The sequence below is a fragment of the Sciurus vulgaris genome (assembly GCF_902686455.1).
Source record: "Sciurus vulgaris genome assembly, chromosome: 7".
In the NCBI taxonomy this organism is placed as follows: Eukaryota; Metazoa; Chordata; class Mammalia; order Rodentia; family Sciuridae; genus Sciurus; species Sciurus vulgaris.
Genome location: NC_136467.1, coordinates 15,470,585 through 15,542,319, shown reverse-complemented (window position 1 = coordinate 15,542,319; position 71,735 = coordinate 15,470,585). Strand labels below are relative to the sequence as shown.

Sequence of the window (71,735 nt, the reverse complement as noted above, 5' to 3'; positions counted from 1 at the left end):
GATGTTGCAGTGGTGTGAAAGTGATATACATGCGGTAGAAAGCACACTTTGAGTTTTTGGATCTTTTTCCCTGGGCGAGTGATGTGCAGGAGATACTCTCTTGTGATGCTGGACAGCAGTAGGAGCTACTGCTCCCAATCAGCCCCCAAACTTAAGGGAACCGCTGGCTCTCTACAATACTCCGTGTCCCTAAGCTATGTTAGCTTAGGGTGTTCAGCAGGTTAGAGATAGTAAATGCAATTCTAACTCACCTTCCATTTATTGGGATCCTACCATAAGTCAAGGAGCATCTATAGATACATTAATCAATCTTAGAAATACTGAAGCTGGGCACCATGGCGTGTGCCTGTAATCCCAGTGGTTTGAGAAGCTGAGGCAGAAGGACTGCAAGTTCAACACCAGCCTCAGAAACTTAGTGAGGGCCTAAGCAGCTTAGCAAGACCCTGTCTCAAAATAAAAAATAAAAATGTTTGGAGATGTGGCACAGTGGTTAAGTGCCCCTGGGCTCAATCCCTGGTACAAAAGAAAAGATTATGCCATGACCAGTCCTGACAGGGGGCTCCAGATACAATGGCTACCTCTATAAGGGAAATCTAACTGGCGGCCTACTCCTTCCAATACTGAGCCTGTGAAGGGAGAAGGGACAGAAGGAAGCACTAGGGCCGTCTGGTGGCACACTCCATTCTGTGTGTGCCTCCTCACAGGGACCGTGCACCTTAAATGTCAATTCCTCCATGTTCAATGCAGAGCTACGTTTTAGCAGCCTCACCCAACCCTCCCCAATTATAAACAGTAGAGCTATTATTGGACCAATAACAATAGCTAATGTTTATCTAGCAAACTTAAATCTCATGATTTTTTTTTTTTGGAGGGGGGGTACTGGAGATTGAGCTCAGGGGCACTTTGCCACTGAACCACATCCCCAGCCCTTTTTGTTTTGAGGTAGGATCCTGCTGAGTTTCTTAGGACCTAGCTAAATTGCTGAGGCTGGTCTTAAATTTGCCATCCTTCTGCCTCAGTCTCCCAAATTGCTGGGTTTACAGGCATGCATCGCTGAAATCTTTTTAACAATCTGGTGCAAATTGGCTTTTATATTCCCACTTCACACATGTGAGAACAGAAAATAAAGACTTGGAGACTTTAGCAATTCCCCCAAGTTCACAGTGGTAGAGCCGGGTCAGCTTGAGAGGAAGGCTGCATTCCCCATCACGATGGGATGCCCCTCATCTGTCACAGGGGAACCCACTGATCATACACATCACCCCGGAGACTCAGGGCATCTCTGTGACATTGCAGTTCCTCTCTTTCCCCTTCAACCTATGAGACATTCACCTGACATTCACCTGAGATCCAAGAAAATCTCACCAGTTCCCATGTTGCCTTACAAAAACACAACCCAGTTATTAGAGTTGACTTTTTTGTCTCTGTCAAAAAGTCTTGATGAGAACAACTTTAGAGGGAGAAATGTTTATTTTGGCTCACAGTTTCAAAGGTCTGAGTCTATAGATGTACAACTCCATACCTTTGGGCCCAAGGTGAGGCAGAACATCGTGGCAGAAGGGTGTGGAGGAGGAAAGCAGCTCCGGACATGATAACCAGAAAGCAGAGAGAGCTCTACTCACCAGGGACAAAATATGAACCCCAAAGGCACACCCCCAGGTACCCACCTCCTCCAGTCACACCTTACCTATCTAAAGTTACCACCCTGTTAATCTATATCAGTGAATTAATCTACTGATTAGATTATACCTCTTACTATCTAATCATTTCACCTCTCAAAATTCTTGCATTGTCTCACACATGAGCTTTTGGGGGACACCTCCTATCTAAACCATAATACCAGCCAATGTTACTGATGAAGACAAGAATCCCTTCAAATTAGAGCGCCAAGATTGCTAAAGTCGCAGTTAATTTATTGCTGACTTCAGAACAGTTTGATTTCAAAATTCCACTGACTAAAAGGGAGCATGCGTAGTCACTGAAATCACGATGTGAGTCCCAGTTATTGCACACATTTGAAAGAAATGAATCTTCACCCAATTTGGATTTAAGAGGCTTTTAATAAAAATGCATACCCAAGGTAATCATCAAAAAAAAAAAAAAAAGGAATTAGGATTTTCTAAAGCAACGAAAGCCAGTCTCACCCTCTGCTTGTCCTCCCCTGAATCATGATAATGCTGTGCCAACTCACCACCAGCTTTTGTGTGACTTAATTGGAGACATTTTATTATGTCCAGGATGGGCCCTAACAGAGACTGCAGAATAAAGGATAATTATCAAGAAATAAAGGGGGAAAGGATGATTTTTTTTCTAGGTAGAAGAAGAGCCTTTTAACTTTTATTCCAGATCATTCTGGGAAACTGGTACTAAAAACAGCTGCAGGGCAGGGATCGGTCCCAAGGCCTGCGGGCACTGGCAGGTGAGGGTGGCCTTCTGTCGTGAGCTGCTTTCAGGTAGCTGATGCTTCACTGGAATGGAGACAGAGTCTGTATTTTGCTCCTTCCCTGCATCCTGCCCTTGATCTCAGTGAGCTCATCCTGTCCTGGTGCCCCGCCACTCTCCTCTTCCCAAGATGCTGTGCTGGTCTTGACATGGGGTTCCCTAGAGACCCTGGCTTCTTCCCGGACCTCTGTGTCTGCAACAAATTACTTTGCAGGCCCAAGTTAGTGTTTCTGGAGGATCCCATGAGAGGACTCTGGCAGCTCCGGAGGGAGATGGTCAGGAGTAAAATACGCCTCTTGTCTTGATAGCAAACGGTGGCTGGTTCCACCCTGGAAAGCCCTGGAGCAAAGGTATTGACTTTAAGATCCTCCTTAGGATCTTTCTTGCTGCTACTAAATTAAAAATCCAAAGCATCCCTTACTTGCATGTCCAGTTTTACCTAAATTCTTAAGCAGGTCCTTGGGTTGGAGCATAAGAAAATGAAAAATCTAGAACAAAATACTTTTCAATAACTTGTCCAAGGAGATGCCACGTTTGTAACAGGGATCCAATTTATGCTTTGAATATAACCCTGGCTGCTCCGCCATTGCAACTTATTTTTAAAGTGGACGTGTTTCTCCTCCTCTCTCCCTGTTCCTCCCTAATCTCTCTCCCTCCCTAATCTCAGGGGAAATAGGATTACCTTTCTTCCCCATCCTAGGTAGAGTTATCTGCCCCTGAGTCCACACCCACCACAGGAACGAAGTAATCCAGACTCTGGGGATGGTACCAGAAGATCTCAGAAATGACTGTCTCCCAAATTAACAAGTGAATTACAATTTGGACAGAGATCAGGTAGAAGGTAGCCTTTGAATCACCTCTTTAAAAACCTTCTGCTCCCCTTGATGGGTAGAATCACAGCTTCCAGGACAGGAGTCCCCTATGTTTCTCCTTTGCTAGCAAAGCAAAAACTTCTTTTTCATTTTTCTCAAAATCATGTCCTTGTTTTGGAAGGGCACTGGGGATGAGGACTGAGCTTCTGTATCCCACTGACATCTGTACATTCACATGCCTCTACAAGTAGACAAGCCTGTGGTTCCCCTGATTATAAGTGTGTGTGTTGTTTTTAGGTTTGGGGGTGTTTTTCGGTTGTAGTTTTCATTTTTTGTGGTGATGAGCATTGAACCCAGGGCCTTGTACATGCTAAGCAAGAGCTCCACCCCGAGCCACATCTCCAGCCTGAGTGTGTTTTTATTTTGATTTCTGCAAAGCTCCAACCAGGGTCTCACACAGCTAGCAAGTGCTCTACCACTGAGCTACATTAGTCCTACTCCGCTTGTTATTTAATTTATTTATTTAGGTACTGAGGATTGAATCCAGGGGCACTTTGCCACTGAGTTAAGTCCCCAGCCCTTTTTATTTTTTATTTTGAGACAGGGTCTCACTAAGTTGCTGAAGGCCCTCAGTTGCTGAGGTTGGCCTTGAACTTATGATGTTTCTGTTTTAGCCTCCCAATTTGCTGGGATTACAGGCGTGTACCACCATGCCTGGCTCCTTTTATTATTTTAGATGCTTTTCTTTGGCTTACTTTTTGAGGTCAGATATGCTCCTCTTTTAAAAAAAAAAATGTTCAAGGCCAGTCTTAGTAATTTATCAAGGCCCTAAGCAATTTATTGAAACCCTGTCTCAAAATAAAAAATCAGAAGGGCTGGGGATATGACTTAGTGCTTAGGATATGACTTAGGGCTGGGTTCAATCCCTGGTGGACCCCCCCTGAAAAAAAAGTAAAATTCACACATAGATGCTGTTCTTCTAGTGGAGAACTTGAACTTGGCATCCCTAGATAAACCAGCTGTATTTCCTTAGCAAAAAAAAAAAAAAAAAAAGTGTAAGAGGAGGTAAAAATAAATAGGGCTGGGCTGGGGACCCGGCTAAGTGGTGGAGTGCTCCTGGGTTGAAACCCAGTACCACAAGAAAAGACAATAAATAAATAAATAAAATGTGTGAGGGTGGGAAGAAGGAAAACACACACACACACACACAGGCACACGGCAAGGGTGGGAAGGGAAGAGCAAACAGGTGCAGATCGTGGAAGGCTTGGGCATGGTGTGTGCAGAAGTGACGGGGAGGAGAGGTGCCCCGTCCGCTGAAGAATTCCTATGAAAAACTGGGACGATCCTCCTGGAGCAGCGGTTGCACCCCTGATTCCAGTTCCCCTAATCCCAGCTCCTGCTGCAGCCCAGGGTTTCCAGGCCTGCCTGGGCAACAGTCGGAAGACACAACACGACAGCGCTTGAAAAGGAAGAAAGAGACTGGCACGTAGGAACTTAGGGAGGCTCAGAAGCCCCCAGGATTAGAGGTCCCCTCTCTGACCAGCTCTGGCAGGCGCAGCCAGAATCCGAAAACAGGCGCACAGAGGCAGTCACATGGGCTGTGGAGCAAGCCTCGGGCAGAACCGGCTCACAAGACAGACAATCCATGCATGACACATGGGACAGCGAGCCCAGGGCAGGATGCCACCCACCTGGCCCAAAACCAGTGGACTCCCTAACAGGCCTCACAGAGGGCCAGCCTGTGCACGTGGACCCCAGGATTCTGCACTGGGGAGCAGCTCTGAGGTGTCGGGGGGCTGGGTTCACCTGATTCTGGCATCCAGCAGGGCAGGGGGGACATGCCTACGTGACTACTTCTCCTAGTCAATTACCTCATTACCAACTGAAAATTACCTGGGTTTTGTTTGTTTTTGTGATACTAGAGATCAAACCCCAGACTCCATGGGTGCTAGGCCGGCCTTCTGCCACTGAGCTACAGCCCCAGCCCTTTTTAATTTATTTTGAGCTTAATTGCCCAGGCTGGCCTGGCCTGGAACTTGTAATCATTCTGCTTCAGCCTCCTGAGTAGCTGGGGTTTCAGACATGTGCCACCATGCTTGGCTGCAAACGATCCTTATCGTCCCTTATGCAGGTGCTGAGATACCGCTCAGTGGTAAAGTGATGGCCTGGAATGTTTGAAGCTGTGGACTCAATTCCCAGCTCTGCAAGAAAAAGAGAACAAAATACAGTATAATAGTATGCTTTTAGAAAAAGGAAGTGAATATGTTTTGATGTTCTTGTTGAGGAATAATGAAATGTGACCGCAATCGCGAAGGAAGTGTGAGACCCGACATTTACAAACTAAATCAAAGCTTAATATGAGAACTGGGCATGCAGCTCAGTGGCACAGCACTCGCCTAGCAAGTGCTAGCCTTGGGTTCCATGCCTGACACCCCTGGCCCCCCAAAAAAGTTTAATATTAGCTATTTATTTAATTTTACCCTGAGGAAAAAGGGGAACTAGCTCTTATTGATGAACACAGTGCCCAAAAGTGTTGTACCCCAGAATCGTAAGAGCTGAATATGATTGAAACTTCACATGTAAAAGCTGGAGGTGTTTCAAAGCATTTATTTCAATGAAAAAGTAGAACCTCTGAGGTCCTAAAAGATTGTCTCCTGAAATTACCAGTATGTGGAAAATTCCCATGTAGGTCTGAGAGACCTGCTCTTACCATCTTCAAGCCAACCTCTTGTGTCTCTTACAAATATTGATTTTAGTTCCTGCATTTATAGTGCTTTGCAGTCCATCTGTATGGAATCAAATATAAACTCTGCCTGTTCTCGCTGGCTAAGTCACTCTTCCCACAATGGCCTGTTTATCTTTCTCTGTTGCTGTTAGAAATGCCTTCCAATCCTCCAGGGAAACAGCTCTCAGAGACTCTAAGACTCTTCCATATTAACCTCCATATTTAAATTGACAGAGAATTTGGCATTCCAAAGAAGATTTAAGATTTTCTTTGAGAACATTAGGTTTCTGGGGCTGGAGGTGCAGCTCCATGGTACAAGGCCCTAGGTTCCATCCCAGGACAGCGACAACAACAGAAACACAACAAGACAAAACAAAACAAACTTAGGTTGTGTCATCTTCTAAGGCCGGAGAGCGGCTCAAACGGCCCCGGGTATAAGGAAGAGGCGCAGCACCTGCAGCTTCGTCTCGGGGCCTGACTGACGCCCCTCCTCCTCCTCCGCACGAAGCATTCCTGCGGCTGATGCCCACACCCCGCTTTTCTTTTCAGCAACATCTTGGTGGCAAAATTGTTCTGGGACTGCCTGCCACTTAATGGACTTGTTTCCTCCTCGCACATCTGCCTCTGGGAGCTCCGTTCTGATCTGGACCAGAAATCAAGCAGCACAGCTGCCTCACGAAGTACAGCGTCAGCCAAACTGTGACACGGAGACACCGAGGTCTTGACTCCGCTCCAGAAACCACTGGGTGTGCGTATCTGCTAAAAGTAATCGGACGTCTTCCCGTGCTCCTCCCCCTCCCCTTCCTCCCCCTCCCCCTCCTCTTCCCCTCCTCCCCTCCCCTCCTCCTCCTCCACCTCCTCTTTCTCCCCTCCCCCTCCCCCCTCTCCCCCCTCCCCCTCCTCCCCTCCCCCTTCTCCTCTCCCTCCCCCTCCCCCCCTCCCCCTCCTCTTCCCCTCCTCCCCTCCCCTCCCCTCCTCCTCCTCCTCTTTCTCCCCTCCCCCTCCCCCTTCTCCTCCCCTCCCCCTCCTCCCCTCCCCCTTCTCCTCTCCCTCCCCTCCCCCTCCCCTCCCCCTCCCCCTCCTTTCTCCTTTTGCCATGCTGAGGACGGAATCCAGGGCCTCACATAGCTAGGCAGGCACTCTGCCACTGAGTTATACCCCCTGTCCAAGTCACATCTAATTTATTTGGCCTTGAACCACAAACATAACCTTAAAACAACTTACTATTTCGCAATTTCTGAGGATCAGGAACCCCGAAATGGTTTAACTAGGTGGTCCTGGTTCAAGGTCTCCCCTGGATTGCATTCAAGCCGTGGGCCAGGGATGCGGTCATCTCATGGCTCATTTGGAACTGAAGAATCCCCTTCCGAGCTCACTGTCCTGCTCGTTGGTAGGTATCCGTTCTTAGCTGGCTGTGGCAGAAGGCTTCAGTCCCTTACCACATGGCTCCCTCCCTAGGGCTGCTCACAAGATGGTGGCCTGCTTACCTCAGAGGGGAGAGAGGGAGAGGCAGTGCATTGGTGAACCCTAGTGAATCCAAAAAGGTCAACGTCATTACTCTCAGAAGTGATACCATATTCTATGGAGCACGCAGTTCAACCCTGGTGAAATAACAGGTGGCATCCCACTTCATAGTACTAATGATCAAAGTTGTGGATTAATAGATATGTTGTAAATAAATATGAAGACATATATTGGAGTCAAATGATTTTTTTTAATCGATGGAATATACAGTCAAAAAGGCTGGAGACCACTGACTGGGGAAAAAGAAACCCAGCTTTTTAAATATTTCCTTCATGCCAGGCACTCTTCTTAGTCCCTTACCATTATCCTCACCAGTTTCACTCTTCATGAGAAAGACATATATATATATATATATATATATATATATACATGGAGAGAGAGATACACATGTGTGTGTCTATATATAATTATATATATGATTTATATATATATATAATTTATATATATTTACATATATATCATATATATATATATAAATTTCAGTGCTGGTGTTTGAACTCAGGAATTTTAGCACATGTTAGGCAAATGCTCTACAGCTGAGCAGCGTCCTCAGCCCCCAGGAAGGTGTTAATGTTATTTGCACTTACTTGAGCGAAACAAAACACAGATTAAATAACTTGCCCAAAGTCACACAGCTACCAAGTGGCTAACCACAATTCAAATCCAGGCCAACTAACTCAAGGACAGCCCCTCTCCAGTCCTCTCAACCTTCTCTAACGAATGGTCACCTCTTCATTAACAGCTTTGTCCCATATAAAACATAGTTCCAAGTGGGGCACAAGGGTGCACACCTGTAATCCCAGCTACCCAGAGTCTGAGGCAGGAGGATCACCAAGTTCAAGGCCCGCTTGAACAACTTAGAGAGAGTCTGTCTCAATAAATAGACAATAGGGGTGGGAATATAACTCAGTGGTAAAGCGTCCCTAGGTTCATCCCCAGTACCAAAAAAAAAATTGGGAATCGCCCCGGTCAGGAAGCCGAAGCCGATGGGCGGTCCCCCTTCTCCCTGGGTGAGGTAGTTAAGGAGGTATTTACACAGGAGGGCAGAGTCAGGAAATCTATTGTTTCTGTATTTTATCAAGTCTGATCGTTTCAGAGTTAACAAGCGTACAAGCAAAACAAAACACCAACTTGTTAATACTGTGATGACATTGAATTTTGTTTTTAGGGCTGGGTATGAAAGCTAGGACCTGGTACAAACGAGGCAAGCACTCTACCCTAAATCATACCCCCAGCCCTTATTTTGAAAGCTCAAGGGCATTTCAGAGAGTTGAGGAATATTTAATTTGAATAAAAACAACCCTGTTGGTAGGCATGGTAGCATATGCCTACAATTCCAATGATTTGGGAGACTGAGACAGGTCACAAATTGAAGGCCAGGCTGGTCAAGTTAGTAAGACCCTGTCTCAAAATTTTAAAAAATTCAAAAGGGCTGGGGATGTAGCTCAGTGATAGTGTACCTCTAGGTTTAATTCCCAGTATTGAAACAACAACAAATGGTAACTTGGAACTTTATTTTAGCCCATTGAAATATTTTAATTCAATCCCAGTACCAAAAACAGAAAAAAAAAAAAAAAAAAAAATGGGGGAGGGAATGCTGGGAATTGAGAACATTTTTGAAGACTTTTTTTTTTTTAATTCAATAATTTCTTTTCTTTTCTTTTTTTTAACTTTTAATTTTTATGCAGGAATGAGATGGAACCTAGGGCTCATACATGCAGCCTGTCAACTGAGGTACATCCTCACCCCTCCCCCACCTTTTTAATATAAGAGAGAGTCTGGCTAAATTGCCAAGGCTAGGCACAGACTGTTGAACCTCTGGCCTCAGGTCTGCCCGTGGCTGGGATTAAGATGTGTACCACTGCAGTGGGTGATACGGTGTGTTTTCTGCAGTGCTGGGGATGGAATCCAGGGCCTCATGCAGCTAGGCAATCTGTCTACCCTGAGCTATGCCCTCAACCCTATGTAACTTAAAAAAAAAATTAAACCTTTACATTTTGAGTTATTGTAGATTGCAATTGTGAAAAATAATAAAGATGTCCAATACCTTTCACCTAGTTTTCCTCCAGTGGTAACATTTTGCAGAAACAGTACAATATCACAAGCAGAATATTTACTTTGATACAGTCTAGAACATTCCCACCCCACAAGGGTCCATTTTGCCCTCTCAGAGCCAGAGCCACAAGTACCTCCCTCCACTCACTAACCTTCCGTTTGTGTGTGTGTGTGTGTGTGTGTGTGTGTGTGTGTGTTTGGCACCAGGGATTGAACCCAGGGGTGCTTAACCACTGAGTCACATCCCAGCCCTTTTTGTTTTTTATTTAGGGACAGGGTCTTGCTGAGTTGCTTAGGGCCTCACTAAGTTGCTGAGGCTGGCTTTGAACTGGAGATCCTCCTGCCTCAGCCTCTGGAGTTCCTGGATCACAGGTGTGCGCCATCCTACGATTCCTTTACCCTTCCTTAACCCATGGCTGCCACTGATCTCTTATCCACGTCCGTAATTTTGTAGTTCCAAGACTGTGCTGTTGTGGCTCAGTGGTAGAGCGCTTGCCTAGCATGTGTGAGGTGCTGGGTTTGATTCTCAGCACCACATAAATGATTAAAATAATAAAGGTCCATCAATACAACTAAAAAAAAATGTTTTTTAAAAAAGACTCTTATGTAAATGGAATCATATAGTATGTAACCTTCAGGAATGAGTGGTGTTCTAGCCGAATTCTCTGGGGTTTCATCCAGGTTTTTGCATGTATAAATAATTTGTTTCTTTTGACTACAGAGTGCTATTTCAATTATTTAACATGTTAAAGGACATCTGGGTTGTTTTCACTTTGCAATAATCACAAACAAAGCTGCTCAAAACACTTGGGTAGAGGTGTTAATATGAAACCGTAATTCAGGTCATGTGGTATTTTATTTTATTGAGTTGTATTTTATTTTTAGGAGATAGGGTCTGGCGATGTTGCCTATGCTGGCCCTGAACTCCTGGGCTGAAGCCACCCTCCTACCTCAGTCTCCTGGGTATCTGGTACCTCAGGAGACGCCAGCGGGCCTGGCCATGTGTTTAGTTATTTAAGAAGATGCCAAACTGTATTCCAGTATGACTACACCATATTACTCTCTCAGTGATCATGTGGAAGTGATCCAGGTTCTCTTCTTTTATTTTTTATTTTATCTGTCCTGCCTCAGCCTCCAGAGTGTCTGGAATTACAGGCGTGTGCCACCACTACTGACTCACATATTTTCTATAATTGATAAATTCCATAGTTAGGAGCAAATATTCAGTATTTCACAGCCATATTCTTGCCTTGGAATATGATAATAGTAGATAATTGCATATACATAATTCTATATTTATCTGTAACTACATACAGTACTGGAATAATTATCTTCTTTGGCATAATTTTGTAAAATTCAGACTCACTCTAAGATGTTCTCACAGTTAAATGAAGTCATCATGTCATGAGGCCCTGTTTTGGACCCCTTCCAGGTGGATTGATTTGCTTGAAAGGATCAGATTGAATATTCATAATTACGATGATTCCAGAACATAGATTCCTTCCTCTAATATCATTAAAAAACTGGGCCAAGAGGAAATTGCTTTCCCTCTTATTCTTGTGGCGTTCTTTGTTTGTTAATTCCCATCGGGTGGAGGAACAGGAGGAGCCAGGTGACATAACAAAGCCAGCTCCATCTCCAAACCCTAGAACAGTGGTTCGCAGCCTGGCTACACACAACATCCTCTGAGGTGCTTTTTCGTGACCCCAGGACCTGGCTGCCCCTAGACCAGGGAAGTCTGAATGTTGGTGAAAACTCCAACCTCCTATTGAGCCAGGGCTGAGAACCTACTGCTGAAAGGCTGGGGTCTCTTTGGAAATGAGTGTTGCTATAATTTATCATTCAATCGGGAGGAGACCCAGTTGTCATAACACTACATGAACACATCTTTCGAGTTTTAGCCTTTGTTGTATAATTGGAAAATTTCTAACATTCATCTTATTCTGTTGGCAAGAGTAACACATGTTCAGTGTAGAATATTTTGAGGAAAAAAAACCAGGCATGCATAATGAAGGGAAAACAAGTCATTTGAAATTCTGTCGCTGGAGGTGGGTGCAGTGGCTGCCGCATATACTCTCAACTACTTGGGAGTCTGAGGGGGCTCAGGGAGCCCAGTAACCCCTCAGAAGAGGTCGGGGGAGTCACCCGTGATGTCTCAGTTGAGGATCACTTACCTAGTGTGCAGGAGGCCCTGGGTTCAACCCCCAACACCACCAAAAGAAAATAATAAAAAGCCAGTGCTGTGGTGCTCACCTTTAATCCCAGCTATTCTGGAAGCTGAGGCAGGAAGATTGCAAGTTCAAAGCCAGCTGGAGCAATTTAGTGAGACCTTGTTTTAAAATTAAAAATAAAAGGGCTCAGTATGTATTTCAGTGATGATGGTGGGAAGAAATTCTGTCACCCAACAAGAATTATTGTAATATTTCAATCTTCTTCTAGGCATAAACACACACACACACACACACACACACACACACCATTTAATTTTGAGGCATATGTATTTCAGGCTAGGATTAGCTCAGAGTAGCGTTTTGGCCTCACATGTGTGGGCCTCACAGCAAAACACTAAATAAATAAGTAAATAAAAATTTCATATATATTTCAGTTTTTATTCTTTCAAAATTGAGATGATATTCTATATAACTTTCTAAGTTATTTTGGTTATCTGATAATTAAGTTCAATAATTAGTATCACTACCCAGGTGCAGGTGAGCATGCCTATAATCCCAGTGACTCGGGAAAGCTGAGGATCTCAAGTTGAGGTCAGCCTCAGCAATTTAGTGAGACCCTAAACAAATTAGCAAGAACCTGTCTCAAAATAAAAAATAAAAAGAGTTGAGCATGTGGCTCAGTTGCAAAGTACCCTGGGTTCAATTCCCGGTACCAAAAAAATTATTGACTTGTAGTTATAAAAAAATATTTGGGGGGGATTCTAGGGACTCAACCCAAGGTCGCTTAGCCACTGAGCCACAGACCCAGTCCTTTTTATTTTTTATTTAGAGACAGGGTCTTACTAAGTTGCTAAGGGCTTCACTAAGTTGTTGAGGCTCACTTTGAACCTGCAATCCTCCTGCCTCAGCCTCCCAAGCTGCTAGTAGTTGTCATTTCATCATGATTTTTACAATTTCACTTACTCTGATCTTGGTCAACATCATAGATAAAAACAATTAAGATACTTTTTAGAAATGTTCAGCTACTCTGGAGGCTGAGGCAAGAGAATTGCAGTTTCAAAGCTAACCTGGACAATTTAGTGAGATCCTCTTTCAAAATAAAAACTAGAAAGGACTAGGAATGTAGCTCAGTGGTAGAGTATCTCTGGGTTCAATCTCTGATCACACACACACACACACAGGGTGTCTAGGATTGTAGCTCGGGGGTAGAGTACTTGCCTAGCATGCACAAGTCCAAAGTCCCCAGGTTAGTTCCATAGGAAGAAGAGGAAGAAGAAAGAGAAGAAGGAAAAGGAGGAGGAGGAGGAAGAGAAAGAGGAGGAGGGGGAGGGGCGAGGGAAAGGAAGGGGGAGGGGAAGAGGAAGAAGAAAATTAACTGCTCTAAAACAATAGTTAAGACTGTTTTCCCCCCTAAACTGACAACTTACCACTGATGACTCCTCTATCACATATAAATTTGAGAATATGCAAAAAATGCATAATTCTGAGCCAAAATAATGTGTAATATGTAAAAATAAAAGATCATGTCCTCCTTTACCTTCTATGATTAGACAGGGATATGAGCCAGCAAGGGATACATACACTCAAGGTGAACTGAATGCAGACTTATTAAGTACCCAACGGAACCGCCCTCTCTAACTGAGCCTCCAGGCCAGCTGGCTTCTTTCTTTTTCTGAAGCTGGGGCCTGACCCCAGTGCTTCACACATGCTAAGAACATGCTTTACCACGGAGTTGCCCCCCCAGCCCCCTCCTACATACTTTAATATTCTTAATATTTTTTTAAAAAAATTTAGTCATAGATGGACACGATACCTTCATTTAATTTATTCATTTTTATGTGGGGTTGAGGATCAAACCCAGTGCCTCACACATGCTAGGCAAGTGCTCCACCACTGAGCTACAACTCCAGCCCTTTAAATTTTTTGGTACTGAGAATTTAACCCAGGGGCACTTTACCACTAAGCTGCATACTGGCCTATTTTATTTATCTTTTTATTTTGAGACAGGGTCTCACTAAGTTCCTGAGTTCCTCGTTAGGTTGAGTCTGGCTTTGAACTTGTGATCCTCCTGTCTCAGTTTCCTGAGTCACTGGGATTGCAGGCCTGAGCCACTGTACATGGTCTTGCTAAATTACTGACTCTCTTGCCAAATTGCCAAGGCTGACCTCAGACTTTTAATCCTCTTGCCTGCGCCTCCCCTGTCGCTGGGATTACAGGAGCACGCCACTGTGCAGGCCTCCCCCGCATACTTCACATCATCTCTAGATTTATTTATCGTACCTAATACAGTGTAAATGCTAGATAAGTAACGTACAGTTGTACTGCATTGTTTAGGGAATAATGCCAAAAAAATGTCTCTACATGTTCAGTACAGATGCAATTTTTTTTTGAATATTTTTTAATCTGCCATTGTTAAATCCATAGATGCAGAACTCACAAGTTTGGTGGGTCAATTTTTTACAAAATGATTCCATTTCTATAAAACTGTAGAAAATGTAGACTAATCCATACAGTTAGACAGTAGATTGGCACTTGGCTGGAAGGCAAATTGAGATGAGAAGGGGCAGGATAAAGGATTACTGGTGTTCAGGGAGATTTGGGGGTTAATGTCTCTGGTCACTACCTCGGTTGTGGTGCTGATTTCAAGCATATATATATTTGTCCTCAAATTGCCTGACCACAGTGATGCACATCTATTATCTGAGCTGCTCCAGAGACCGAGACAGGAAGATTGCAAGTTCTAGGCTATTTTATGGAATAAGCGAGACTCTCTCTCAAAATACAATCAGGAAAAAAAAAGTTGGATGCTTATGGGTGACCCTTTGTAGAATGCATGAAGGGATTTGGAAATTTGAGGATTCTGGTGACTCGATCTACCAGCTTTCACTACCTTCAGGAACTTTCCAGAAATGCATCTGGACAAGTTCTCTCTGCATATTGGGCAAATCATTTACTTCATCTTGGTTCCAATTGTAAGTGGGTAGAAAGCAGCCCAATCTTAGAAAAATGAGGATCCAAAGGCTGTAGGGGTTATTGACATTTCAATTGCTTGATTCATTTTTATTTTTAATTTGGACACATCTTGAACAAAGCGGCTATGTCAAATTAGTTCTCTGTAAATAATTGCTTCTATAAAGGATTCCATAGTGGATGGAAAAATATAAGTGAAAAAACAATATATACACAAGATTTTAAAATTTACATGATATTTACATATTTATTAGATTCCATGAGATTTTTTGATTCTTATGTACATTCCTAGGGACCAACTCAGTGTCATTAGCATATTAATCATGGTAAACTTTTATCATTTCTTTATGGTGAATACATTCAAATTTCTCTTTTATTTTATTATTATTATTATTATTTGGTATTGAACTCAGGGATGCTTAAAGCACTGAGCTTAAGCACTGAGCCACATCCCCAGTCCTTTTTATTTTTTTTTATTTTGAGACATGGTCTTGCTAAGATGCTTAGGACCTTGCTAAGTTGCTGAGGCCGGCTTTGAACTTAAGATCCTCCTGCCTCAGCCTCCAGAGCTGCTGGGATTACAGGTGTGCACCACTGTGCCCACCTCTCTCTTCTTTTTTGAGGTAATGTATTGTTGTTAGTCTAGTGCACCAAAGAACACCAGAACTTTCTCCTATTGAACAATAGCATGGTAACCATTAAATTCCTTTCATATTGTGTTTGAAGATGTTTGGGGTCTGGCTCAATGATACATCTGTCATCCCAGCAACATGAAAGGCTGAGGCAGGATAATCAAAAGTTTGAGGCCATCCTGGGCAATAGAGAGACCCTGTCTTTAAAAAAAATAAATAAATAAATAAACGGCTGCTGGAGATGTGACTTAATGGTAAAGCAAGCACCTGTGGGTTTAATCCCGAGTATCAAATTTAAAAGAATAAAAGTGTTTGGGTGCAAGCATGGTATTCTCAACTGTGCCCCAGTGTTCTTGCTAAGTCTCCTGTGACCCGTCTTTCTGGAGAAGTAAGCTTGAGAAGCCCAGGTTCAGCATGCAGCACTGTCGACGTGTGCTTGTTTTTGAGAACTCTCCACCTGTTTTTATGAGAGAATTAGTCCTCTCAGGGAAACAACTGGACCGCTGCCTGCCCCCTGGGAGAGGATGTGGGAAGACACCTGCGTCCTGCAGCGTGGAGAGTATCAGGGCTGCTGGTGTGAAATCAGGGTACCAACAAGCCAGACTGAGTGGAAAACAAGAAACCAACTGCCTTCCCCACCCCTCTACCGCCCAGGCCAGGCAGAGCAATCCTGAACGCACCTCCAAATCCAGAAAAGACAACTGGAATTAGCGACTGGAATTAGAGACTTGAGTGGGAAGTATAGTAGTAACTCCATGCTTGGTACCTAATAGGCGCTCTAAACGGATGTCGGAAGGATGAATCCATGAATGGGTGACTGTGTAACTTTTTATTTTCTGGGAAAAGTACTGGAAATCAAACCCAGGGGCACTCTACCACTGAGCTACATCCCCAGTCCTTTTTATTTCTATATTTTGAGACAGGGTCTTGCCAAATGGCTGAGACTGGCCTTAAACTTGAGATCCTCTTGTCTCAGCCTCCTGAGTAACTGGGATTACAGACCTGCCACAGAGTCCAGCCGATTCTGTAACATTCTGAAGGTCCAAGCAGCATATCCAAAAGGTTGGGATATCTCATTTCTAAGAATAATGAACAACATAATCTCAAGAAAGAGTAACTCCTGGGGTTGAGTGTAGCTCTGTGGGAGAGGGTTGGCCTAACGATGCTTGAGGCCCTGGATTTGATCGCCTGGCACTGCAAAACTAAGAAAGAAAAGAAGAAAAAAGTGGGGAGAGGAGAGTAACTCTCTTGTTTGTAAGTAAGAGGGAAAGGATTCCTTGGTTAGTCCAGAAAACGTAGTTATGTTTATGCTGTGTGAATATACAAGGAGCCCGTTGGTCTTAATATTCTCTTATCCCTGAGTCGCTCAGGCAGAATACAGAATACCAAACATGCACATCTCTTAAAGACCTTTTTTTTTTTTTTTCTTTTCAATGTGCTTGGGCTTGAGCTCGTGGTATCAAGCAAGATAGGCAAGTACTCTGCCATTGAGTTCCATTTCCATCCCCTTAAAAATACACTTTTCTTTTAAAAATGATAATATGAACATTTTTCATTGTCTGGAAAACAGATAAAGCAAGCAGCTGCCAATCTAAGCAGATGCGGAAGATGTCTTCCTCAGCATGCAGATTGTATACTGGAAATCTTTTGGCCTAGCCAGGCGCCATGATGTCACCTGTAATCTCGGCAGTTTGGGAGGCTGAGGCAGGAGGATCACAAGTTTGAGGCCAGCCTGGGCAATTTAGTGAGGCCGTAAGCAACTTAGTGAGGTTCTGTCTCAAAATAAAACATAAAAAGGGCTGGGAACATAGTTCAGTTGGTAAAGTGACCTGGGGTTCACTCCCCAGTACCAGAAAAACAAAACAAAACAAAAAAAACCTGTGACCTTGTAATCCTTTCTGAATATTTAAAGGCTAATGAATATGAAAAGCTTTGTCAAGAATTTTCCAAGAATCAAATAAATATAATCTCACAGAATGGGAAAGTTTTGATAATATTTGTACTATCTACTGATACATTTTCAAATATGCTGACTTTAGTTGTTCTCAGACAGGCTTTTCTTTTTCTTTGGTGCGAGGGATGGAACCTGGTATCTCCCACATACGCATGTGCTCTGCTGCTCAGCTACACCCCCAGCGCTCAGACAGGCTTTAACAGTATGTTAAAGCTCTTATCATCCTAAGCAAGGTCCAAATGTCACTTGCCAGCCACGTTCCCGAGAAGAGGCTTCAAATGCAAGGGGGGTGAGTGTTGTGCTGTGATCAAGTGTGGACTTTGAAGTCGCATGCCAGTTGAACTCATTGCTCTTCTATCTACAGCTCTGATCCCTCGGGCACGTCATTTAATTTCTCTGTCTACTCCCTTCCCCTGCCCCATTGGCAAAAGGAGAACGAAAGCATCCACATCATGGAGTTACTGTAAGGATTATATGTGATTACATAGGCAAAGTGCTTTGTGCCTGGTACAGAATGAGAACTCTAGTGTTTCCTACGTGGTCAAAATTTCAGTTCAGGTGGGTGCTTTTAAGTTCCCAAGACCGGGCATCTTGCATCTGTTTCTAAAGAGATAAATTCCAGAAAAATTGGCCTTTGTGCACATCTTCAAATAAACAGGCTAACTCCTGGTGTCAATCTACTACTCCCAATTAATTAGGCACAAAGTATCCTACTCACGAACTACTGTTTACATCAAGTCAGTACCAACTTATACTAAATCAGGGGGTGGGAAATTTATTTATCGGCATCCAGTGCTAATGTTCTTAAAAGTTTTTTCTTTTTTTCTTTTTTTTTTTTTGTGGTACTGGGGATTGAACCCAGGGGTGCCCTATCACAGAGTTATATCCAAGCCTTTCATAATTTTTATCTTAGAACAAGGTCTTGCTAAATTGCTGCGGCCTTGAACCTGCATCCTTCTGCCTCAGCCTCCAGAGCCTCAGTTATGTACCACTGTGCCAGGCAAGATTCTTCTCTTTTCATTTCTCTTCTTTTTTGGTGCTGAGGATCTAACCCTAGGCTTCCTACATGAGAGGCTGATGTACACTTTACCACTAAGCCCAAGCTTCTTCATTTGATGGAGGGCACAACTATTTGTGAGAATTGAGGAACTTAGTGACAACTGGGGTCATTTTGGCTTTCAGCCCCAGCACCTTCATGCTTATGTGCCAAATAATCCAGCTAAAAATGTACTGCAGTTCAAGTATTTATTGACTGCCTGCTGTGTTCACATAATAAATATTGTATTTAAGGGGAGAAAGGAAAAAATGCATACTGCTCAGGCTGGTAGGGTTTCTCTTCTTTTTTTAGTTGGTACTGGGAGCTGAACCTGGCCTTGTCCTACCACTTAACCATGAGCTACATCTCCAGGCCTTTTCGATTTCTTTATTTTGAGACAGGGTCTTGCCTGATTGCTCAGGCTGGTCTCCAACTTGTGATCTCCCGTCTCAGCCTCCTCAGTTGCTGGGATGACAGGCTCCATTCTTCATATTTCGAGAACATTGATGGCCAAGGAAGCGACTTAGGCCATCATGTTTCAGCATCACAGGAGACAAGTGGCCTCTAGCATCAGGCCGTCAAAAGAGGACAGGCACGTTTCCAGTAACAGGCTCATTTCCCCCCATGTTCCCTGAGGAAGGAGGGCAGCGGGTGCTGCTGACGGCATCAGTTGACATCACCGGCTGGGGATGATGGGGCAGCGAGGGGCCTCTTGGCCAACCTCATCCATGGCCTGACTGCGTTAACCTCTCAGTTCTCAGCTCCTGCCACGTGAGCTGCCCTAATATGGTTAGGCTCCGGAGGGGAGCAGGAGCGTTTGCCTTTATCCTGCTAATGGGGAGGAGGCAGGAACAAATGTTTAGAATCAAACACGAGCTGAAGGAAAGCAAAGGAGGATCTGGCGCCGTGGGCGAGTGGCAAGGCACGACTGCAGAGGCTCCTGCTCTGGGTTATCAATCACTGAATAAAACCCAGTTACCTCCATGCCCCCGGGAAGCTTTCGGCTCCCCCTTTCTTGCTGTCGCCTCACCTTCTGCAGCCTGGGTCGTCCCCGCAGCTCTCTGCCCCTGTTAGGAAGGGGAGGCTCCCTGGGGGCCGTGCTGGCCGCGAGCCTGGCCCTGGGTGGCGTCTGGCCGCGCCTCTGGTCCTAGCAGCCCGCGGGGAGATGCTGCAAGGCGTGTCTGGGGCTGCGCTCATGTGATGAAGCGAGGGAAAAACAAGGCGGGGGGAGGAGGCGAAGAGGTGGCTTTTTTTTTTTTCTTTTAAGGAGTTTGCCGGGAGCGCGGCTCCTTCATTCTCAGTCGGGGCGCGTCCGCAGCAGGACCGCGGAGGGGAAGGCGCTCTCGGGACCCGGCGGGCGCACGTCTTCTCGGGCTGCCCGCCGCCCTGCGCTTTCGGGAAGGCGTTACCCGGCGGCCGGGCGCGGGAGAGCCGCGGAGCCATGGGTGCCGGCAGCTCCACGGAGCAGCGGAGCCCCGAGCAGCCGCAGGAGGGGAGCGACACGCCGGCCGAGCCCGAGCCCAGCAGCGGCGGCCCCGCGGCGGAGGCGGCTCCGGAGCCCTCGGAGGACCGCACCATCGTCGCCACGGAGCCCGCCACCAAGGTACGGGCGCGCGGGGCCACCTGCCCCGGGGAGGCGCGGACGCAGGGGTCCCTCGTTCCCGCCGGGGAGAACTTCGGTCGGTGCAGCCCCTCTGCTACTCAGCAGCGCGAAGCCCTCTTGCTGGGCTTCCCGGGGTCTCCGCGCCGGGGCGGGGCCAGGGCAGCAGCAGCGCGGCGGGACTGGCATCTTTGTCGTGGGTCCCTCGGGGAGGCGACTGCGCCATCCGCAGTAATAAAATCCGCCCCCCGCCCGCCGCTCCCGAGCCTTTCTCCGCTCTTCCGATGGGAGCCGTTCCGCCGAGCTTGATGGGCTGCGGGGCAGCGGTGGAGACCCGGCCGCCGCCGGGCACCGGGAGCTCCCGGCGGAGGTCAGCGGTGGGGCCGGGTCGGCGCGGGAGCCCAGCGCGCCGCCATCCTCGGGTTTCCGCCGGCGCAGCCCTTGACACCGGCTGCGCCGGAGCCCCAGGGTTTGGTACCCAGCGCTCCTGCGGCAGCGGCGGGAGCAGATGTCGCTTCCTGATGCAGAGCCTAGGGTGCAGCTGCCTCGGAGCCGAGCCGGAGAAAACCTGGGCAGATGCAGCCTTTCTGAAAGGGATGACAGGTTTCGCAAGCCAGCCGGCGCCCTGTCCTCGCTTTCGCTCGGTTCACTGCCTGGGGGACCCAGCTGGGCAGAACTGAAGGAGTAGTTTGAAGTTCGCCAAGGATGCGGTCTAAGGCAAAGGAGCAGACCCTGACTCTTTGCTCTGAAGGCAGTGCTAGATACTCCTGGAAATACTGCATTTTGTGGCCTTCAGGATTCGCGGCTGGAATATTTCATCTGGGCCAGCACAGCCGCCCAGATTGTGCCTCGTTCTGGTCGTTGCATTTGAGCCCTGTTTTCTAGACTATATGTGTTCTTTAGCAAACCCAACCCGTTTTGTGATATCCTTGTGGAAAGATGCGGATAACCATACTTCATGCTATTAAAAACAACCCATGTGTTGGGTTTGAGGACAGAGTAATGAGGACCTTTAAGAGTGATGGCTGGGGTACTGGGTGTAGCTCAGTTGTAGGAAGCTAGCCCAGCATGCACAAGACCGGGTGCGTGGGATTCTCAATTACCATCTCCCCGCAAAAAATAAGATGAGAAAAAACCCTGATATCTAGGTAGATTTCACAGAACTATGACCTCATTACCTGACCTAGTCTGGGCTGAGAGACTGACCTTTTTAATCCTGAGACTGGGGGTTGCTAGATTGCCCAACTGGTCTCGAACTTGTGATTCCCTGTGCTTCAGCCTCCCCATCCTGCTGATTACAGGCCTCACCACACCTAGAAAGAAAGACTGCTCTTAGTAATAGAAAAACAACAGCCTTTAAAATTTTTTTTTTTGGTACTGGATTCAATCCAGGGTGCTTTACCACTGAGCTATATCCCCAGACATTTTTATTTTTTGAGACAAGGGCTTTCTAAATTGCTAAGGCTGGCCCGGAACTTGGATCCTCCTGCCTTAGGCTCCGGAGTTGCTGGGATTATAAGGTGTGCACCACCACACCCAGCTTTATTTACATCCAGTCTTCATCTCATACCTACTTATAAAATCTGTGGTCCTAGAAACCTCTGATTCATAGATTTTCTAATAGGTGCTTATGCTCTGGCCCAAGGAATTATCCTTTTGAGGTCTAAGTCACATTTTAATACCTGTCCCTCATGTTTTGATGCCAATTACTGCCAAAATGACTTCAGTTTAGAGTCTGCCATGCAGGTGATTTTGAAGTATAATAGCCAAAAACTTGGAATCAGGGAACATTTTTTCCTTTGATGTTTGTATTCCTCAGGTCTTATTAACTGTTTGCATCGAAACATGGAAACTTTTCCCTATAAGCTTGTGTTTATTTTTATTTATTTATTTTCGAGGCATTGGAAATTGAACGCAGGGGTGCTCTGTCACTGAGCTACATCTTCAGTTCATTTTTATTTTGAAACAGGGCCTCAGTAAATTGCTAAGACTGGCCTCAAATTTGCAGTCCTCCTGCCTCAGCCTCCTGGGTTGCTGGAATTACAGGCCTGTGCTGCAATACCCAGCTCATATTTGCTTACTTTAAAATATTCTTTCCATTCTCCTTTTCTTCATTTTTCCATAACCTTATTGTTCTCTGCTGTAGTCAACCACCATCTTGAAACATCCAAGCAATCTCCTTTAAAAGATTACTTAAATGACATCCACGGTAACATTGAATTTGTTGGCATGCTTCCCAGTTATCAATTTGGAGGCAAATCGATACACTTACATGTATCCTTAGAGTATATATATGCAGTTTTTCATTTCAACTAGCAGAATTTATTACTCAGGTTTTAAAGACCTAAGTCTTTTCAAAAGGACTCCAGAATTAAGAATGACTCAGCACACATACTCTTGTCCCCACCCCACCTGCAGCCTCCTATTCTTGACCTCTGAGTGGTCTCTGCCACTCTGGGCTCCCAAGGCACCTTGGACCCTCCTTCCCAACAGTTCCACAGTTGTGGGTTTAGTGACTGTAACTCAAAGGAGTCCTGGCTGTTCTGAGCGGCAGGAACACAGTGGGGTTTGCTCACATGGCTACGTTTGTGGCTCGCTGCCTGGCAGGTAGGAAGCCTTCAGCATGTGTGGAATGGAGGGGTGACGTTGGCCCTCCGGTTTTGCAGGAGACCATCTGGTGGGGAAGACCTTGGCCTAGCCACTTTTTCTATAATTTACCCTTTGACCATCTCATTGTCATTATGGGTCTTATCTTGGTGACTATGTCAGGCATATCTGTTCAAGTGAATAATTTTGGCAAAAAGCTCAGCTTTGGATACTCTGCTTTCTGTTTTCTGGCTCGTTAGTGTGCAGTTTGGAAGGACTTTAATCTCATATTGGCAAATTTATATTAAAAATGGCTCAGGTCAGACCATAGCCCCTGAGTTACAGATCGCACCTTGAACTTGCTTGATGGGTCTATGGACATTTGGGGGAGGTTTAGTCTATAGCACATTGTTTTTCTTTCTTGGATAGACTGCTGATCATTAATTAAAGGTTTTTAGCAGATTTTTATTCTATCTAATACGTTGTTATATGTTCTCTGTTTGACAAATATAATTTACTTTCCTTTTTCTCTGCTAATTTTACTTATTATTTATTTATTTATTTATTTATTTATTTATCTGGGTGCTGGACATGTAACCCAGGTTCTCTGCCATGATGCTGAGCACACTCTCTACCACTGAGTCACACTTCCAGACCCTTTTCTGCTAATTTTAGTTGCCAGTTACTAAGTGCATGCCCTTATTTCAAAAGATATTATGTTAGCTGAATTCTCCTGATATTGGTCAAATGGAGAGGTAGGCTTTTCATCCTTCAAACTTAACATTTAAATGCACCGCAGAAGTCTTTATCTGCGGTGCATTTTAATAAAATGAAAGGAGTCTTCTAATCTTTTACCAACTTCGTATGTAAATTCTGGGGGAAAATGACTGGACCAGTTTTTTGCCAGGTTTAATTTTGATGGACTCAACCGTTTTAACGACTGTTGGGGACCAGAAAAAACAGTCCCACTGCATGCTTCTTTTGTCTGTTTTTATTTATTTGTTTGTGTGTTTCTGTGATACTGGGGATTGATCCCAGGACAGCTCAGCCACTGGGCTGCTTTCCCTGCCCTTCTTATTTAATTTTCAGAGAGGGTCTCTCTAAATTGCTGAGGCTGGACTCAAGCTTGCAATCCTCCTTCCTTAGCCTCTTCAGTCCCTGGACTTACAGGTGTGCCACTGGGTCCATCTAGACAAACAGAAAAATCCATTGTCTGATTTAGATCAAAGGATGTGTCTGCATTAAAACAGACAATCAGGCCACCACAGTCCTTCAGTGTGCCCCCCCCCCCCCCCCCCCCCCCCCCCGTGTGCCTCAACCTCTGCTAGTGTGGCCCTGTGTTTACAAAGAGGGAGTGGAGGGAGTGGAGGGTGAGACTCGCCTTAATGTGACCAAGTCACCAGTTTTACATGACCATCACTAGAATGTAAGGAATTTTTGTGTACGAGGTGACCTGTCCATCATCGGGTTTTCCCCGGAGTAAAAGCATACTGCCTTCTGATTAGAACAGAGACCACAGTTGGAGATGTGGGTGTGAAGATGGTCGTTTAGTAGTGTCAAGACAGAATCACAAGCAGAGTGTGGTGGTGCACAATGGTGCACTCTCGTCATCCCAGAGACTCTGGAGGCTGAGGCAGGAAGATTGCAAGTTTGAGACCAGTCTGGGCAATTTAGCAAGACTTTTGTCTCAGAAAGAAGAAAAAGGCGGGAGAGGGTGTCAGCTGAGGCTGTAGTTCAGTGGCAGAGCGCCTCTGGGTTCAGTTCCCAGAACCTCAAAAAACAATTACAAATTTAATTGAAGTTTTTTGTTTTTTTCCCGGTGTTGCGGCAGCTGGTTTGCAGGGGGTTAAACCCAGGGATGGTTTAATCACTGAGCCACATCTCCAACCCTTTTTGTTTTTTATTTTGAGACAGAGTCTCACTAAGTTGCTTAGGGCCTCACGAAATTCCTGAGGCTGGCTTTAGCTTGTGATCCTCCTTCCTTAGCCTCCTGGAGCTGCTGGGATTACAGGTGGGTACCTTAAAGATCTTTCTGTTTGTGGTACTGGGGATCGAACCCAGGGTCTACTACCTAGCCCAGGGCCTAGCTCAACTACTGGCTATATCCAGTCTAGTTTAAGATCGTAATTGGCTTTTTCTTTCTCTGATGGCTCTCACTGTGTTTCTCAAGCTCGTCTTGGCTCAAGCCATCCTCCTGCCTCACGGCCCCAGTGGCTGGAACTCCAGGTGCACCTCCCTGCACCCAGCTTTAGCGGCATTCATCTGTGACTCCAGAACATCTTCTCTAAGACAGAATGAGTGTTCTAGTAGCTCAGCTGAGGAGGTTGGCTTCACATACAGAAAAGGGCTCAGGGAACCAGAGATGACAGAAAGGACTGGTTGATTTCAGTTACTCTTTTGTGAAGGTGAATGCAGAGGGACTGATTTATGTCCACCCAGACTTCCCTGTTTGTGGATTTAGCTGTTGTCATATTTCTGGGAAGGTCAGAGAAACAGCTTAGTTTCATCTTGGCTGCCCGGAACTTAGCAAGAATGTCTCCATTTTGGTTTGGTCCCTTGGGCTCAGGGTAAGGAGCTCAACAACCTCCTCCTATACCTAGTAACAGGTAGGGATCCTGAGGGGGTTACAGGACCCGCTCTCCAGTCCACTGCAGCTTTTCAGCTGGTAGATGTGTGAGAAGGTCACAGTTTCCACTTGAAATAATTCCCTCCAGTGTGCACCCATTTGGCATCAGGATTTTTTTTTTCTCCTTTTCTTTCTTTCTTTCTTAATTTATTTTATCTTTTTTTTTTTTTTTTTTTTTGCTGTATTGGGGTTTGAACTCTGGGCCTCACTACATGCTAGGCAAACACGCTACCCACTGTCCTACACCCCAAGCCCTGGTATGGACTAATCTCTATGCTTTCATTACTTACTTACTGATATTATAAGATTGTCCTAGTTTGATATTTCGTGGGACCCTTAACAAAATGGAAATAAGATGTCTTGTTTCAGGGGCTGAGGATATAGCTCAGTAGTACAGCCTGTGCTCAGAATGTTGGAGGCCCTGGGTTCAATCCCTAGCAACGCGCACACGCGCGCGCTCGCGCACACACACACACACTTTGTTTCAAAAGATACTATGGAATTGCTTTTCTTTTTATTTTTCTTCATCAGCTTTGAAACATGCAGTGGTTCGAGAACACCAATACAAGAAAAAAATCTAGCTAAATGGTGCTTATCCTTGACCTTTATAATGGTGTAAGCAGTAGTCATTCATGAAGTGAGAAATTAGAATGTATAGCATTCAGCGTGCTGAGAAAAATACGGTCTGTACTTTTATCTCTTGAAACAATCAAAGCTAAATTTCCTTGAACCTCTTAGTTCTCTTCTAACCTAACACAAATTACAATTTAGAATATGCTTCAGGTTTTAAAATAATAAAATAGAAAAATATGCAAAGAAGCTGGGGGAGGGAAGAAGCACCAAATCCTATTACTACATATTCTTATTTTCAAATTCTTTCAAAATCCATGATTGTAATTATTTGACTTGTCTCTTTGGATCTCAGGCTATTTTCCTGTAAATTTGAACCACATTAGAGAATGTAAGGGTAAGATTTTTTACCTATAAAATCCTTTAATTTCTTATTCATTAATATATCTTATAGAAGGATCATTAATAATTTAACAAATTTCACCTAATCACTGATTGATATGTCAATTAAAAAATAAAAAGTAAAGTCATTGTATAAGAAGATTCATTTAATGCTCACTTTCTATTTTATTTTCTGGTTTTGGGTATCCAGCTCAGAGGCACTTTACCGCTGAGCTACAGCCCAGCCCTTTTTAAAAATTTCATTTTGAGGCTGGGCTTGATAGTGCACTAGTGTAATCTCAGCAGCTTTGGAGACTGAGGCAGGAGGATTGCGAATTCAAAGTCAGCCTTAGAAACTTAGTGATACTCTAAGCAATTCAGTGAGACCCTGTCTCTAAATAAAATATAAAAAAGGGCTAGGGATGTGGCTCAGTGGTTAAGTGCCCCTGGGTTCAATCCTTTGTACAAAATTATATATATATATATAAAAATATATAAGTTTATATATATATAATTTTTTTTTTTTTTTTTCACTGAAGTTGAGTATAGTGGCCCACACCTATAACCCTAGCTCCCTGGGAGACAGGAGGATCACAAATTTGGTTTTGGGCAACTGAAAAAGAATTATTTTGAGACAGGGTCTCCCCCAATTGCCCAGGCTGACCTTGCATTTAAAATCCTCCTGCCTCAGCCTCCCTAGTAGCTGGGATTATAGGCATGTGCTGTGGTGCCAGGCCTAGCTTCCTTTTATATTCTCATAAGAAACAGCCTGTCTCTGTTAACTAGAATAAATGTGTTTTCCCAGAAAAACGTAGGTGTTCACAGCCCTGGAAATCAGTCTTTCCCAGGCACTGGTAAGCTTCTCTTAGTACAAGTATTCATTCAAGTTGAAAGATTTTTGTCGTCTTTAGGGTTTCTCTGAGAGATGTTTTTAAAACATTTTGTTCTGCCTACCCTTAATCCTGGTTTGAAATGTCAGTTTTGTTTTTGATTTGTAAAGGAAATGAGCCGAGATGGAAGAAGCAGAGACCACTATAGCTCACTGGCCCCTCTTCTGTTTGTTATGTGTCCCCTCTGCAAACTGTGGAGTGGGGAGAAATTAAATGTTTCCTCCTTCCCAAATCTGGTTGTACAGGTGGATCACTTGGGGAGCTTTTGAAAGATAGCACTGGACCCCCTCCTCGATTAATTGAGTCTGAATCCCAAACAATCCCAGAGTCTTCTGTTCTGTTGTCTTGGATGGGCCCCTTGTGCGAGGGGCAGAGATGGGTGCTCAAGCCGACAGCTCTCCCAGAAAGAGATGTCCAGGCCTGGGTGACAGGTCAGTCACTGAGGCTGGAGCTTGGGTGGGAAGGAGGGAGGGTTTCAGATGAAGGTGGAATGGAAGAGTAGGTATTCCCCTTCCACAGCCCTGGATGGGAAAATGAAGAGATTCCTTCTGCGTGGTTTTAGTTGTGTGCTGCTGCTGGTGGCTTCTCTAAACTGCTCTTAGGCTAAGTAAGGTGCTAATCGGGCGCTGCCCTGGAGCAGGGGAGGTAGCTCTGGTCTGGCATTTCAATGCATAAAGAAACCTTGAACAGCTCATGTGGTGCCGTTGCCTGTGATTCCAGCCGGTCTGCAGGCTCAGGCAGGACCACTGGTTCGAGGCCAGCCTTGGCAACTTAGCAAGCCCATTTCTCAAAATAAAAATGTGCTGGGGGTGTAGCTCAGTGTTATAGAGCCCTGGGCTCAATCCCCAGTACTGAAAAATAAAAAATAAAAAAAGGTCAAGTAGACAGTTCCTACCCACTGAACCATGTAGGAAGGGCACTGACTGGTTTAGAGGTTCTGGGAGGCTGAGAAGTGAGGACACGCAGCTCTGCCTCTGAGCGCCTCTTAATCCAGGTGGGGTTGACAAACGTCTCTTGAAGCCATCGTTAATAGCAAGTATTCAAGCGAGTTTGATGGATAAGGGAACTGCCATTAGGTTGTGCATATCTATTTGGTGAAGTGTTCAGACAATTATTGTAAAAAGAATATTTCGGAAAGTGTTCTAGGCAGATCAGAAGCCATTACTCAGGAGGCCAGAAAGCACAAGGCATAAAGACCTGAATGTTTTTAGGAGAATCACGGCAAGAGGATGATAAATGAAGGTGTGGCCAGCTAGAACCGGGCTGCACAGACAACAGCCACTGCAGGCCCCCGGTGATATGTGAAGTGAGGATGCAGAAGGTCCACCTGAGTGGGTCTGTGGGGCAAGGCCACGTCCATGGTCCAGTGAGCGGTGGGCAGCGGGCTGGCGAGGGTACGCTGTTCACAAACACTTTCACGGTGCCTGTTGGCTCAGATGTCAGCAGGGTCCCTGGGAGTGGTGCAGGATACAAGCTTGTTGTGGGGACAGTTGGGAATGACTGCGGCTGGCACAGTGCTAATCCCAGGCCAGCCTCAGCCACCTAGCGAGACTCTGTCTCCAAATACAAAAATGAAAAGGTCCAGTGATGTAGCTCCGTGGTAGGGGACCCCTAGGTTTGACCCCCAGTACCAAACAAACAGAAAAACCAAGCTTTGAAGACTTGGAATATGGGGTATTTTAATTTCTCCAGTAGTCAGACAATAGCTCCTTGCAGTCCTGATTTTGATTTTCTGTTGGTGTTTAACAAACCAGGCCAAACAACAACTACTTACACCTAGAGTATCTTTTTTGGGGTACCAAGAGCCTACCACATGCTAGCCCATTGAGCTCTGTGCTACATTCCCCATTCCTTTTTTTTTTTTTGTAGCACCCAGGGTACTTTACCACCGAGGCCGCCCACCCTCACCTCTTTTTGAAATTTTTATTTTGAGACAGGGTTTCATCCAGTTCTCCTAGCTGGCTCCAAACTTGCAATCCTCCTGCCTCAGCCTCCTGAATAGCTGGGTTGTAGGCCTGTGCCACCCTGCCTGGTTTAGGGTATCTTTCAAATGCAGATCATTCCTTAGTAGTAACAACTTGGGACTTTTTTTTGCAGCAGACACCTCCAGGTAATGGCAGAGGAATCTAGAAGCTCAGTAACATTTCTTTAATAGTGATCTGCACCAGCAGAGACTGTGGGCATGGGGGGTGGGAGCTCCTTGGAAGGTCAAGCATGTTAGATGGGAGGTAGTAGCACTGTAACCTGATAAAAGCGTCATCACTGGGTGAACCCTTGGCCTCCGCAGCAGAACTGCATCATGCAGCAGTGACCATGTCGGCTGGGTCCACCTGACAATGAAAGCATCTGGCCAGCAGCATCCCCTCCATTTGAAGGTAAAGAAACTAGGTTTCCTGGGGATGCTTGTCTTTACTTTCTCGGTGGGGGGAGCGAGTACTGAGAATTGAATCTAGGGACATTTAACTACCATGCCACATCCCCAGCCCTTTAAAAATTTTTTTTTTTTTTTTTAGAGACAGGGTCTCACTAAGTTGCCTAGGACCTTGCTTTGAGGCTGCCTTTGAACTTGCAATCCTCCTGCCTCGGCCTCCAAACCTCTGGGATTACAGATGTGTGCCACCACACCCGACTTGTCTTTACTTTCAAGAAAGGACATAGTTTTGTAATTTTCTCATCACCAGAGTCTGGGCTTTGGTTTGTCCTGCAAGAGGTGGTTGACGGTGGGTCATTTTCTTTGTGTCTAAGCATGTGATTTCTTATTGAGCCATTAGAGGTTTTGCTTGCCCCAAGGAATCCATTTTCTGCTGTCATTTGCTGATATTGACCATCCTTAATGCCACATGCTTCATTGTGTCCTTGATAGTTTTCTTTCTTTTTTCATACTGAGTATGGAACCCAGGGGCACTTTACATCCTCAGCCCCTTTTTATCGTTATGACACAGGGCTTTGCTAAGTTGCTGAGGCTACTGTGTAACTTGCAGCCTTCCTGCCTCAGCCTCCTGAGTTTCTGGGATTACAGGTGTGTGCCACCCTCACACTCAGCTGAATTAGCCACCTTCTGAGATGAATTTTCTCAATTGTTTCAAAATGATATGTACAGCTGATATTTGACATGAATTCCTAATTCCTCCATTTTAGTAATTTTTTTAAAAAGTTTGGTATTGGAGATTGATCCAGAGGGCATGCTAGAAAGGGCTGTACCCCAGAACTACATCCCTCACCCTGATTTCTACATTTTAAATGCAAATATTAAATGTAAGCTGGTGTGGTGGTACATACCTTAATCTCAGTGACTCTAAGCCACTTATTCAGGACACTGAGGCAGGAGGATGGCAAGTTTGAGGCCAGCCTGAGCAATTCGGAGAAATACTCTCAAAGTAGGAAGGGTTGAGGAGGCAGCTGAGTGGTAAAGCGTCCCTGGTTCAAACCCCAGTACCACCAACAAACAAATACGTAATGGAAATTTATATTCCAGTTTTGCTATTTTATATTAGTTATTGGAAAACAGTGGAGGGCATTACTACTAAAATTTATAAAATCTGTCCTGATTATTGCAATATTTTCCCCAGTCTTTTAAAAAAATAATTAGGCAATTTTTTTTTTTTTTTTTGAAACAGGGATTGAACCCAGGGGTGCTTAACCACTGAGCCACATCCCCAGTCCTTTTAGAGATAGGGTTTCACTAAGTTGCTCAGGCTGGACTTGAACTTGGGATTCTCCTGCCTCAGTGTCCTGAGTCACTGGGATTACAGTTGTGAGCCACAGTTTGACATGAGGTAGTGTAGAAAATATACGCAAAAACGAATTGACTACAATGGGTGCAAAACCCCAGGTTGATTGGTTTTATATCCATTTTTTTCCCCACTGGGAAACCTCCTGTAGTGAAAGTTTACTCTGTGTGCAATTTGATGGCAATTTTAGACAAGTCTTCATTTTGTTCGTAATAAAGAAAACCTTTTCTGCTTTGATTAAAATGAAGATGGGTTATTCTCTAAATACTCATTAAAGACTCACTAAGTCTTTTGAATGCTCAAAAGTTTTTGATCCTATGTGAAGATTCTGTGGTGGCAATTTTATCTAAACTTCAACAGTGACAGATTTCGAGTTCACTTCTGGAACGGGGCCTGATAAACAATCCGTCCTGACAGGCAGGAATGCAGAGAACGCTTAAGTATTCAGGGAAGGAGGTCACGGTTTAAAGAGTCACATTGGTCAGAGAAAGTTTCCCAAGCTGTCCCTGGGATTCCTGGGACCCAGCTGGTTCCCTTCCCAGAATGCTTTAGTCCTAGGCAAGTTAGGTGGCAGAATTAACTTGTCGGCCTCTGAGGGGCTGGACTCAGAGTCTCAGATGACCCACATGTGTCTGCACCCCAAACACCCAAAATGAAAAGTTGAGGTCATCAGCTGGTGACCAGAAATTTCAAAAACGTAACTGAAAACATGATTTTTTGGGGGGAGGGGTGGGTTCCAGGAATTGAACTCAGGGGCACTTGACCATGGAGACACATCCCCAGCCCTGTTTTGTATTTTATTTAGAGATAGGGTCTCGCTGAGTTGCTTAGCACCTTGCTTTTGCTGAGGCTAGCTGTGAACTCTTGATCCTCCTGCCTCAGCCTCCTGAGCTGTAGGGATTACAGGCAAGCATCACCATGCCTGGTGAAAACACACTTTTTTCTTCATTGCATGGTCTCGAGATAGACATTATTCAAAAAGTAATAGGCAAGTGGTAATAGATGGTGTGTGTAAGTACATTCAGGAAGAAAAGGAAACTCAGTCCTTTTCAATGAATTGGGACTGGGGATCTTTGTGTCAGGGCTAAGCTGTGCAGAGACCCATTTGAATCATTATCTAATTACATAAAACCTGTACCCACAGTCTCTCATGGACTTAAGCTCATGGAAACAGTGTTTCGTCCTGAATTGTAGTGAAGTGCTAGACTAAAGTCTCAAACAGACCGGGATCAGGGCGGTTCGGGCACATACGAGGGTACCAGCGACAGTGGTGTGTAGGAAATGGAATTTCTGCGGAAGCTTCGAAGAACAAAGATGCTCAAATGAAGCAGCCAGTAAAATAATGAGGCAGGAAAGAACCACAGCGTGTGGGAGAAACGTTGCTCCTGAATGAAAAATCCTCCAAGAAAAGTTGAGCTAATGCTTAGTAGATTGTTTTTTCCCAATTGCAGGACTTTTCAGAACCTTTAATGTGTTATTATCATGAAGATACTTTCCCCCCAAGAGGAAGGAGAAGACGTGTCTTTACTGGGAGCAGTTTGGAAAGCTGAGGTCAGAGAGCAGAGTCAGAGCACTTAAGAAGCCAAGGGCTGAGGTTGTGGCTCAGTGGTGGATGCCTCCCTGTGGGTGAGGCCCTGGGTTCCATCCTCAGCACCGGGTGGGTGTGGCTCTTCTGTGGACAATGCTGAACCTAAGGGTGCAATTCCTGCAAGTATGGTGACCAGCAATGTGAAGCCTACCATGAATGACCGGGTTGTGTATGGGGACTCCCAGTCTGACTTTATATTTACATTTTTTATTTTTTATTTTGCTGGGCTGGGCTGACTTTATATTTCTAACCTGAAACTGAGAGAATAATTATAAAGAAAAAAATTATCTCTCTTTTCTTTCTTTCTTTTTTTTTTTTTTTTGCACTAGGGATTAAACCTGGTCTACATCAACCCCCTGAGCTACAATTCTTTTTACTTATTTATTTATTTTTAAAACTATTTTGTTTTAGTTGTAGGTGGACACAATACCTTTATTTTATTTTTATGGAGTGCTGAGGATCAAACCCAGGGCCTCATGCACGCCAGGTGAGCACTCCACCACTGAGCCACAACCCAGCCCCTTTTTATTTTTAATTTTGCTGGGATTATAGGCATGTGCCACCACAACTGGCTTTTTTTTCTTCCCCCCTTGAAGGGTGGGAGGAAGGTGGATTTTCATTTTGTTCATGTAAATAGTATTTTGATTCATATACCTCTAATTTTAGAATTAAGTAAATATTGAGAGATTGTTATTCTCTGGTTAAAATAGAAGAATGTGGGATATAGCTAATTTTAAAATGTATATTATTTGGAAAATTCCTTATGTTATCCTGAGATGAGATATTTCACATTTTTATGCCTTATTAAATTAGATCTAGTCTTGCTGACATTGGCAGAGAGGGTGGAAGTAGTAGATAATAAAGCAGAAAATTGAGGCAACAAGGAAAATTAAAATTTTTTGGATTGAGCACACTTTGGATTAACTTCATTGTTCAATAATTCAGACAATTGCATCATATTTGGTTTTCATTTCTGGCTGCAGTAATAACTGTTTATAGACTCCATTTCTATGGCACTTAATTTCCCGTGAAGCTAATCACCCTCTTGCAAACCACATTAAGCTTCACACTCTCCCTTAACCATGTTTTCTGGGGCCAGAGACAATTGGACTACTGTGGAGTTAAAAGCTGTAAATTACTGTGTTCCTCAGGCCCAGCTCCTGCGGTGAATACTGGAGCTATTGTAACTGTCTGTGAACTTGACAAGATCAGGGGAGGGTCAAACAGCCTTCTTGAATGGAGTTGCAAATTCTTCCTCTAGCGAATTCAAGAAGAAGGAAATGTCCCTGGTTGTTGCTTTTTATGGTCATGTAGAAGGAAAAGTCCCCAAAGCTTACAATTCCTTTGCTAGAAGCAGAACAGCTGGTTTATCTCAGCTTCAGATAAGAACTTGAGAAGGACCCTGATTTATTTTTTTCCTTAAGTCTGATCACAAATCTTTATAGTTTGATTGCTAGAAAAGAAAGTAGCCTGTGTTCTGGGGTGGTAGCTTATCTAAACTTTTAAGAACGGCATTCATTTGTAAAACCTAAAAATCAAATGTAGGGCTATTCTTGTAAGATTACTTTTGGCCATTTAAGCAGGAGCAATTCAATCTACTAATTCTTGTATCTTAATAAATATCGAATTGTGTTTGTTTATTTTTGTGGGACTGGGGATTAGACCCAGGGCCTCAAACATGCTAAGCAAGTGCTCCATCACTGAACTACCTCCTGTGCCCTAAATTGTGTTTATTTTTAAAATTGGCGTATATGACCAATTAAAACAAATAAAAGAATAAATAAATAAAATCGTGTTTATCATTCCTTTTCTGCAATGCAATTTTCTGTGCAGATTCTCACTCATAGCATTAACTTATGGGAGGATGCCAGGGTTTTAGGTAACTTCAACTTTTCAAAACTTTAAAATTTCCCCTTTTTAAGACTAATTAAAATCCCACACACTCGTATGCCACATTAATAGAAATGGCATTTCACTGTGGTTTACACTGGTGAGTCCATGTGCTCGTGTTGCTTCCAGCACCCCTGAGAATACACAGTCCTCAGATGCTCAAGTCCCTAGATGCATGGCTTAATATTTGCATATTACTTTTGCATAAGTAGTTGTTATACCGAGCTGTTTAGGAAATGACGATGAGAAACAATCTCTACATTTTTAATACAGATGTGGGTTTTGAAAAAATATTTTGATACGAGATTGGGCGGATCCACTATCCGGAGCCCATGGTATGGAGCCCATGGATAAGGAGGGTTGACTGTTTGGATGTGCAACTCTGTTGTTCCTAATTCTCACGGTCACGTTCTAATGGCAGATATGACTATGTTAAGTCCGAAGTGTAGACTTTGGGGGCTAGGCGTAGTGGTGTCCGCCTGTCATCCCAGCTACTCTGGAGACTGAACTAGGAACATCACAAGTTCAAGGCCAGCCTGGGCAATTTAGCCAGATTTTTTCTCCAAGTTAAAAGGTCTGGGAATGTAGTTCAATGGTAGAGAACCCCTGGGTTCAAGACAGGTACCTAAAACAAAAAACCAAAAAAACAGTGTATATTTTGGTCCATAAAAAGACACATTAACTGTGTGTGTGTGTGTGTGTGTGTGTGTGTGTAACTGTGTGTGTGTGTGTGTGTGTGTGTGTGTGTGTGTGTGATTACTAGAGATTGAACTTGCGATCCTCCTGCCTCAGCCTCCCTGGTGACTGGGATTACAGCTGTCTGCCACTATGTCAGCAAAAGATGCAATAACATTTTGGGTCTCTGAGACAGTTACTGGGTGTGGAGCACCAGCTGGTGTGGCAGAGGTCACAAGATGCGGAACTCCAGCTGACTTCGAGGAGGGGTTTCCAGTGGGACTGCTAGGTGGTCTGCAGGTGCCAGTCTCATAGCCTGGGACTTGTTTTGCGAAGTCAGCTAGAGTCATGTGGAAGAAATGACGAGTCTTCTGTTCTTGGCCACTGAATGTACTTTTTTTTTGATACTGGGGATTGAACCCTGGGGTGCTCTACCTCTGAGTCACATCCCCAGCCCTTGCTATTTTTCTGTTTGTGACAGGGTCTCACTAAGTTGCCCGGGCTGTCCTCAAACGTGGGGTCCTCCTACCTCAGCTTCATGAGTAGCTGGGATGACAGGCGTGCCCCACCGTGCCTAGCCACATGGGCCATTTTTATCTGTATTATTAAGACTTGCTACATTTCTAGAATGCAGTCATAAAAACACACCAGGGCTGTTCTCACAGATTGGCAAGGTATCCTGTTAATTAATGGAGGCTTTTTATAGGCAGACATAACAGGAATGGTGGCCGTCACTTAAAGTGCAAAAGGTTCCAGAGAAGGTGGAGGATGTGGTTTCTTAGTCATGCTGACCAAGGCAGTTCAAAGGGGTGGTCTTGTGTCCTGCCAGGGTGCACTCGCTCGCTTGCTCTCTCTCTTGCTTACACACACACACACACACACACACACACACACAGAAAAAAAACAAAAACAAAAACCCAAAAAGCAAAAATATAAAAACTGCAGAAATAGAAGGAGTAGCTCAGTGGTAGAGCTTGTGCGGAGCATGCACCAGGCCCCGGGTTCAATCCCCCAAAACAAAACGAACCTCCAAAAGCCGCCTCCAGGCTTCAGATCCCTAGGCATGGAGAGAGCCAGTGGTCACTCCCCAGCCCTCCTCGTGCTCTGTTCCTGCCCATACCTTAGGGTGTCACATTCCTGCCTGACACTTGCCACTGCCTGGTCTTCCTCGTGCCCCACACCCATTTCCTGTCCTAGTAAGCCAGATCCAGGAACCCTCTTAATGGGACCAAGCAAATAGCCATTATTAAAATAATGTGACTATATAGTCCCAAATGTATGCATTTAAAGCAAAAATAAAAACCTGGAAGCTATAGAACTGGGTTTAGTACTGGAACTGTCATTGGTCTTTTTGCTTACAAAGGAAGATATGACGTTTCTCCAAGTACCTGTATTATAAGGGAGATTTTCAATTCTGTGCAATCTTCCATTGTTGAACAGACCAGCATTTATAATTTACAGGTTATTTATTCAACCTTCAAATCCTTGTGGGTTCTTTTTTTTTTTTTTTTTTTTTTTTTTTTTTTGGGTGTTTGTGTGGTGCTGGGGATCAAACTCAGGGCCTTGTGCATGCTAGGCAAGTGTTCTACCACTGAGCTCTACCCCCAACCCCTTGTTTTAATATAATAAAAGGCAAGTTGAAATTTGGGGCGTAAGGAAGGTTAGTATAGCGTCAGTACGATGGTAAGAATGCAGGAAGTTTGCTGGGTATGGTAGTGCATGCCTGTAATCTCAGTGGCTTGGGAGGTCGAGGCAGGAGGATCATCAGTGCGAAACCAACCTCTGCAATTTAGCAAGGACCTAAGCAACTCAGTGAGACCCTGTCTCTAAATAAAATACAGGAAAAGGGCTGGGATGTGGCTCAGCGGTTAAGTGTCCCTGGGTTCAATCCTTGCTACCCCTTTACCCCCCCCCCCCAAAATATGCAAGAAGCTGTCTTTACAGTTCCCAGTACTATGTGTGGGAAACATTTATTGACCAGTAACTAAATCTCATGATGAAGACGAAAGATGTGCAACCTTAGAAGTATCTTCCCTGAAAGTTTTCTGCAGACATTCGAACATCCATCCTACAAAGGACTCTGAAGTTCTGGACAGATCCTTTTGAACATGGCTGCAGCCCATCTTTGGGAACTGTGCCTTCCAGAAGATGGATGGTAATTCCAACGCCAGCTGCATTTTAAGAGATTTATTGTGTGATTAAGTTTTATTTGTCCTCTCTAAAATTTTTATTCAGTGCAGAATTTCTCTCAGTGCTACTTTAGAATTGTTTGTTGTTCTGTCTGGTCTTCCCCTCCAAATTTAGTGGAAAGGGAGCTTATTTCTGTCATAAGAACTTGCGAAGACATTTGGGGAGGATTTCATAATTAAAGAATGTATTTGACTTCCTGCCGGGCATGGTTGTGTACGCCTGTAATCCCAGCGGCTCAGGAGGCTGAGGCAGGAGGATCTCAAGTTCAAAGCCAGTCTCAGCAAAAAGCGAGGCGCTGAGCAACTCAGTGAGACCCTGTCTGTAAATAAAATACAAAATAGGGCTGGGGAGGTGGCTCCGTGGTCAAGTGCCCAGGTTTAATTCCTGGTGTCCAAAAAAAAAAAGTATTTTACTTCCTTCAGGAATCAACCCCTCTTGACTCTGAATTGTCAGTGTTTTATTATTAAGCACTGTATTCTTGTTTGAGATTTATAGGAAATGAATGTGCTGGAGCAGATGTACTCCAGGAATATATCTCTGGGCAACTTTCCCTTTGAGATCTTTCCTATTCTCAGTTGCTACAACAGTATTAATTGTTCTGGGCTTTTAAAAGTAACAGCTTTATTCAGGTGTGGTTCACCTGCCATATGATTCATCATTAAGCATGTAATGCAGAGGTTTGGAGCACAGTTACAGTGATGGGCAACCACTGTCAACATCGATTCTAGGACATTCTCAGCCTCAAAGGAAATCCGGTGCCCTTCAGCCGTCACTCCCGTGCTGTGTGTTTGCCCATCTGGACATTTCACATAAATGGAACTGTATGAGATGTGACTGTGTGTGCCTGGCTTCTTTCATTTAGTGCCACATTTGCCAGATACATTCATCTAGGACTTCACCTCTTTTCCTTTGGGGAGGCTGAGGTTTGAACCCGGGGCCTTGTGCACGTTCAGCACACGCTCCACCACTTTGCTACACCCGAAGCCCATTTCTTTTTAGTTGCTGAATAATATTCCATTGAATAGCTTTTTCCCACATTTTATTTCTTCAAGCATGGGTTGATAGACATGGGTAATGCTTTCCCTTTTGGGTGGTTATGAGTAACACTGGCAGGAACATGGGTGTGCAAATTCTGTGTGGGCATGTTCTCACTTCTCTTGGGTATTTAGGAGTGGAATTTCTGGGTTATATGTTAACTCTTCTTTTAACCTTTGGAGGACCTATCAGGCTAGTTTCCAAAGCAGGTGCACCTTTTGACATTGTAACCTGCTGGATATGAGTCTTCAGGGTCTGTATCAATTTCACTTGTTCTCTGCCCTTGGTGGTGTCTTATTGTGGTTTTCTTTTCTGGTATTGGGGATTCAACCCAGGGGCAGGCAGTTTATCACGTCCCCAGGACTTTTTTGTTATTTGAAGACAGGGCCTCACTAACTTGCTTAGGGCCTCAATAAATTGCTGAAGCTGGCCTCCTACTTGCAATCCTCCTGCCTCAGCCATCCAAGCCCCTGGGATTACAGGCGTGCACAGGTACACCTGGCTCTGTTGCAGTTTTGATTTGCACTTCCCTGATGCTGATAATACTCGTGCAGTTTGTTTTTAGTAAAGTAGAATTCTGAAATTCTTATACACAGAAGTAAAACCAAGAAATTAAATACAAATCCTGAAATGAGTGCATGTAGAACAAATGCCAGAATGAATCCACACAAACATTATGCCCCCTTGGCAATTGAAAACGTGCTTTTCTGGCCTCCAAGTGACCATTCCTACATCCCTGATTTAAAAGTAGTAGTAGTATTTTTTGTGGTGTTGGGGGATGGGCCCCAGGGCCTCATGCATCCTAGGCAAGCACTGTACCCCTGATCTACACCCCACATCTCCAGCACTTTCTATTTTGCTTTGATACAGGGCTTCTCTAAGTTGCTGAGGCTGGCCTTGAACTTGGCAATCCTCCTGCCTCAGCCTCCCAAGGTGCTGGAATTGCAGGCATGCACCACACTGCACCTGGCTGCTTCTTTGGTTTCTTCAACTAGAATATTTTCCCTGGGATTTATTTTTATGAGGAGTCTGGGCCACTCATCTTGCATAGTAAATTTTTCAGATTTGTTTTTCTTGATTCAAGCTGAACATTCTTAGTGGGAATACCAACTTGGTGATGTTGTATCATCACATCAGGAATCGGAACCTGGTTATTAAAGATGCTGAGTTTGGTACAGTTATTTTTTTTTAATTAAAATCTTTTTTATTTTCACAGACTGCATTTTGATTCATTGTACACAAATGGGGTACAACTTTTCATTTCTGTGGTTGTACAGATGTAGATTCACAACATTCATGTAATCATACATATACATAGGGTAATACTGTCTGTTTCATTCTACTATCTTTCTGTCCCCCACCCTCTCCCACCCCATTTTCCTCTACACCATCCAAAGTTCCTTTATTCTTCTCATCCCTCCACCACCCACCCTCCTTATATATTGTCATGCACTTATTAGAAAAAACATTTGGCCTTTGGTTTTTTGGGCTTGGCCTATTTCACTTAGCATATTTTCCAACTTCATCCATTTACCTGCAAATGCCATAATTTCATTCTTCTTTATGGCTGAGTAATATTCCATCATGTATATATACCACAGTTTCTTTATCCATTCATCAGTTGAAGGGTATCTAGGTTGGTTCCACAATCTAGCTATTGTGAATTGAGCTGGTTATTTTTGATGCCAATGTGGTAGCATTCATTGATAATACTCCCTGAAATCATTGCAAAATGGTGATTTTTCTCTCTTTTGTTGCAATGCTGGGATGAACCCAGGGCCTAGAGTGTACCAGGCAAGTGCTCTATGCACCCCTGAGCTCTGCCCCAGCCTTCCTCTCTTGATCCCTTGCATGTCTGCACCTGGCACCCTTTTGTTATGGGTGAGCTTTTCCTTTTTTTTGGCCCTCTGTTCTCCTTAAAATTAAAAAAATATTTTTCCCAACCATAAGGTTATGAACAAATTTCCGATTTCTATTTTAAACTTACCTCCAGGAAAGAGACCTCCAGCAGGTCAGTTCAGAGACCCTCGCGGTAGGGACATGTCATAGACAAAGAGAACGTCTGGCTCGTTATTGTTAGGTTGGAAGAACGGGGTCAAGATGGGGACCTCTCGGTTCCCGAGGCTTGCTGGGCGGGGGTGGCTGATGGTGGGGAGGTGGAGAGGGTGGGGCATCAGGGAAGAGAGTTCTAGAATATCAGATCTTTGTTTTTGCAGTGCTGGGGATTGAACCTGTGTTCTCTACCCCCGAGCTCACCCAGACCTGTTCATTTTTTTATTTTGAGATGGGGTCTTGCTAGCGTTGAATTTGAGATCCTCCTGCCTTATCCTCCGAAGTAGCTGGGATTACAGACCCTCTCCTGCCTTAGAATGATAGATCTTAATGTCACTAAAGTGTATCAGAAGTATTCGCTCAGGAATGTTTTCCTGAAGGAAGTTGTAGATTATATGACGTGAAAAAAGAAAAGTTCTGTCCCTGAGCAGGTGGGGATCTTTAAGTGTCAGGAAAGTAGAAAGTATGGAATATATTCAAAAGGAAAAGAAAAGAAAAAAAGAAAAAAACCAGCTGTGAAGCATCAAGTTAACACACCTAATCACTCTTGTGTGTCCTTAGAAACAAGGAATGTGGGTTGGGGTGAAGCTCAGTGGTACTTAGTCTGCCAGAGGCCCTGGGTTCCATCCTCTGTACCACAAAAGAAGACAAGAAAAAAGTGATATTTGTGACCTGGTGCCAATTGACCAATTTTAGGCATTTCGGATTTTTTTTTTTTTCTTTTTCCATAAACACTCAGGTTCATAGAATCGATGCCGGAAATGCAGGGGAGAGGGCCGGGGTCGTGGTTCAGTGGTAGAGCACTTGCCTGGCTTGTGTGAGCCACGGGGTTCGATCCTCAGCACCGCATATAAATAAATAAATAAAGCAAAGCGATTGTGTTCATCCACAACTAAAACCATTTTTTTTTTTAGTATGGAGGGGAGGATTCTCTGCCAGTTCTTTCAAACCCTTTTGTTGTCACGTGTGGCCCCGTGATGACACTTGTTGTTATATTGTTTTGTGTCCCCCGCAGGGATGCCACAGAGCCCTTCCCAGCTCCGAGCTGGCTGTGTCTGGGCCACATGTGAAGGCTGGGGCGGGCAGGCGGCCCTTGGGTTCAGGGTTTGAGGCTGCTGGTGTCCTTTGCTCCCAGGGTGTGGCACCCCTGGAGTAACAGATGCTTGAGGCATTTGGGGCGAGGCTGGGGGTGTGACCGTGGGAGAGCGCTGGTCAGCGCAGGGCTCTGGTTCAGCCCCAGCCCTGGGGAGAAAGGAATTTTTTTTTTTTTTTATTGTACATATATTTTCTATTGTTTATTTTTATTTATTTTTAATTTTTAGTTCTTTTTCAATATACATGACAGTAGAAAGAATATTTTGACATACTACATGGAGTACAACTTTTTCTGATTAGGATCCCATTCTGTGGTTGAAGGTGATGTGAACTACCCTGGTTGTGTATTCATATACGAACACAGGAAAGTCACCTCGGATTCATTCCACTGTCCTGCCCATTCCCACCCCTCCCTTCCCTTCGTTCCCCTTTGTCTAATCCGATGAACTTCTATTCTACCTCACCCACTTATTGTGTGAACATCCGCATATCAGAGAGAACATTCCGTCTTTGCTTTTTTTGGGATTGGCTTATTTCACTTAGCATGAGAGTCTCCAGTTCCATTCATTTGCTGGCAAACACCATGATTCCATTCTTCTTTATGGCCGAGTAATATTCCATTGTATATATACACCACATTTTCTAAATTCATTTGTCGAAGGGCATCTAGGTTGGTTCCATAGCTTGGCTATTGTGAATTGAGCTGCTATAAACATTGATGGGGCGGCATCACTATAGTATGCTGATTTTAAGTCCTTTGGGTATATACTGAGGAGTGGGATAACTGGGTCAAATGGTGGTTCCATTCCAAGTTTTCCAGAGCAAATTGGTGCAATTTTCCACCAGCAATGTATGAGTGTACGTGGCGACAAGGAATTTTGGTCTACATTTTATGTCCAGAGAAAAGGGAAAAAGCCTGTTGAAAAATGGAATTGTGGAAAACAAATTAACTCTCCAACCAGGGGTCACACAGAACAGCCCATGTGAGCCTTCCCTCCGTCCGGGGTGGGAGGGGACATCGCAGTTCTAAAGCTTGTATTTTGTTGGGGAAGGCACAGGAATCATTTGTTAGCAAGTCTATTTTTCACAGGACTTTATACATTTATATTGATGTAGGAATTTGAATGTTAAAACTGAGACGTTGACTCTAACATTATTGCTGGAAGGAGTACATCTTTATAGGATTATTCTCCTGCCATCTGCTGTCACCTGGGCAGACCACCTGCACACCTCATTTTCTTCCCCTAAAATGTTTGGCTCACCTTCCTAGTTGTACATTTGCATTTTCCACTCTAGTGTGGGACTGCAGAAAGGCTGTTTAAGTTTTTGTGAAATGGATTTATGTAGATTAAATCAGTAGGATACCTGGTCATGTGGACAGTTCTTACTATCTAGATGTGGACTGTGGTTTTCTTTTCTGTGGTTCCAAGGATCAAACCCAGGGTATCATGCATGCTAGGCACACGCTCTCTTGTTGAGCTACACCCTCAGCCCTTTTTAGTTTTTGTTTTGAGATAGGGTCTTGCTGAGTTGCCCAGGTTGGCCTTGAACTTGAGATCCTCCTGCATCAGCCCCCGCCCCCCACCCCAGTCGCTGGGATTCCAGGTGATCACCACCATGCCTGCCCGTCTCACTTGAACTGGTTTTAATCCCTTAGTATTTGTGTTTGTAGGGAGAAAATGACTGGTAAATGAATCTTAGGCCGAACTTAATTGTTAATTGGCAATACCACCCGCCATTTGCTTGCTTGGTCTAAAATTTTTAATTAATAAATGGGTCAGAATGAAATTTTGTGTATAAACTTACTTTGGGTAGTATTGAGCCTAGAGAGATCGTGTAATACAATTTTCAGTGCAGAACAATAAATCTTGTTTTTAAAAACCTTTCCATGTTCCAGGTATCTTAAAAAAAAAAAAAAAGTTGGATGTTACAAAGCTAAAACTGCAAAAGTTAATTGTTTTAATAGCATGGTGTACCAGAGGTTGTAGTTACTGTTGCGAGTGCTTTAGTAGAGCCAGAAATGAGCTCAGCCATGAGACTCTTCCCTGTAAGAATTTGCTTCATGTTTGAAGGAGATTAATAAGACATTTCCGTGGGTGCCAATGCATTTGATTGCATGTTTATATTTTTCTGCTTAGGGCTCTAGGAAAACTGAGAGAGGATGGCTCAGTAAACTGATTGCTTAGTCAGCAGCCCTGGCTGTGGAGAGCGTGCAGAATTCCGCTCCAGCCCAGCGCTGCTGGGCTTCACTGAGGTGCAGTCCCCTGATGGACAGAGCTTCCTGGAGCCCTGCACCAAGAAGCCAGCGCACCTGGGCGTGGCTCCAGGAACCCAGCACGCCAGGAGTGCTGCGATTGGAGGAAGCTTCTTTATTTCTCTTTGTTCCCCTTGGAAATCATTGATTGCTCTATTACAGCTGTATTTTTTTTTTTTTTTTGTACCAGGGATTGAACTCAGGGGCACCTGACCACTGAGCCACATCCCCAGTCCAATTTTGTATTTTCTTTAGAGACACGGTCGTCTCAGGGAGTTGCTTATTAACACCTTGCTTTTGCTGAGGCTGGCTTTGAACTCTCCATCCTCCTGTCTCAGCCTCCTGAGCCACTGGGATGACAGGCGTGGGCCCCCAAGCCCGGAGATCATGTGCTTTTATGAAGGATTTAGGAAGCTCATTGGTGACTTTGTACCCTTCTATTGATTTATCTGTTAAGTAATAAGAATTCAAGAGGAACTGTCTTTTTTAAAAATACTGTCCTTTCTGGGATGATAAGGCAGGGCTGAGTATTTGTTGGCAGTTTTGAGGGTGGAATTCTTTGTGTTTTCCCATGGGTGTGTACTGCACTGAAATGGTTTAAATCAAATCTTGCTCTTGGTCATTTGAAGGAAACAAACATCCAAAACCAAATGCAACCTCTACAGTTTTGCAGACACAGGAGACAGTGCGTCCGGGGTGATTACTTCCGCAGCTGTTTAAAGGTGGGTCCGGTACCCGGGATCCAAATTTCCATCGTAGCAGAGGGAGATATTGAGCAATTGATGAGGCTGCAAGAAATGTTTGTCAGTTATGAATGTGACACGGGCTGGAAGGCCTTCTACAGCAGTATGCGTGTTTCTGATTTAGAAGAAAACCTGGATTTTCTCTTTTTTGGAGTGCGCAGCATTCCCATGATAGCCACACCCAGATGGAGAACAATTGGTTTCTGGATCTGCCCTGTTTAAGAAGAGTTTTTAAAATTAGAAATGGTGGGAAAGGGAACTTATATCGAAATGTCCTAAACACTCAGGTGTTTACAAACACCTGAACTTTGTAAAACTGAAAAAATTGAAATAATACATGTTGATTTTCTTTTTTTTCAAAATTTGATTCTTTTTTTTTTTTAATATTTTTTTAGTTGCCAATGGACCTTTATTTTACTTATTTGTATGTGGTGCTGAGGCTTGAACTCAGCGCCTCACACATGCGAGGCAAGCGCTCTACCACTGAGCTACAACCCCAGCCCAAAATTTGATTCTTGGTAAATGATAGGTGATCAACAAATATTTATTGAATGAGTTAAGTGTTAAATCTTAGAAGTTACCTGTTTTCCTTAACAGAACGAGCCAGTTTAAACTTGCAAGTAGACTAGTGTCCCCTATTTAACCGTTTTCTTTGGTGTATTATATTTTAATCTTGCTTTTCATTTAGTTTTTTAGTTTTTCCCTTTTCTTTTCTTTTTTTCTTTCTTTTTCACTAGGGATTGAACCCAGGGCCATGCTAGGCAAGTGCTCTCTCTCTGAGTTGCACTCCAGGTCCATAATAATAAATGAAGCATAAATCACTGAAATATATAAAGCATGTTATACTTCCCATTTCAGGTCCTTAGGGAATAGCTGGATGTGTGTGCTCATTTTTTTTTCCCCCCAGCAGGGAAAAAAACATTTCTATTTTTCTTACTACTATGGGAGAGAAATAATAAAATTTACCTGTCTTCCATATTATTTAAAATCCACAGTGATGAAAATGTGTCACTTAAGAGAGTACTTGAGATTTTCGTGGATTAGTTTCATATTAACTTCTGTGTTGAAGGTCTTTGGTCTCTAGTATAGTAATGTCGGTAGGCTTCAAATGAGGGAGAATCTGGGTCCAATCTTTTGTCATCAAAAAACTGTGGTGTCAGGAGTTGGGTTGGAGTCTGGTTTCCTGACAAGCTCTTTTGACTTTTGGAAGTAATTTCTCTGTAGCAGTGTTACCGGTGCAGCAGCTAACAAGGTCGTTTCTAGCTCATGACTTTGCTGGAACGGCGGATGGCAAAGTAAAAAAGTGTTGTGGTAAAGTGAAAGTGTTCTTGGTCAAAACTTCACTCCGTTTTATTTTGTAAATTCCTTGAATAGATTTTTCAGTGCACGGTTCTAATGGATTTGACATTGATGGCAACAAGGAGTCAGTGCTGCCTGTACCATTTCAGCAGCCTCCAGGGCACCGCCCTGAGTCTTATTCTGACTCAGGAAGGTCTCATCACACTTGTGTTTTAGAAGACTGTACTCCCTGCTCTTTCTTAGCAGAGTGTTATTGTAAAAAAAAAAAAAAGTGAGCTGGGTGGGGTCATGCACTCCTGGAATCCCAGTGACTTGGGAGGCTGAGGCAGGAGATCACAAGTTCAAAGCCAGCCTCAGCAACTTAGAGAGGCCCTAAGCAAGTTAGTGAGACCTTGTCTAAAATAAAAAAATAACAAGAACTGGGGAGGTAGACCGGCGTAGAGTGTCCCTGGGTTCAATGACCAATACCACAAAAACACAAACCCCACAGTTATAAAATCATACATAATTATTGTGAAAACACCACCCATCACAAAAGAGGGACAGTTTCTCCCTCCTCCGTCTCGTTACTTTATCTTTTGTGTCTTTTACTTACTTGGGGTACTGGAGATTGAACTCAGGGGTGTTCTATCACTGAGCTACATCTCCAGCCCCCTTTGTTTTTTATTTTGAGGCAGGGTCTTACTAAATTGCTGAGACTGGCCTTGAACTTGTGATCCTCCTGCCTCAGCCCCATGAGTCCCTGGGATTATAGTTGGGTACTACCCTGCCTGACTCTTCTGAAATTAAAAAAAAAAATAAACACACACAAACACATCCTCTCTGCTTTCAGAAATATACGTATAGGTTAATAACGTTCTTCAACTTGCTTTCTACCCTCTGGGTCTGTATATACATACTTGGCTCAAAACTTAACAGCTGCTTCTTCAAACACGTGGATACACCCAGTGAATTTAACCAGTTCTTTTCCTGATCAGTGTTTAGGTTGACGCTCTTGTTTTGCTATTATACAAAATGCTGACGTGAACACCCTTTTGTACATAATATATACATTTAACTCTATAAGATGCAAATTATATATATCAACTTGCTCAGGCACCTCTGCCAGCCTATTGCCTGAGAAAGGAATTACCCACATGCCCAGTTTTTTCTATCTGGTAAATTTCTTGTTACCCAGGAATGAATTTGGTTTCAGAGCATGCCAGATGCATTTAGCTTTCAGTGGCTCTCAACACCCCTGCATAAACATGCGGGACAGTTCACAGATCTGGACATCATCCATGCTCAGTGGCCACACTAAGTGTCCTCAAGTACCTTTTCCTCTTCCTGTATGCGCTGCCACAGCGGGCACTCTCTTCTATTTTCTATTCAAGACATGACAATGTCGGATGCTTTGCAATGATCTAATATTAGATAATAGCTCCCTACACCATTTTGGCAGTCATTTCATGAGCGTAAGAATTTTCACCAAGTTGCCATTAGCCCGAAACTCTCCTGTTTTGCTTTTATCTGTAGAATTACCATTCCTTATTTGCATGTAATTTAAAAAACACACAATAGCTAGCGACAGCCAGCGAGGCCACTGTTTTCATTTGCTAGTGAACACGCTGGCAGCTTTTTCCCATTCTGCAGGAGGTGGCCTTGCTTCGTGCCTTCTCCTGGAATCCTCAGGGTAAACATCCAGGCACAGGAGAAGGGGCTTGTGTTTGGCAGTCAGGTTGTGGATGGAATCCTGAGCCAGTGTCACTTAGCTTGGAGGTGACTGGATGTGTGCGTCTCCCTCTGCAGACTGCACAGAGGGATGCTGTAGTAATGTCTTTACAGTGTGCACTAATGTGGATGCTGCTGGGCATGAATGAGTATTCAGACTCCTGGCACCAGAACATCCCTGATGTTGGTAGTATCGTCCTTGACAGGTGCGGGATGGTGTCCCAAGTTTACTTTGCATTTATATTGATTAAAACTTATTAACATCATTTCCTGTGTTTTTTCCCCTTTTTTTACTTTTTTTTTTTTTTTTAACTGTTACATTCCCTTCTTATTTTTTTAATTTTTATTTTGAGACAGGGTCTGGCTAAGTTGCAGACTGACCTCAAACTTTTCATCCTCCTCCCCTGAGTAGCTGGGATTACAGGTGTGGACCATCGTGCCCCACCAAGATGAGTGAATCTTGAAGTTCTTTTTTGCAATAACTTCTCCAGTTATAGCCCGTTGGCTTAGAAAACAATTGATTTCATGCAAAAAAGGAGGGGGCCTCAAGTAAGGAGAAAAGAAACGTATTCAAAGTTTTATAGTCTGTCATTTGGTTGAGTTGTGGAGACAGAGGGAAGTTGTTTGTATAGTCTATGTGATGAAGAAAATCAAATAATTGTCCAGTTTCTAAAGATAATTCTTACATGCTGTGATCTTAAAGTTTCTAAAGGTAATTCTTATATGCTGTTAGTTAGCATTTGATCCAGAAAGAGCAAAGCCTTTGTGAACTGCTCTATACTCTATAGTCTGGCCCTCTTCTGGAGGTGACAATTTTATTTATTTGGTCATTTATTTTGTGGTACTGGGGATTGAACCAAGGGGCATTCTACCACTGAACTACATCCTGAGCCTTTTTTTTTTTTAACTTCGAGGCAGGGTCTTGCCAAGCTGCCCAGGCTGTCTTTGAACTTTTGATCGTCCTGCCTCAGTCTCCTGAGTGGGTAGGGTTACAGGTGTACACCACTGTGCCCAGCAAAGAGGTGATTATTTTTTAAAACATACAAACCAATTTTGAGAATGTGTCAATACTAGGTCATTTGTTTAGGGACAACCATTTCCCTCAGAGAAGCAAGCTTGCTTTAGAAGAGCATTGAGCTGAAAGGGTTTTGTTCATATTTCAGACAGCAGGGAAGGTGGTACCTGCCTGCTCGTCTCTGTCCCCTTACTGCACAAATGTGTTCTCCTTTGCTTGCGTTGAGGTTCAAGGTCCACAGCAGCAGGGGCAGGCATTTCCCAGGAGCCCACGCTACTCCTGAGAGGTCACCGACCTGGCTTGCACAATTAAACAACAGAACGCAGGACAGCCAGCTCTCCCTTTAGACCTCAGATGTGAGCACTGGAGCTGGTCTCCCTAGCAGTTAAAATGCATCCATCTTGAAATCATTGTTTGCTCACAGACCTTGAGCCAAGTAATCAAGGAAGGAGCCATTTCCATTGAGATGGCTATGGTTATTTAAGCCTGTGTGGACTAAAACAAATCATTTTCTATTCCTTGTCTACCACCGGGAAGCAGAGCAGAGGACCTGCCCCCGCTTTACTGAATCCTGTGATTCTGAGGAGCTTAGTCTTCAGAGCTCGAGAGCTCAGGCCTTGCATAAAGTAAAGAAGTCAAGAAGAACAAAAAATCACCAGGTGTGTGGTGACTTGGTACTGAGGCAGGAGGGTCACAAATTTGAGGCCAGCATGAGCAACTTAGCAAGACCCCCATCCCAAAATAAAGTAAAAAGGGCCCGGGTGGAACTCAGTGGTAGAGCATCCCTGGGTCAATCCCAGCACCACTAAAGAAGACACAAAGTCACTGCTGTTCACTTGGCACAGCAGTGAACACAGCTGTTAGGGTGGTAGGGATGTGGGGGTCGAGACATTTTAAACCACAGGTGGTAAAATAAGTGAAGTGCTCATCTCAAGCTGATAGCATTATAAGGACTTCAAAGAAGTCCTGAAATGCTCGATTCATATTTTCTGGGGTCTGGGGTGCATCTGAATTGCTCCTCACTCCTCCCCACCCCTGTTCCTTTCCTATGCAGAAGTAAAAACAGCTTTTGGAGAACAGTGAATTTCTCCCTAACCAATGTCTTCTGCTTCCTAAATCCAGGTGAGAGTCCCTGGGTGTGTTTCTGTGGGGAGTGAGGCCTGACCTGTGTTCACTGTGCTACTGAGAAAGCTAAAAATTAGGGTATTAATGGCATCCCTGGGTGTTCTCTGCAATAGCTGGCAGCTCTAAAAGCTTCTTTGACAACGGTAACTTATGATTTATAAATAAGGCTAATGGATTCCTTTTTCTAATGGAAAATGCCCTTGTATAAGACCATTTAGGTTCAAGTCATAATTAAGTACCTACTGCAAGTATTTGCTTGTGTGGGTTTATCTGTCTCTCCTTTTATTTTTTTAAAATTCACAACAAAGGGGGTGGTGTAGCTCAGTGGTAGAGCACTTGCTTAGCGTGAGCAAGGCCCAGGGCTTGATCCCCAGTGCTGCAAATCGAAAAAATTTTTCTGTAAATTTGTGACAAATTCCTAATAACCGGACTCTTTCAAAAACATGCGTGTGTATATGTGTGTGTGTTCGAGTGTGTGTGTGCGTGCGTGTGTGTGTGTGTTCGAGTGTGCGTGTGTGCGTGCTTGTGTGTGTATGTGTTGTTTTGTTTTTTTGTACTGGGGATCGAATTCAAGCACTTTACCATTTAGCCATATCTCCAGCCTTTTCTTATTTTTCTTTTTGAAACAGGGTCTCACTAAGTTTTCTAGGGCCTTGCCGAGTTGCCCAGGCTGGCCTTGAATTTGTGATCCTCCCCCTCAGGCCCCTGAGTTGCCAGGTTTGCAGGCCTGTGCCACCTCACCCAGCTTTTAGAAACATCTGTGAGACACCAGTGGCAAGTTCACAGTGATCGTATCTCTCCAGCAAAACTGACACCGGCCAGCCCTTAAATCGGGATGGAGAGATACAAGTTGAGATTCCCCTCCCTCTGGTGACAGAAGTTTCTGACAGTAGCTTTCCAGGCCTCTGTGAATTGGTTGTACTTGGCTGGACTGTGATTGCATTTTAAATTATGCAGCACTTTCTAGAGCATTTGCTTATGTGTTAGTGAATATTCAGACTGGCCTGTGTATCTCAGATGCAAAGGTCTGAGGGGATAGATTTAGTACCAAATGACAAGGTCAGAAGTCAAAAGCCCATCTTGTTGGCAGTCAGTACCTTTCTGTGGGGCTTTTCCTCTCGTTTGATGTCGGTTTCTGTAGGAATGCACTTCCTTTTCCCTCACGTAGAGTCATGTCCTTTGGTGAAGGGTCCTGTATGTGGACTCTGTTTCCTTCAGTAATTTTTTAAAAACCAGGAAAGTGAGACAAAAGGAGCCAGAGCTGCCATTTTTACAAGTAGAGGCCTCTCTCTTGGGACGTCTGAACCATCAGCCTGGCCTGCAGGGGCCAGGAAGCACCTGGCTGCTGGATACCGAGGGGCCCGGGTAGCGGGTGGGGCTTCCCAGACGTCACTTTTGCTCACGAAGTTTTCACAACGGCCTTGACTTCCGCCTCACTCTGTGGAAAGGCCGAGAGGTGCCTGGTGCAGACGCTTGTCCTTAACCTGGTGTGGTTCTCTAGGTCTTGGGTAACTCGAGGGCCGGCCCGGCTGTGGCTGGCATGTGTCTTGGTGCTGTCTTACCACGCTGCCACCTGTTCAGAAGGCGAGAACAGAGGCATCTGAACAGGATGGTTTGGGGGCTTCCTGTTGAGACAGAAGAAATGTACTGACCAACATCAATCTGTCGTTAGAACAGTCAGGAGGGATGGAAGAATTATCTTTTCGCACATATCAGTCCCTGCTCTGCTGAGTTCAAGTGCCTGGATGAAGGCCAGGGGCGGGAGGGTCTGGGATGGGAAAGGCTGTCCTCGCTGTGCCCCGATCGGGAGGGCTGGACGGCGAGGGGGCATCCCGTGGTCTCCGTGGTGGTCCAGGCCCCAGGCTGGACTAAGTGAGAAGCGCCTGCTGTCACTGTTCCTTCCGGGGCATCCCTCACGCAGCTGGGCAGTGCCTTCTGCGCTTGCGCCTCTGCTCTGTCCAGTGCTCCTGGAGGAGACCCCAGGCCGAGCAGACTGGCCCTGGCGGGGAGACCTCAGAGTTCTGTTGGGCTTCATAGGTTTGTCCTTGTCTCCAGGGCTCCACCGCCTCCTTCTGCTGCTGCCCGTGGAGGGGTCCCGACCTCCACAAGTTGTTTCTTTTTTTTTAAAGCCTTTCTTTACTCCTCCCGCTCCAGTCCCCAGAGTTACCCCCTCCTGTGAACTTACTGCACAGAGACTTTCTGATTTACGTTCCTTTGGGTGCTGGTTTCCAGTTGCTGCAAACGGCTCAATCCCCTGTCTCATTCTCTGCCAGGCTTCTTTGGTTGGTCTCCTGCCTCTGAGACTGGTCCTGCCTGTTGGATCCCCTGGGAACCTTAAATCTAGGAATGTTCCTTTTCAGGAGATTCTGGTCGAAATGGGTTGGGATGTGGCCACAGCAACCCTGCAAAGCATTGGTCACCATTTTATAGGTAAAGAAACTGAGGCCCAGAGGATGAGAAGTTTGCTTCCAGATCTCACTCTAACAAGTGGCCATGGCAGGATTCCCTCCCCTCCAGCCTATTCACTGCAGGGCACTAAGCTGGACCTGGAGAAGCTTGCTTTAAGAGTGGCTCGGGAGGCTGGGGCACGAGGATTGCCAGTTCAAAGCCAGCCTCAGCAATTTAGTGAGGCCCTAAGCAACTCAGTGAGACCCTGTCTCTAAATAAAATGTAAAAAAGAACAGGGGGTGTGGCTCAGTGGTTAAACGCCCCTAGGTTCAATCCCCGGTACCAAAAAAAAAAAAAAAAAAAAAAGTCTGTGGAAGGCCACTTCCTGCCTCTGTGAATCTGTGCACCCCAGGCTGAGGAAGAGTCCATGTTTCCTCCGACCAAAGTGAGAACACCGGCCGAGCCCCGGCAGCGGTAGGACTGGCTTAGGCCACCTTTATTTTGGTATGCAGCAGTCCTTTGGATTATGCAGAGCACGCAGCCATGCATACCTGTCAGAACCTCCATCTCAATTTATCATTGTAATTTTGCTGTTAACCATCCACAAACCCTAAGTGGATTCACCAAGACAGCATCTTCAAATCCATTATCAGAGCGAAATGTTTAATGACTTTTTAAAATAATCCACGTGATGGTGTACAGGAAACTTTCTTTGGTTTTTTCACCAATAGGGAGGTCTTTCTTTGAGTCCCCTGGGGTGGCTTAACATAGCTCTCTTGGCCAGCTGCTCCCCCTCCCTCTTGCTGCTGCCTCCTCCTACCTACTACAGCCAGGGGACATTCCGGCAGCGGACCCCCTCCCCCCTGCGCTCAGCAGGCTTCAGAAAGAAGCAGGCAAGGCAGAGACATTTAATCAATTGGAAAGTGGTTTAGAATCCAGCCTGGGAAGCAGTAAGAGGCTCTTTAGCATCCCCAGCACGGTTCCTCATGGATCCGCAATTTGCTGCTTTTTTATTCTGCACCTTAAGTTTTTCGGTGACTGTGCATAGTCCTATCACCTGAGGAGGGCCTTGCAAATCCAGTGCATGCTATGGAAAACAAGACAGGCAGTTTTGTTTGTTCATTTTCCTTTTTTCAATCAGAATGGAACATAGACTTTGAAGTGAAGCAGCAAAGGGGTGATCAATAAATTGTTTCTAACTGAATTTAGAAAAAAAAAATCAGCAATCCTTTTTAACAGTGATTTGCATACTGACAGTGGGCCGCATTTCACTTTGACAGTGCTCTGTGATCCTCTTAACCAAATGATGTGTTGCCTGTGTTGGGACAAACTGCCAATCCCCTGTCCCTACATGGCAGTTGTCCACGTGGTAAGGAACCTACGGAAGGTGGTGATTCCTACCGCCTTGGGCTGCTTCAGGTGAACCCACATGTGGACATCCTTCTCAACACGGGAGAAAAGCTTTTTGTCGCAGACCTCGTTTCTGCCTCTTGGACAGCTCTGCCTTCTCTCCTGTAAACAGGCGATGGTTACAGTTTGGGCACTGTATATTTTCCCTATCTGACTCCCTCCATGGTGATGTTTCTGATACTGGCATCTGAGGACCATCCCTTTGATTAAAAGTAATGCTAGCATCTAAAATGTTTTTGAACTTTAAGATCTAAACTTCACTTGATGATAATGGTCTTCTCCTTTGTCGAAACTGTTTATCTTAAGGCTAAGAAACGATTTGGATTTTCTGTGGCAGGCAGTGGATTTCAAAACACATTTTGTAATGAAATTTCCTAAGCAAGGATGTGATGTAATTATTTTACTATCAAGTGGCAGACCCCTTAGAGAGAAGCCGCCACTTGACGGGAGAGTAATTACTTGAGTATGATATGGTGTGTAGGAGTTAAGTGGGAATTGGGATCTTGACTTCCATATCTGCTCTAAATAAAACCTAGTGCGAATTCCCTGGTGCAGGACTCAGAAGAAACCAGGTGTGAGAATCACCAGAACTGTCGGAAGTGTCTCAGAACACCAATTTGTGCTTCGAGGCGACTCCTTTTTGCTATCCTAGCTCTTCACAGCAATATTTTGCTTATTTTGGGTTTGGGATGCATGATGGCAGGTAATCAGCCCTGGGTGCTTTATAGTTCGTTAAAGCTCAGGAGGGCAGAGGACTGACTTTAGACTCTCCTGATGAGGTCATGGCACTAGAACATTGAGCTCTAGGGGTTTGTTCTCGGTTCTCTGTAACTTGACCTGATCTAGGACTCAAAGTCAGTACTTAGCCAAGAGAGCTCAGGGGGCTGCTTTCCTGCTCAGTGGGCGTTGCTGTGAAGCCTCAGGAGAGAGGAAGTAATGGGAGGGTGGGTTTGTCCCTCGCCCTGAGCACAAGGCAGGATTGGAGTTTGCTGGGTCACTTAGTCTTTTCCCCCAAGTGGACACCAGTTTCAACCATAGTTCACTCGAACAGCGAGATTTTGTTTAGAAGAATTTTATCATGGTGCAGTGGTTTAAAGGCTTGGCACCACTGGGAACTGGTGAAACCTTCAGGAGGTGGGGCCTAGGGGAAGGAAGGTAGGCCTTTGGGGGCATGTCCTTGAAAGGGGGGTACTGGGCCCCTGGCCCCTTCCTGTTTTTCTCTTTGCTTCCTGACAACCAGAAGGTGCACTGGCCTCCTCCACCACGTGCTTCCTCCATGATGTGTTGTGCTGTGCTGTGCAGGCCAAAAGTAGCATAGCCAAGCAACTATAGACTGAAGCCTCTGAAACTGTGAGCCAAAGTAAACCTTTCCTCTTTTTAATTTGATTATATCAGGTATTTTGTCAAAGCAATGGAAAGCTGACTGATAATATATTTATATTATAAATAGGGTTGTCTTTTCTTGTTTTAAGGCAAGGGAGGGGAAAAATAGTACAGTCTTTAACATTCATCTATTAGAGTTCTTTTTTGTTGGTTCTTTGTGGTTGTGAGTAGTAGTTTTTAACTAGGAAGGTTATGACACCACCTGCCCCAGGTGACACATTTCTGGAGGGACCAGGGATTCCCCCCAGGACCAACATTCTTGCACTGTGTCTACACAGAGGAGGATACTCATGGTATCAGATGAGGCTTAAGCGTCACAGGTTTTCCTCCAGTTGTGATTACTGAGCATCTCTCTGTCCTGAGTACAATGCCAACCTAAAGTTCTGGGTGTTCCAAATATTACAAAGGGCGCCACTTCCCGTATGGAATTCCAGCAGATCGTCTGCACAGTGAGTTGCCATTGCTGGTAGGTGGTGCCTTTTATTTCCCTCATTTCAAGCAGAGATCTTATAAATTCCCTTTGCCTGAAATCAACATGGTTCATCTCCCACCTAACCAGATTTAGAGCTCTTTGTTTTCTTTTGCATACTTTCCCAGAGAACCCAGGAGTTTTAATACTTTTAAAAACAACTATAACTTTTTTGAGTGGGGGAACATTTGACTGAGATGTTGTGTGTTAAAACATTCCGCATGTATCCATGGTGTCTTAGTTATGGATGAGGTTAATAGATGGGGCTCAGGAGGGGTTCTTTGGGCAAATCATTTAAAAATGCTACAGTGAATCCGCCTACAGAGGGTCAGGATGCACATTAAAGAGTCTTCCAATTCTAAGTAAAGCAGCTCCACTCTGTCTGGAACAGTTTCTACAGCTGATTTAAAGCATAGAGCATTTCTAAGATAATGCCTCATGCTGGTGTTGATCCACCTGCTATATTGATATTCTTTGAACCATTTTGAAAAATGGTCTTTGAGATCGAGTGACCTAATTTGTGGACAACCCTTTTAATAAAATGAGTTTGCCTTTAGTGGCCAAGTCCTTGGGTGTTTACATAACCTATATGAGATACATTATTTTCAAAGACACCTGACAGTTTGAATATTGGGCCAGGTGTGGTGGTGCACGCCAGTAATCCCTGTGATTTGGGAGGCTAAGGCAGGAGGATCACAAGTTTGAAGACCATTTTAGACCCTGTCTAAAAATTAAAAATAAAAAAAAAAAAAAGGCTGGCACCGTAGCTCAGCGGTACAGTACCTCTGGGTTCCATCTCCCGCACACCAAATGAAACGAAGCAAAACAGTCGGAATATTTGATTGTGAATATCCAATAGAGTTGAAATTCAAGTTTGCATGCTAAAAGCAAACTGGTGCCCCAATGTAAGGTTGAATTATTCCTTCTGAAGTTATGTGAGGTCATCTTCATGAATTTCACTGAAACTTACAAGAAAGGAAAATCAGGAATTTGTAGACAGTGGTCTAATACTCTCTGGTACATATACCAGATATAGTCACAAATTCCTCTTACAGACCCACAAGCTCTTGTGCTGGAAGATTAATCTGTTCATCCTAAAAATCGGAATTTTCACACTAGTATTAAATTAAGACCATCACAAAACTTCTCTAAGCCAATTCTGTATTGAAATTGGATGAACATTGTTAGTTGGAGAATCAGGTTTTGCTTCTGGTCCTTGGTTGGTGATGTCGAATAGCATTGTCAGGCTCAAGCCAAACCCCGCAGACGAACTGGTGGCCCTTGTCGGCTCAGACAGCAGGACGGAGTCTTTTTCCATCCAGTGGGGCCTGGCTGATGGTGACGAGGTGTCCACCTCTGGTCTGAGTCCTCCGGATTAGCTCAGTCACGTTTAATGTCACCTGCCACTAAGGGGACTTTTGTTGTTGTTGGTTTTGTTTTGCTAGATGTAAGAGTAGAAAGATATCATGAAATCAAAACCAGCAGCAGTTTTATTTAAAGCTCAGAATTTCTGGGATTTCCTCACACTGAGGAGGATCTACTGTCTCTTCCCTGAGGGAGACTGGGATTGGAAAGAGATCTCTCTAAAGGTCAGTTTCTCAGAGATAAGGACTTCTTATTTTTGGAGGTCACTAGAATCGCTCCCGCCCTGGGATGCATGTTCTTCTCAGTTCCATGTGGTTGGAGAGAGCTTTGGGCACAATAGTTTTGATAATACCTCTGAGACGCCATAAGCTTATTCATTTTTTCTGAGAAACCTTGCTGGTTAAAAGCCTCTTCGTAATTTTCTCATTTAGTTTGCCTTAAATCTTTTTAAATGCTTGGAAAATGAATATAAATTTCAGATCGTCTTTTCACTGCTTACTGTGTACCTTGACCTTGTTAGAAATGGCATCATTACCAAAGGCCAAAGAATTTTATTGTTGTGTGTGTGAGCCTGTCTGTGTGTTCAGTCCTGGGGTTGGGGTGCTCTACCACTGAACTACAGCCTCAGCCCTTTTAAAAAAGATTTTACTTAGAAGAAATAGCATCTCACCGAGTTGCTTAGGGCAACTCAGTTGCTGAGGCTGGCCTTGAACTTGCAGTCCTCCTGCCTCAGCCTCCCTGATTATAGGCGTGCCTATGGTCATTATTTTTGATGGCTCGACTGAGGACATTTATATGCAAATGACATTTGGAGGCCCTCAGAACAGAGACATTTCAGCTCCAACAGTTCAGGTTGTTGGCTTGGATGGGTTTTTAAAGATTTATGAATCCTGGAAAGCCAGGCCATTAGCATACTTATAAGCTAAGAATTTATGGATTGTAGGGTTCAATTTCACCTTTATAATAATGTAGAAGAAGAAAATCACGTGTCTGCCCTCAGCTTCCTTCCCAAAAGGGTAAAACCAAACGTCAGCTCCACAGAGGCAGCTGCTGGTAAAGATTTAATGTGCTGCTCTGGGTCCTCCCCCTCCCTAAGCGGGTCATTTTTATTTTATTTTAAACACTTAAGGGATTCAGCGATTCTCAGCAACTTGTGTTTTTCTTCTTTTAACTGGGGACATCTTCTCACCTAACTCATTCCCTTCCCACCTCACCCCTCTTGATACTGTCTGTGGTGTGGATGGCTCATGTTGGACTATTGCTCTCCACTGATAGATTCCTTTTTTAAAAAGGAATTTCTGTTCTGCATTTATGATTTTGTTTTACTTACTTATCAGATGCTGGGGGTTGAACCCAGGGCCTTACACAGACTAGGCAAAGGCTCTACCATTGAGCTATTCCCCCAGCCCTACTGATAGACTTTTAAAAAAAAATTGTTTTAGTTGTAGATGGACACGATACCTTTATTTTATTTATTTATTTTTATATAGTGCTGAGGATCAAACCCAGTACCTCACACATACCAGGCAAGCGCTCTTCCACTGAGCTATAATCCCAGCCCCCTGATAGACTCTTATAGGTGTTTTTCTTGTACAAATGACTGTGCATTGTACATCATTGCACCGGTATCTGCATAAGTATGTGAAACCGTTCCCTGTCGTGGCAGGCAGAGCCAGTGGGTATGCACATTTAAAATTTTTGTACATTTTCCTAATTACTCTTGAAGGGGGTTGTTGATTTTATATTCCAATTTTTATTTTCTTCTGTTTGACATTTTAAATGATTTGCTTTCAGAATCCTGTCTGTGGGAACCAGAGGAAAATACACACTCTCACATTGAAGAGTTCTCTTGCTGTGTGTGGTGGTGGCCTCACCTGTAATCCCAGCTGCTCGGGAGGATGAGGCAGGAGGATCACAGGTTTGAGGCCAACCTCAGCAACTTAAAAGAGACAGCCTCAAAATAAAAAGTAAAAAGGACTGGGGAGGGCTGGGGTTGTGACTCAGTGCTAGAGCACTTGCCTAGCATGTGTGAGGCCCTGGGTTCAATTCTCGGCACCACATATAAATAAATGAATAAAAGGTTCATCAACAACTAAAAAAAAAAAAAAAATATATATATATATATATATATATATATATATATATATATTTTTTTTTTTTAAAGGGACTGGGGATGTAGCTCAGTGGTAAAGCAACCCTGATTTCAATCCCCAGTATCAGAGGGAAGAAAAAAGTTTTCTTTGTAAGTTTTATCATGGGATTTAAAGTTCTCTACAGACAATCTTTTTAATTCTGGTTATTTGTGTGAGTGTGCTTGTCATATTGATTGACCTCTGGTCCTTTCTGGTTATGGCCACATAACTGTGTCTTCTTGGCTGTTAGTGCTGAGGTGGGGTGGATTGCACTGGTTTGGAGCTTTGTGTACCCTGTGAACACCAGGAACCTCTTCTACCTATAGGGCCATCCAGTGAGAATGTCACCCACAGAGCATGGCTTCTGTGGTGAAAATGGTTACTCCACACCAGACTCTCCTCTTCTGCCCCCAGCATCTTGACAGCTGACAGAGCTTATGTGTTCCCTTCCTTGTTTAGCAAATCCATGAAAGAGCTCGGTAGTCCCATTTGCTTGCTCTTTAGAAGGGGTTCAAAGCCAGCTGTATGCAGCCCTCTGTGAGGGAAGGGGAACAGAGAAGTCTCATCATTTTCCTGCAATGGCTTGGCTACCATTTTGGATATATTCTTATATTCTTAATTGTTTTACAGAAACAAGAGGAAAATGCTGTTGCTTGAAGCATACGAGGTTTTTTTTTTTTTTTTAAACGCTTGCTTAGTTGTAATGTGGTAATACTTTGCAGGAATAAACTCTGGCTGACCCACTCGAAGGATATAAGCTTGAAAACATTTAGGATTTTGATTTGTTCAAAGGAGGTGTTTACGCTTTTTATTTTGAAACACAAATCCAGTGGGAAGATTGGGTTTCTTGGTGCTCACCACGTTGAAGTGTAAGGAGGGTGTCTTTCAAGTCCAATTCTTGTCTCCAAAGAAATAGAGGCATTTGTAAAACAGAGTCCAAGATGGGAGGAGAAAACTGTGCGAGGCAGCTTCAGTGTGAAAAACTGAAATTTGAGTTTCCTCCTTATTTCTTGCTTGGAAACTGAAAATTACAGTGTTCCTTTCCTGCCTGAACTAGATGACCCCAAATCTCATCTGGCTTCATTACCTTCCACCCCTGGCGCCCCCTAAGTTTTTGTGTGTCTGTTTTTGTGGTACTGGGGACCAAACTGAGGGCTTTAAGTGTGCTAGGCAGGCCTCTACCCCTGACCCATGTACCTGGCCCCCTCTAAATTGTGTCCTTAGACCTTTCAGGGTCTGTTTAGGCAGAACTCTATGTAAATCCACCTGAGTTATAGGGAAAAGAGATTCTGGTTTCAGATGAGCAAGAGGTGTGTTTATTGATTGATAAAGATGTCCCCAATGTGCAAGACCATAAAGTTACAAAACAGTGTGTTCTACTTGAGGTGATTTTAACCCATTAATAACTTGTAGAAGTGCCCGAATTTTTAATGCTAGTATGACATATTTAGATGGTTTAGAATGGGAGAGAAAGAAAATAAAATCACTTTATTTGAGATGGGAAAAGTGAATTATGATCTGCAAGAACTCCTGAGATTTTCAAAAGCATTTCTAAATGAAAGGACAGAAGTGTCCCAGTGTCTGCATGTGAGGTGACTGGGAATGAAGTCGTGGGCTCTGAGTGATCATCCAGACTTCGACCATGAAGTCACAGTGTGGGTACGCCTGCTGGGCCCAAGCTATGCGTATACTAAATGGACTCAAAACTCTGATTCAGTAACGTCACTGTCATAAATTGCTACCAAAGTTAATAATGCATCAAATGCCTTTCTAAAGTAGAGTTACCCTGACTCATTGCAATGGCTACTCCATAATTAACTTATTGTCCTATTTAGGATATAAGAAGGTCTAGCAGCAGACTTCAGGTCATTTTTTTTTTTTTTTCTTTTCTTTTTACAGTACTGGGGATTGAACGCAGGGACACTTATAACTAAGCTACATTCCCCACTTTATTTTTTGAGACAGAGCCTCACTAAATTGTGGAGTCTGGCCTTGAACCTGTGATCTTCCTGCCTCAGCACCTGAGTTGCTAGGATTACCGTTGTGTGTCACCTCCTGGGCTTCACCTGGTCCGTTTGTTGTTGTTGTTTAAGTACTGGGAATTGAATCCAGAGTTGCTTAACTGCTGAGCCACGTCCCCAGCCTTTTTTTATTTTTGCTAAATTGATTAGGGCCTCGACAAGTTGCTGAGGCTGGCCTTGAACTTTGGATCCTCCTGCCTCAGCCTTCCAGGTCTCCGGGATTACAGGCATGTGCCACCGCGCCCAGTTTGACCTGTTTTAAAGACTTTCCCCCCCTACTATCTAATGTACTGTGTATTTGTACCATTTCTGAAAGATTTGTAAAAGGAAGTTTGTGCCTGTGCCCTACAGATATTTCGTGTTTAAAGATCCTCAGTTTGTCTCCAACTAAAGATGTCTTTAGTTCACAAAGAATTAGGAGGACTACAGAAGCTCTGTAGAGCTCTAAACTTAATAGAACTGCAGATTCTGGTTCCTAAACAAGAGGCACAACTGATGGAAGTCAAGGTGCCCAAGTTGAGTAGTAGGATATCTTTCTCATGGTCCCTGTTCAGTTTCATGTCACGTTGAATACATCAACATTTTTAGATGTGAGCAACTTTCTGAGACCCTGTCTCAAAACAGAAATAAAAAATAAAAGTAAAATTAAAAAATGGACTGGAGATATAGCTCAGTGGTAAAGGGCCTCTGGGTCCAATCCTCTGTACCAAGGGTGTGGGAGATTTTTGAGATACCACGTAGCCCACGAAAATATGTGGTTCCTGCTTCCCCTCCCCAGCTCTTCACATTATTAATCAAATTCAAATCTTGCCTGTGCACATCACTAATGGTATTTAAAGTACTTTGACATTTTTGCTGATGGGCCTGTGGAGACACCTCCCCCTCTCTTTTTGTCTTTAGGTTTCATTTAAAATTCCCATCTTTCATATTTTGGTAAGGGAAGACTTTAAGAGGAAATGTAATCCGAGTATTCTGTTTAATAAATGGACTCAGCATGGGCATTTTGAAGCCAACTGTTCCATCTGTAATATCACTATTAAAGTACAGTGGTGTTATTTCAGGAGGAAATGCATTCAGTTGAAGGACAGCTTTGCTGGGAGGCAGGGAATGGTCAGGTGAAATCAATTTAGCACAAATTAAGGATTTCGGGTTGACTGTCTTGAGCCTACTGCACCTCCAGACTGACCCGTGCCCTGGTTTGGGGCTTATCTGTTGCCTTGTAAGCAGGACATAATGATGTTAAACGGAGTGCCAGACATTGAGATTGCTTTCTTTTCTTCTCCTCCTTCTCCTTTGTTGCCCCTTTTCTAATGAGAATTGAACACAGGACCTTTCGCTTTATCACCTCCGGCCTCCTTTGGGTTTTCTTGGTAGCAGGCGGGTCTGGTGCTAGGGAACACTCGTTGTCATGGTAATACCATTGTGTGTAGTAACAGGTCCTTCAAAACATGGTACCTGTGTTTTATGTGGGGGTCTTGGGCAGTTGGAAGCAGCTGGTGGGCTGGCCTTCACACTGTGGTGGCTGATCTGGGGCGTGTGGGGGCCAGGGCAGACCTACTTCTCTGTTTTTCCTTGAGTCTCAGTGTCCTAATTTGTAAAATGGAAATAATGGCACCTGTCTGCATTGGTTTTAAGATAAATGGAAACATGTACCAATTACAAAGTATGATTAAAGCCTTTAGGTTCCCAAAGGTTAAGTTATTGTGCTATTTTTATTTGGCTTGACTTTTCATCTCGGGCTGTGTGGGGTGGTGCATACCTGTAATCCTGGTGACTTGGCACTTTAGAGAGGCCCTAAGCAACCTAGTGAAACCCTGTCTTCAAAGGGCTTGGGATGTAGCTCAGTGGTAACATGGCTTTGGATTCAATCCTCAATACAAACAAGCAAATATCAAAAACTTGTTACCTCTATTCTCAGGATTAAAAAAAATAAGGATGTGTATACAGTCTTACTGTTTTTGCAACTGAAAGCATTAGTTGCGTGGACCATCCTTTGGTGATGCCCCTGCCTGACAAGGGCCCCCTAGTTATTGTCATGGGCTCTATGGATGTCTCCTTTATGACAGTTTACAGAACTGCAATTTAGCCATTAGTTGTTTAAACAGCTGCTTTCTAACCTGAGGACACCTCGTCATTTATATATTCCAGCTAAATATGCATAGCTTGTGTCTAATTAGAAGGAGACATTAAAGTAAAAAGTGTTTTTAGGACTGGAATGTAGATCAGTGGTAGAGCTCCTTTTTTTTTTTTTTTTTTTTTTTGGGGGGGGGGTGCTGGGGATCGAACCCAAGGCAAGCACTCTACGGACTGAGCTGTCTCCCCAGCCCCTGTGGTAGAGCTCTTGACCAGCCTGTGCGAGGCCCAGGCCCTGGGTCTGATCCCCAGCACTGCAGGGGTGGTAGGGGGAAGCCTGATTCCATAGCAGTACGTAGGCTCAGAGTGGGGACCTCACCTGACTTGCGCATCGTTACTTCTGAAATAGGCCCGGAAGGAATGGTGGACATGCATGTCCTGCGTGGTGTTCAGGTGAACGAATGAGGACACCGGTGAGTGGCTTGTGCACAGACTGACCCAGATTCAAGGTCCAGTCTGCTTCATGATGGCCGCTAGTTGCTTCTGAAGGCAGCTGGATCTTCCAGGTGAATGTAAGACGTTACTCGTCATTGCCAGTGAACCTCCGTTTCTCCATTTCTCGTCTTCTGGAAATCACTGCCTTGCTTCTAACATGGGCGTAAGAACTGAAGTTTACATGGCTTTGTCTTCCTCACAGCTGCTGCAGAAGAATGGCCAGCTGTCCACCCTGAATGGCTTAGCTGAGCAAGAAGAGCTCAGCCTCCAGGATGAAGCCCTGAATGGCCAGGAAGAAGAAGCCATTGTCACTGATGGTAAGCCACCCTTGCAGGTGCTGGCAGGACACCAGGCGCCAAAGGGCTAACAGCACTTGCAGTGATCTTAGGGAATTCACTTCCTTCATATTTTCAGCAGAAAATACACTCTCATAATACACGAGGGTGAATGATGTTAGCAACAAAAGCAGGCAGGAGGGTTCAGAAGGAAGTATTCGTCTGACTTTTGGGGTAGTCCCGACGCTTAGGTCTCGAAGTTATATTTCCTTTCTCTTTTAAGCATGCCTATCTGGAACTTAATGTCTTTGAAAACAATCAGAGTATGGTACTCAGGAATGAGCCTTAGTTGATAGACTAAAAGGTTGAGTTAAAATTGTCGTTGCCTGTCTAATATTGAACGTGGACTCTTGTTGGAAACACTGAAGTCCTGGTGCTTTAGAAGAGCCAGGGACTCGAGGGGTAGCTCAGTGGTAGAGTGCATGCTCAGCACGCACCAGGCCCTGGGTTCAACCCCTAGCACCCCCCCAATTAAATGAAAATTTAAAAAATCTCTCTCTGTAGAGAGGAGCCTACAAAACTTGCCCACTGTTTTCTGGTGGAGGCATTGCAAGACATGTGTGTCTACACTCTGGTGGCTTGCATGCCTTACAGCTCTTGAGCCCGGAGGTCCTGGGGTGGTGACTGGAGACTGAGTCTTTGGCCAAAGTATCACTCGTTTGATCTTAGCTCTTGTGACGGGCAGCCTTACCATGGGGTCAGAATTGAGCACCTTGACCCGTTGGTCTCTTGGGAGAAATGAAAGCTACATGTTGAAGAACCTTCCTCTACTCTGAGTTCTCGGCTTGTGGTTCCATTTGTTCACTAAGTGACAGGATTATTCATGACCATTTTTGAAGATGTATAAATGATGCTTTGGTTACAGTATGCTGACCCTTATGGTCATAGGGAATAGGAAGCGAGGCAGAGGGCACAGTCCTGTGAACTGAGACTGGACAGGGCCTCTGTCAGATGGGATTCTTTGAACACGTGGAACCGTTTCTCTTCTCGTTCTCGCCCCCGCGGCGCAGCTTCAAGCCGGGAGCTGCTTTTGAAGTTGGTGGGAAGACGGGTCTTTATATAGCACCACAGGCACCATATAAAGTTAGAAATATACACAGTCTCACAGACGGAGTGTTTGCCTGACCTAGTGTGAGAGTTTCAAATAATATCCACCAAAATAATTGGAATGGACCCAACTCAAATTCCCAAGCCCAGCGCTTTGTCCTTCCCACGTTCACTTTTGAATCCAATCAAGCAGCAGCAGTTTTTGATTTGACCACAGCCAAGTCACTGTGCTGCTTGCTTTATGGGGTGGGGGGGTTGAAAACAGCTAAGAAGTGGGTCTTCCACTTGGGGTGGCAAGAAGGTGATCTGGGGAAGGTTAAAAGCCTGGCTTTTTAACCAAGGCCACATGGTGATTACCTGATGAATTTTGCAAGAGCCGAGGGCTGTTCAGAGTTCAGGTACAGCGATGCTTTAAGGTCAAGGGTGGGTGAAGTGTGGGGATGAGGGAAGGTTGGATTTCGGTGTGTCAAGGCAAGGGCTGGTCTGTAGCTCAGTGGTAGAGCGCTTGCCTAGCATGCACGAGTCTGGCTTTGATCCCTAGCACCATGCCAAAAAAAAAAAAAGCGCAAGATAAGAATGCCAGCAGAAGTGAGGGAAATAATAATGGCTAATGCCTCATGAGTGTTTTGCATGGTGCAGAGGCTCGAACCCGGGGCTCCTTGGTGCATGCTAGGCAAGCCCTGTACCCCTGAGCCACCCCACCTACAGTGGTCATTTGCTGTTATCATAGGGCCCAGAGCCTTTTGGGCCTCATTGACTTGAATAGGGCATCCTTATGAAGTGGACAAGATCATTTCCAGGACTCCAGCCCAAATCAGCTGATTGCCAAATATAAGCTCTTCTGCACGGTGCAGGACAGGTCCGAGGCTGGCGTGCACCAACAGTGTGCTCCCGGCAGTTTTACTGGAGGGTGGAGAATGAAAGCCCGGACCGGAGACCTGGGACTGGAGAAGAGGGTGTTGAAAGCAGAGTGTAGTTCCGAAAATATTTAGTGGACAATGCGAGACCCCTGGGATATGCCACCAAGGGAGAGCAGTGGTCCGTGAGGTTTTTTCTGGCTTAGCTGATATCTAGGGTGGACAGAGGAGGGAGGGGCAGGGACATGTTCCATAGAATCCCAGATAGCATGGAGATTTTTAATTTGTGACTTGTTTCCTGGAGGTTTGCTGCTGGCCCTCGTCCTTTAGTCCAGATGTGATTTCTCGAACATTTCAGCCACATGGGTAAACACTGACTTTTACAGAAAGCAATTCTGTCTCCACCCTATGACTGTATTCCATTGTCTCCCCAAGCCGACCCAGGCTCCTGACCACCGCTGGCCTTGGGGAGCTGAGCAAATGCCAAATGCCGCATGCAGAAAGAGTGGTCCTTCAGATGCTTTGACAGATCCTGGAAAAGCATGGCCTTCTAGGAAGGGCTGTTCCCTCAGGTGGCCAGGACCACAGCGGCTCCCGTCCAGGGCACATCCCAGGGCCCTTTTGGAGTTGGCTTTCCCTGTAGTGGGCAGAACTGTGATTCCCTTGGCAACTTGGATGTTTGTGTTTTCCTCTATTTTGTCTTCCTGCCAGATGATAATTAATAGCCTGGCAATGTAAATACAGACAGAATTTTCATGTTAAATGATTAAACAATGTTTTTTCATTCTTTTCTTCTGTCATCAGTGTTTACCTATGGTTAGTTTTTTTTTTTTTTTCCCCACTTAGGGACTGAACCTAGGGGTTCTTAACCACTGACCACATCCCCAGCCTCTTTTTATTTTTCATTTTGAGTCATGGTCTCACTAAGTTGCTTAGGGCCTTGGTAAGTTGCTAAGACTGGATTTGAACTCCCCATCCTCCTGCCTCAACCTCTCTTGTGACTGTGATTACAGGTGTACGCCAATGCCACAGAAAAATACCTGGCTCCTCCTCCTCCTCCTCCTCCTCTCTCTCCTCCTCCTCCTCCTTCTCCTCTCCCTCCTCCTTCCCCTCCTTCCCCTCCTTCCCCTTCTCCTCCTCCTCCTCCTTCTGCTCCTCCTCCTCCTCTTCCCCCTCCTCCTTCTTCTTTGGCGGTGCTGGGGATCAAACTATTTATTTCATGGCAAGTTTGATGCTGCTGAAAATATTAAAGAAAAGAGCTGCACACTTGCTATCCCTCACTCATGCAAGGCAAGCGCTCTGCCACAAAACTACTTCCCCAGCCCCGCTATGGTTAGATTTTGATGGTTGTTTCTGGAAATCAGAATCGTACCTGCAAGATTGCTATAATGTAAACGAAGATATAGTTTGGTATGTAAGCAATTATAGGACTTGGGGGACATTGATTCCTACCACTGTCTACTAAAATAAGAATAAGCCTGATCCTCCTGGTTCCCAGGAGGATTGGACAGCAGTGGCATTGGGCATTTGATCTGCAAGATCTACTGATGGGAGCGAACTGCAAACGGGAGAGCCTGCTAGGGGGATTTTACACTAAGTCGACAGACAGTGTTTATGGGGCTGGGCATGGAGGGTGCCTGCCTAGCATGCTCCCTGCCAAGGATTCTAACCCCACCACGGGGGGGGGGGGGGAGTCAGAAGTAAAAATAATTTTATCCACCTTGACTCATTGGCTCTTTTTGAAACTAGAAATACTGGTAATTCAGAGCCAGTTCTCTTCCAATAATGAAAACAGAATCTGATTTCTTTGTAAACTTTCTTTAAATGGTAGGAAAAATCTTGTGTCTACTAAATATTTTCTAAGCTGACTAGTAGGGTCAGATATATATCTATAGTTTGGGTGGGGGCTTGATGATTATATAATTTGCAGGCATCTTAAGAGCACACACCATCAGGGATGAACATAAACACTTAATTACAATGAATAGGGGTGGAGAAACCATAGCAGATTGCTGTAGTCTTGGAAAGTCAGCCCCTTTCACCTGTGCTTTCTTAGGTGATTAATGAATTTATCAGTTGATCAAAATGGCTTATATGCAAATGATAGTTTGGCTTTCATCCCCAAATGGAAAGTTCTATGGTGCCAAAGCAAGGCACTTCTAGCATCCACAGGGGCCGAACAAGTGCCACTAGTTTCATGGCAAATCTGCTTTTGCTGAAAATAACGCAATGAACTGGGCACGGTGGTGCACACCTGTTATCCCAGCCACTTGGGAGGCTGAGACAGGAGGATCACGTTTGAGGTCAACCTGGGAAATTTAGTAAAATCCTATCTCAAAATAAAAAAGGACTGGGTTTGTAGCTCAGAGAGAAAATTTCCCTGGGTTCTCTCTTGTGCTCTGAAACAAGTATGAATTTTGATCTGGGGTGCAGCTCAGTGGTAGAGGGCTTGACTAGCATACACACACACACACACACACACACACACACACACAGCAGTAAACAAAGAATGACTTTTGAAACATCTGGGACTAGAGCCAATTTTCGATTTAAAACTTTTGTAAATTAGAACAACTTGAAGATTTAAAAAGAAATTTAATCACAGTATCTGTTCATGGATTTTTTCCCCAGATGAAGAAAATCAATCTTTCTAACTTAAAAAACAAACAAACAACTTAACATCTTATTTCTTTTGATAATAACATACTGGGTTGCTGAACAAAGGCCTCTGGAACTCACTTTCACATACAAGTAATCAGGAGATTTTTTCAGGTCTTGGTGCATTTGATTTTGTACTGCGGATGGAACCCAGGGACACTTCGCCACTGAGCCATATCCCCAACCCTTTTTGTTTTTTAACATTTTATTTAGAGACAGGGTCTCACTGAGTTGCTTAGGACCTTGCTAAGTTGCTGAGGCTGACTTTGAACTCACCATCCTCCTGTCTCAGCCTCCAGAGCAGTTGGGATTACACAGGCATGTGCCACTGCACTGGCTGGGTCTTGATACATTTGAATGTATCACTTGCAAGGAGTTCGGCCCTCTGCTTCTCTGCAGTGCACGACAGACAGCAGACATGGCAAAGCATGTGAAACCCATGTTTCCTTCACCCTGCAGATCTCATGTTTGTGTGGCGAAGGAGCAAGGGTGTTCCTCTCCCTGGTTTAAGTCATTTTGCTCACATGGCAGACCCAGAGTTGAGGACATGTACTGCACCGTGCAGTGACCATGGGGTTGCAGCAGCCAGCAGTTTTTTGTTTTTGTTTTTGTTTTTTCTTTTTGTTTGTTTTTTGTTTTGGACACTGGGGATTGAACCCAGGGGCACTTTGTCACTGAGCTATGTCTCCAGTTCTTTGTACTTTTAGTTTCAAGACAGGGTCTCACTAAATTGTCCAGGCTGTCTGGAACCTGCCATCCTCCTGCCCCTGCCTCCGGAGTCGCCGGGATTACAGGTGTGCACCCCTGCACCTGGTCAGTGGGTGCTCTGCCCTGGTATCTATCTCCCACTCTGCAGGGGCTGCTTTCAAAGTATCAGCCAGCCGAGCAGGTGAACCAGGTTTTGTTATGCTAATCAAAACATAACCATTATACCTGCTGGTTCTGGAGAACGCCCTCCCTCCCCTGAGAAAAACAAATAAAACAAAAGTTAGCTTAAAACTTCTTTTAGAGAGCGTATTCCTCATATTTCACCGAAGTTCACTCTTCTGCACTTGAATATTACCCCCCAGATACTGTCACAAATGGAGAATTCCTTGCTCAGTCATCTAATAGTTTAATTCGCAACACTGTGGAGAATTTCATTTTCCTAATGGTGCTTAATGTCACTGTCTTTGCTTTTATTAAATTTGAACCCTCCGGCTCCTGGTGTAAAGTTCCTTTGGGGTATGGAAAGGCCAAAAGGTGAGGCCAAGTAATGGCAGCCCTCCCTGCGGATCCTGTTACCTTACAGAAAATCCATTTGGGAGTTCAAGTAATTCTTCCTTGCTTTGAACGTTTATTAATTTTATCTGGATGCGGCTACTCTAAAACCTGTGCTGGGTCTTAAAGATGATCCCCTCCCATACTCATTGGGCTGTGAAAGTCTGCTCTCTTTTGTATTTTGATTTACCCATAAGTGATATCTCGTTAGTCTTTCAAGAGGAAATTCCTGTCACCTCCATCTCTACCCTCTGTTCTGCCTTTCTTTTTCTGTGTAACAGTTTTTGACCTCCGGCCTTCTCTCTGTCTTTTACCACCTTTAAAACAGAATCACAGAGGCAAAGATTTCCTGGGACAGCGGGTGGGGAGGGGTGCTCTGTTCTTTTTGTCCTTTGGCCACACCCCAGTCTTGTTTTGTCTCTTGAATCCTCCAGGCCTAGAACAGTGTCCAGAACATAACATACACTCAATAAACATTTGAATTGTCGAAGACAGTTTTGAGTTAAAATTCACAATGCTATTATTTTCTCTGTAGTTCTAACTATGTGGGCAAGGAGGATCTGTTAGCCTTTTAACTTTATATCAGTTCATTTCCTGCTCAAATGCCGTGGCTTTATAGATTTTATCCACAGCTCCCTTCCTTTGTTGCACGGGCGGTAACCAAGCTGGATCCTTCTTTCTATGCAGCACCAGGCTGGGCCCTCACAGGTGCCTGCTGTTGGCATTCAGGTGTGGTCTGGAAACGGGAAATCTGACCCTGACCTGCCCATGATTAAATGAGGTTTCCTAGTAATGCTATCAAATGTGAGTGCTCAGTCGACAGAGGGGCTTCCCCGACACACACTTTGGCATTTCAAATGCAGTACTGTCGCATGACATTTTCTCAAGCTGTATCCTGTTTTGTGATGTTTTGAGAACTAGAGAGAACACAACAGGCCTTGACCTTAGGTGAAAGTGCTGTGGTGTACGAGTGTTGGCGACCGGTCTTGATTCATTCCCCTGTTCCCCAGCAATATTTCCAGCAGTGGATGCTCCGAAATTCCTTATGCCATTGAACAGTTTCTGCTACAGATATTCTACTGCTTTTCCCCTTAAAGATTGATTTTTTTTTACTAATCAGCAGCCAGAGATGTACAGAGAAGGCTGTTTCCCTCTGAACTATAATGAAGTCTTCTAACTTAGCAAAAACAGGGATGCAGGTGAGGAAGGAAAGACTTCAAGCTCCCTTCACCTTGTAAATCCCTTCATTTCAGGGAACTAAAATATAGGAAATCTGCTTGATTGATATTTCTCCAGGTGACCTTCACTTGAATACATCTCTCTGAGAGTCAGTTTCATCTGTGAAATGAGCATCTCTGTCCATTTCTGAAATTCTATGACTAACATCAACATTACTGATTATAGGACCTGAAAACCCCACTGTGAATTAGCTACTGAAGACCAGGTGATCTTGGGCGGGTGGGAATCCGCTTGGTAATTTCGTTATGCTTTTAATAAAAATACTTCTATGATTTTTGTTGTTAATCTGCTTTTAAAAGCCACTCTGTAGATTAGAAGTTTTCATTTATTGGAAATAAACGTTGAAGAGGGGAAATTTTATTCAAGAATAACTTGATACAAAAGTTATATAGGTATGAAAGCAAAAGATAGATGGTTTTATGTGACCACAAGGTATCACATCTCTCTCCTGGCATGTTAATTCTGCTGACTTCCTCAAAGGTCAGGACTATGGAAAAGGGGTTGTTGCGAAAGGTGTCCATAAATCCTACATCTTTGCTCCACAGGCTGTCAGTATCTCTATAGTTTTAGAGCTACTCAAGCCACCCTCCAGCAAGGTTGGATTTCTGTGGATCTCTATAGTTTAGAACTACTCAGGCCACCCTCCAGCAGGGTTGGTGCTCTGCAGTGTTTTCTTTGAGGGAAGCATCAGTGAGTATGTTAGTCAGCTTTACGTCACTATAACAAAATACTGGAGGTAATTGACTTAGGAAGAGAAAAGGTTTATTCTGACTTATGGTTTTAGAGATTGCAGCCCATGTTTGACCCATTACTTTGAGTCTTCTGGTGGGCATGCCAGATGACAGTGGTGGGGAGTACATGGCAGAGCAAAGTGTTTAAGTGAAGGCCAGGAAGCAAAAAAGAAGAGGAAAGGACTGGAAGCCTACAGGCCCCTTCTGGGGCATGCTCCCAGTGTCCTAGGGACTCCCTACTAGGCCTGTCCTCCTAAAAGTCTATAGAACCTCCCCATAGCACCAACAAGGGACCAAGCCTTTAGCACATGGGCCTTGGAGGCACATTTGGCATCCAAACTACAGCATAGGCCTGTAGGTTTGTCCAAGTAACATACCAACATTTAGCCCCTTCTTTTTTTTTTTCTCTCTACTACTGGGGACCAAACCCAGATGATCCTATCACTGAGCTATGTCCTCAGTCCTTTGAGGGTTTTGTTTTTGTTTTTGTTTTTGT

At 44.4% G+C, this 71,735-nt stretch overlaps 1 protein-coding gene across 2 annotated transcripts; it reads left to right on the top strand.

The window, feature by feature from the left end:
- The first annotated feature begins 19,145 nt into the window (after positions 1-19,145).
- On the top strand, positions 19,146-66,426 carry LOC306665272 (A-kinase anchor protein 12-like). Of its 2 annotated transcripts, XR_013764957.1 has the most exons (3): positions 19,146-19,243; positions 19,589-19,924; positions 63,315-66,426. XR_013764957.1 is itself a non-coding variant. In XM_079146645.1 (2 exons), exons 1-2 carry the CDS (start codon positions 19,763-19,765, stop codon positions 63,477-63,479), a joined length of 327 nt encoding a protein of 108 aa, XP_079002771.1. In that variant the 5' UTR covers positions 19,171-19,762; the 3' UTR covers positions 63,480-66,426. The 2 variants fall into 2 exon arrangements, 1 of the variants encoding a protein (XP_079002771.1); XM_079146645.1 differs by having other exon boundaries at positions 19,171-19,924.
- The last annotated feature ends 5,309 nt before the right edge of the window (positions 66,427-71,735 follow it).

Excerpts from the sequence above, each read along its gene's own strand:
- LOC306665272 (XM_079146645.1), top strand. The coding sequence starts at position 19,763 with ATGGGTGCCGGCAGCTCCACGGAGCAGCGGAGCCCCGAGCAGCCGCAG. Across the intron at positions 19,925-63,314 it reads CCACGGAGCCCGCCACCAAG|CTGCTGCAGAAGAATGGCCA; the intron begins GTACGGGCGCGC and ends TCTTCCTCACAG.